This window comes from Heterodontus francisci, chromosome 7 (assembly GCF_036365525.1).
Source record: "Heterodontus francisci isolate sHetFra1 chromosome 7, sHetFra1.hap1, whole genome shotgun sequence".
Lineage (NCBI taxonomy): Eukaryota > Metazoa > Chordata > Chondrichthyes > Heterodontiformes > Heterodontidae > Heterodontus > Heterodontus francisci.
The window spans coordinates 113,892,098-113,964,186 of NC_090377.1; the positions used below are offsets into that span (position 1 = coordinate 113,892,098).

Below are 72,089 nucleotides of genomic sequence, written 5' to 3' on the forward strand. Positions count from 1 at the left end.
CAATTTGATCAAACACATTTTCCCTTAAATCTATGCTAGCTCCTTCAGTCCATGCTTGTCCAATTTTCTCCAGGATTGTTGTTTCTAAAAGCTTCACTAACGTTAAACTGACTGGCCTGTAATTGCCTGGTTTATCCTCCTTTCTTAGTGATAAAATCACCTTTAAAAGAATATCTAAAACTGGAAGCTATGATTTTAGGTTGGCCATGTACTGCTCAAAATCTGCATGGATAGATTAAAAGCTGTGATTCCATTTCTCTTCGGAGATAGGCTGGAGTGTTTGCTCAAGACAGAACAATCATGTAGTGCCCCACTTTTTTTTGTTTTTTTGCAGATAGCTGTGGTTGTCCCAACACACCCAGACATCTAATAGGTTACTTCATTATTCAGGTTGATTGAAAGTACAGTATTTTGGTTCAGGTGATCATAAAAGCTTCAATACAGGAGACAACTTTAAACTGTTCATGAATAGTGAATATCAATTTTTGCTAGTAGGTACTTTCAATTAATCAAGTGCCAATGCACAATTGTTTAGTATAGAACAAGTGTCAAGCCATTTCTCATTGCTCACATATAAGAGCCAAGCTCAAATCAGGAGTGGGGAGGGGGCATTTATTGGCTAAAACCCCTCAACCAAGGAACCACATTTTAAAAAATGTGATAGGCAAGCTTAGCAGTCTTGAGCTTGGCATGTAAATCAAGGTAGCCAACAGACCACATGCTGCTCTTTGGTAAATGAAGTGTGTGCACTCCACACCAAACAAATTATACAAATTTCTCAGTGCTTCATTTGTACTCAAAACATGGTACCTAACATACAAATACACCTGGTTGAGGTGTAGGCAGTAGATACAGTATAGTCCAATTTTGATTTTTCCCTAATGGAAACGCAAGTTGCAAATGAAAAGTACTTTGAAGCCATCTTTCCATTAGCTCATATCTAGTATTGCACAATTATGGAAATTCAACTCCATCTTGGTAGGCACAAGCAGCTTCAACTGTTAGTTTGTATACAAGAACATTTCAGTAAAACAGCTTTTAAAAAATCCAGTTTTGACATGGCTTCATGGAGTAGCAAAAATAACTGCTCAGTTTATTTCCATCATGAAGTAAAGCAGCCAAAGAACACCCGAAAAACCTATCACATATACAAACCAAAATATACTCAACTGCAAAAAGCCAGTGTTCTAGGCAGATTGGTTGATAAAAAGTAGTTTAATTTTTGGTACATATATAACCAAAGTTAACAATTCTTTTAATGGGAAGGATTCTCCATCATTAACACTTATATTAACCCTGTGGACATGTTTTCTAACCATGATTTGAGAAAATATCTTGTATCCCTCCTACTGGCTTCATGTAACTTGTAATACCACCAAAAGAAATGCACTTCAGGTGGCAGAGCTGAACTGTCCAGAACCATTCCTCTGCTTTTGTGCATTACAAAAATGGGTTAAAAATTAAATGTATTCACGAGTATCTCATGAAAGCAAAGATTCAAAACCATTTATCTAATAACCTGCAGTCATTGCACACATTTGTAGATTGATGGACTGTGCTTGTTGGGTCAAGAGATTTGTAAAGGGTACACTGAACAACAAAGGAACCAACTTGATTTAAACCACTCAGTATACTGGCAAAGGGATTGTATGACTTCACAAAATAAGATGCACTTGAAATTTTCCAATCACAAAGCATAAAACCATTAAGTCACAACACTACTGCTTAGTTGGGACTGAACAAGCACTCAATTTTGATTTGGACAGAATACAACTGTGTAGCCAAAGAAAGGGAGATTGCAATAAAATGGTCTTATTTTCCTGACTTCATCCTCCTGTAAATTCTTGGTAACTTTCAAACAAACAGACTGAACAAGTTGTACTTCATGTGTAAAATAACCCAGAAGTGACATAACACACGTCTTCAACAATTTAAATCTCAACCACCACAGGCCCACAAGATGCTGCCACTTGGCTCTGCTAAGTGCAGAGTACTCTAAAGCTTAACTGAAGGTTAGAGTACAACTTGTGCCCTCTGATACAACTCCAAGACTGATCAAGAAAGCATTGCTTCACCATTACTATGAAAATGAGAACTTCCCCAGAAAAAATATAAAAGCTCCTTCATCAATATGAACAGCAAAAAAAAAACCCTGTCAAAAGTAACTGCAACTGACTTTGATAGCCGATAATTTGAAGTCAGAAGATGTCTGCAATAACTTTATTATGTAGAAAACTGAATTAAAACAAACCAGTGTGATCACTGTAAAGCCCTTAATTTACATCTAGATATTACAGTAGAAAATACAGGAGGTAGAATGCCAAATCAAGACAATTTCTGAACTCTGAAATTCAATTCTACAACCCCTGTGGTTTATTAAAAATACAGAACATGATTTCAATTGACAGTCTTCCAATTTCAGTCCTCTTCACTTTCAGACTCAGATTCTGTGGAGAGAATAATAAAGTTAGCAAATAGGGCAGGCATTTAGTTTAAGTACAGTAAAAGCATTTAAAGAATAAACATTCACAAAAGTGTATTTTTTATTTTTGCAAGATTTGAAGTCAACATATTGATAGCTGAACAAAGAATTTAGTCTGAACAGTAGTTCTAAAGAAAATTTTTAAAAGGTGGTTTTTCAGCAGGCAAAAATCAAAAAATTATCTATACTCTAACAAAATATGCAAAATCTGCTGAGACTAGTTCCCCACATCTGGTAAAACCAAATCTATGTCGGAGCGCAGATCTGAAATTCCAGCTATCAAAAAAAAAGCACCATCTTAATCACTTAACATTTTAACTGCAGAATACTCAGTGGTCAAGAAGAATGACCTTATATGAATAATCCACTTTAGCATCCAAATGCTTTACAATCTCAATTTCCAATGCACCCCACCCACCCATACCAAGCAAGTTAAAGTTCCTCACTATTCAAACTAGGTTCTCTGGTCCAACTAAATATATTTTGAACTTCATTCTGAAACCCCACCCCCTCAACTGCAGAGCTCGACCATCTATACAACAGCTCGCTCTTGTATCAATATTTTAGTCCCTCTGTGTGCTTGCTATTACGCATACACCAAATCTGACCAGTGCATTATAAAGCCTTAGCATAAACTTTAAGCGTGCATTCTAGTATTCCAGCTATACAGCTTTTTAATTGCAGACATGGGTTGTGACAAGTGCCTTCTCTGGCTCCTTTCCAAGTCCTTGTGCTAATTCTATTCAACCTACTGTATAGTTGTACTCTTTTTTAAAAAAAAAAGACTCTGGTGCAATACCTGGATTTTTCAGCATTAAAAATGGTTAATTCTGCTGAATGCAGTTCACCGATCATCTCAAATTTGAGAAGCTCAAGTGATGTTAGAATTGGCATTCAAAAAGTCTCCAGGTGAACACAGCAATTGCTTTCTGCATGGTAACTTTGCATCAGCAACATATCAAAAATAAGTGACTGGTTATTCAGTATTGTCTGTATTTGTTGAAGGGTTGTAAACCAGGTTAATTTCCTGCTCTTCCTCTTGGAATAGTGCCATGGGATCTTGTGCATCCACCTCAACAGGCAGATGGGGCCCTCAGATTTAGCATCTCATCTGAAACACAGCACCTCCAACAAATCAGCACTCCACTGAAGTGCCAGCATCAATTGTCAAGTCCTGAAATGCAGGATAAAGAAAACTTTGTTGCTCAGAGACGAAAGTGTCACTATTGAGCCAAACAGAAAGCAAGAAATCTTACTACTCTAGGGTAACTACCAAAGATTCTAGTCACTCCCTTAGACACATACTGCACAAAAACAAAAATGAAAGTCAATTCTGCATCAGCATTGGCCATGTATTTGCAAGCACATAGCTAACAATAATGAGCACATTTAAAATAACAGGAGTAAACTATTCAACTCCTTGAGCTAGTTCTGCCATTTACCCAACTGAAACTCTGTCCTAGAAATAACTTGCCTCCATTTACAGTACATGTCAGACAGCTTACAACTCAAGATTGCATAGACCACCATTGATCATATTTTGTAGCCAAGCAATTTTTCTGCATCAATGCAACCTTAGTTTCATTACAAAAGGAATTACATTTACAAAACGGTCTTCTGTTCCCAGCTAACACTGCATTATTTACACCAACAGGCAGGCAATTAAGTTGCAGAGGGCCTGAATGGTTACTTTCTACACTATACGAGAAGGTTGGTTTCAAATGATGGCTTAATCAATTCAAGTCCATGCAATCCTGCACCCTACTTTTGTTTTTTTTCAAAAAATCGATTACCTACCTTCTTCAGCATTCTTGAGCCACTCGACAAATTTCTTCATCTGCTCCAAGAAGATGCTCCTCCCTTTTGCCATATTAGGCTCTCTGTACCATTTCAAGATGGCTTCTTCGCTCAGAACATCAGCTACGTGAATAAGAGACCAAAAAAAAAAAATCTTGTTTAATAATACTGATCAAGTTATAAAATGCAATTTTCTCTAATCCCATTTGAAGTACTTTAGCAAGGGGAACAATCAAATTCCTTGATTCATAACTGTACAATTATGAACTTAAATACCCAAGTCAATTCAGTGTTTAAACCAGATAGGCTGGTTATCTCTCAGCTATGTCATTTTCAGAGCTGACCCGTTATATGTTACTTTGAGCTTTACAATACAAAAGTTAAAAAAGTGCAGGGGTCAAGGGTTGTGGCAAAAGTGCAAAATACTGTTGCGATATTACAGTACAGAAACAGGCCATCTGGCTGACGTTTTGCACCACATGAGTCTGCTCCCATCCTACAAGTAGCAAATATTAGGCGAACACAGGAATATTTTAAAATAAACTAAAACAATTAGTAACAAGCAGAGTAAAAGTAACAGTGACAGAATTAAAAGAAACACCATTTGTGCATGTGTAGTTTAAGGTTTTACATCAACAGAAATTCCTTAGAAGGTACCAAGAATGTCTCCAACAGACCCTGAACTCTTCGGTTATCCAACTCTTTTCATATCAGAATCTTACAAAATACATAAACTACCACAGAAAAGACTTCTACTAATCAGTTCCTTCCCCACCTACCTTCCACACCCCCACCCCAGAAAAAAAAATTCTAGTCAAGAAAACACAATAACTGAAGGTATGCCAAGTTCATAAAATTCAAGTTACCTGCTGAAGGCAATATTTTTGATCAACATGGCGTACAAACAAGTTGCAGTAGAATTTCAGTTCCACTCCTAGTTCTGTAATTCTATATAAAAGACACCTTGCAAATGATCCTGCATGCTCAGCCTTCACGCAGCAAATGTGAATCAACATTTTAGATGCTGGCGATATTAGAGGACAGCACAGAAAACAAAATATATTTATTTCTATTTTGCAATTTTACGCAATTATTAATTATCTATTTTAAGCTATTTAGTGGAGCAACAATTTCATGTTGCAGTCTGCTCCAAAAGCAGGTAGAACAGTTATGAACTGGCAGCTGAAATCAGGAATTAGAAAGTGTAGTCTCTTCATAGAATAAACGTGCAGCAGTTAAGATAGTAACAGTATTATTCTTATAAATTAGTTACAGATTATGTTTCATACCCAGCACTTGTATGGTGGTTATTGATTCTTCAGTTACAGATACAGGAACCATTAACCAAATACAACAGCAACTTGGAACTAGGTGAAACTCTTGCTTGGAATCAAAGGGTTTCATGAAAGCTGGTTCCCCTAGTAACCAAATATTCTGCAGTCCTAATCTTTGCTTAGCAAATTTTTATTAGAAATGGAAATTAGGAACAGTCGTCTATAATAGCAAATATTTTGCTCCTTGTAGAATGCTTTGTGCTTTCAGAGGTAATTATACCATGGCCAAACAATCTTTGTTCAGGCCCAGCTTATTTCCCAGCTTGAGAAAGCCTACTTTTCTTGGCCGACTCAAGATCTGCTGGGCATCTGCCTGTGCCTAAATTGCACACCTATGATAAAAGGGCAGAAATCTCATTTAAAATGGGCTTACTGCCAACAGTTGCTTGGAATGACAGAAATTTACAACAATTTCCTCTTTTATATTAACTGCCTCCCACTATTAGAAATCTCAATTCCAATATGAAATCTTAGAAGATAAAGAAAATCACCGGCCATTCTCCTGGAGGCTATACAGTTTTTACACAGTCCTGCTCACTCACCTATACAAGGTGAGGCACCAATTGACACCAACTGAGACCCAAAGCATAACTGTAACTCTGAAAGCAATTGCAGTTTCTTTACTAACCTCCTTGAATAAAACTTTAAATCTAGTTGGTAAAGCTCCATCAGGTGCAGACTGCTCTGCAACTCAAAAGGCAGCAGAGCATCCAAACACATGCTGACTAGATATGCCTTTTGGGGGCCAAGGCACATCTAATTTTGCTGATTTTTTCTGTATATTTCTAGCTAAGGCTAAATTTAAAAAGCTAAAGATTAATATTCAAGTTACAAGGTAGAAGAATTACGGATAACACTATCACCATAAAGAATTTCCTGTGAACGGGATCTCTGACGGAGACTGACGAATTCTCCCAGTTTGAGACAGTCCATGCAAGGATGAAAAAAAAAGTATACAAATCTTAATTCAGGACAACAGACCCAGGATGCATTCCTCAAAGTGAAAATTAAAAAGTAATATGGATTATAGCAAGAAAGAATGAGACTGGGACCTGGTAGATACGAATGCAGAGGTTCAACATCCTTTTGTATGAGGGGACTACTTTGAAATCTGTTCTCTGAATAGGACCCAAGATTCTTAATAATTCACCCAAGATTCTTATTAATTCACCCATCAATTAACAAGCTAACAAGGTCTGGTCGTCCAGATGTCAGCAGCAGCAGAATCATCTTGGCAATCCAAAATGAACCAAACCACACGCTAAGGAAATGTTCTGATGGCATGAACAGATGCTTTTTCAGAAAAAAAAAATTGGACCATTTGTGGGAATAACCTTAAGTGGACAAAGTATTAGATTGGACCTACATCTGGGGAGATGCTTTTCAAAGGAAACAGAACCTGGTTTTAACTCCAGGGATCAAGGTGGACTGTTCTTGTTGGGATTACCTTCCAGGAAAGAGCATGCAAGGTTTTTGAGAGCGAAACATTTCACAATCAACACAAACTAGTATTGTTGGTACAACCTACAAATAATCCACAGCATCCAATACAGATCTTAAACCAAATGTCAACGGATCAAACAAGATTCAAAAATCCATGTCTCTGTAGATAAATAAATATGAACAATTGTATCCAAGATGGCACTTGTGAAAAGTTTACTGGGGTATAAATATGCAAAAACTTATGCTACCCAACTGTAATCATAAAACTGCCTGTACAGGCCAAATATGTGCACACACCAACAGAAAAAAAAAGTTACAATTCAGGATCACGTAAATTCCATTATACAAGGAATGAGAAAAATTCATTGTTCCTTGGCATTTTGCTCCCCCACCCATCAGCTGACAGCATATTCTTTTTCTATATTGATATATCAATATACAAAAAAGTTAAATATTTTACATTCAACAGCTTTACTCCCATGACACTGCCAAATATTGTCCAATGCTCTTCACATTGGTTATCCATAACACAGCATTTACCTTTGTAGAAAAGCACCACAATTTTCTGAAAGGCCTTCATGAACTGAATGTTGTCATAACAGTATTCCTGAATCTTCAGCAGCAAAGTCAACTCAGATTGACCTTGGGTGGTGAAGGCAGCAAGGAGAGGGCTGTATTGCTGAAAATGCCAAAAAAGGAAGACATTAAATCCATGCTTCCTAAGCAATGAGATTCAGAGTGTAATCATAAATGAAATGTTTAGTATCTGATCTTGTTGGACTGAGGAATACAAATTATGTTATACTGAAAAGAAAGGTTGCTGTTAAGTGCCACTAATGCTTTACTAGTCAAATTATCAATAATGTATTTGAATTGTTCAAAAAATATCCATGAAATTTTTTCAAATCAAAATATTTAAAACACTCACCAATGCAGACAAAACTAGTAAATACTTTGATACAAATTAATTATAATTTAACCATGATGTTAATCAGAATCAAATAGAAAAGGTAGAAAATTGCTGAATACAGAATAGTTGTTGCATAATGATGAGCTTAATGAAGAGAGAGTTGAGATGGGACAATTTTAGGCACTACCAGGGCAGTTATTCCCATCTTTTGTATTTCTTGGAACTGCCCAAGACAGACATGAAATGCTTGACATTTAGTTCCAAGTGAAAGACACCACTCCCAGGCCAGTTAGACTTTGATACTTGAAGTACAGGTGCTCCAAACATTTTTAAATAATAGGAGTCTTGAATGAATCCAGACACCCAACCTTCAAGGCTACTCCACAAAGGTCAAGAATACAGCAGTCAAGATTCCTCAGGCTCTACAAAAAAGAACTCCGGCCACCTTGTCCCTTTTTATGTGAATTGCAGATGACTTTAGATGAATTAGCAAAATATAGGATAAAATAGGGTCGTATGGACAATAGGCTACAATGCTAATGTTAGAGACTTGTGGCGTCATCTTTTCCTTCTGTCTTCCTTTTCCTCTACTCTTAAAAGAGTATGGATTTAAAACTCAGGCAAACCTTGAAAGTTAGCTGCACACTAATGCAGCCATATAAAATTCCCAATAGAAGGATCTTAAAAATTGACCATTAGAAAACTGGACACGCCACCCCATACATAACAGCAAATAATTATCTAGGAAGGCCTCCAGCCACCAAGCCTTGCTGGTTCAACTTTTGAAAGATGTTCCTGAGCACTGAAGCTATTGCACATGGAAATCCTAAGACAGGATTTTTCAGAAGACATCTTACACATTCAGATAAGTGCTACTTTATAAGCCTTGAATGCTAAAGTAACTGGAGTTTACCTTTAAGTGCTTAATGGCTTGTTCTGTTAGCAATTCCTCCTTCTTGTTCCATTCCACTGCACCCATTACACAATTCCAGACAATGCTGATCATTGTCTGTTCAGAGATGCTGTTTTTCTTCATCTCTTCTTTAGCATATGTGATGATCTGTCAAATAAATTTATGGTAATTCATTGAATTAATATTCTCACCTCACCACCTCTCCCAATACTAGCTTTTTTTCAGATCAGTGTTCAAACAGCTCATCTAAATAGAATCTCAAAACCTGACCATAGTTGCTGTGGTATATTCTGCTATGCCACGCTCAAGATGATATACATTTGATCTTTGTGACAGAAAGACATGTAATGGAACAGGGCAACTGTTCAGCCCTTTAAAAAAAATGCCCACATTTTATGGACTCATTTAGCTCTTCCCACACTACAATACACAACTTTTTTTTAAAAATGGTCTGGGATATTTAAATTCAATAATTTCTTGCTGATTTCCACCCCTCAGGGTATCAATGCCTTACTGTGGTACCAGTGTCTCCCCCACCTAAGCTGAGCACATGCAGCTGCTCAGTGATGTGAAAAGAACTGCAGTAAATTGCTGCCATGCACAACTACAGGGAGCAGGCTTCTATTGGCCAATACTAACACCACTTGGGATATTAAAATAAAAGTAAAGTACTGCGGATGTTGGAAATCTGAAAAACAAAGGGCTGGAAATACTCCGCAGGTCTGGCAGCATCTGGGGAGAGAGAAGCAGAGAGTTAACGTTTCAGGTCTATGACCTTTCATCAGAACACCACTTTGAACATTTCATCGACATGACTAATGGTTGGCCTTTTACAGAACTGCCTCAGAGGACTTGAACACTGAAAAAGGCAAGGCCAAAAGGTCATTGAGGCAGACACTGTGAGGCTGAGAGTTCCGCTGCGTTAACATTTTCACCCAAGTAATTACCACATCCTAACAAAAGACACAGCCCAGGAACCAATGCTGTTCAACATTTAAAGGGGAGTGGTTTTTTGGAAGTTGTGGAAACCGGAACAATGGTAGGGGCCTTACAAAACTGGAAGACATTGTTCAGTATTCAGTGAGTGCAGGGTTGTGTGTAAATTGTGTTCTTAGCCAAAGCTAAATAGAGAATTTAAAAGTGGTTAAAAAGATTGACTGAATGGAAACTGGGCCATCTGAAATGCAACTTTTTTTTTTAAAAAAAGCTCATGTTGGGGCAACTAAAACTTTACCCAAACAGTAATCTAGCATTGGAATTCAGCATTTATTTGCAGTATGCTGAAAACAGACAGATATACATTAAGCTGGGGGAAATCAGCAATCAAATCCAGACAAAATAACTGATTGATAATGTGCTTCTTGCTATAAAAAAGGATCCGGTCCGTATTGTAGATGCAGGCAATTAACAAACACGTAGGTGAAATATATTTTCCTACCAGATGAAGAACTACGCTTTTGAATTTGTACAGTCTATTAACGCTGTAATCCAAAATGACAGCGGCAGCTGTAATCCCCAAATTGACACGCGGATAGTTTACAAGAGCAGTGACATGATTGCATGAAATGTTAATTCTGTACACAGTTGACAGCAGAACGATGTCAGCCATAAGGCTGTATTTGCTGACATTATCCAGTTAAGTGCATGCAATTATCACGACATTACAGACTTTATCAAGCAATTATATGATTATTACAATCTGGCTCTACAGATAATGGTGATGGTGTAGCTAACCAGCTTAGAATGTATACACACATACTAGAACACAGTGTTGCCCATACAGATGATTATCTGGGAACCTTTGATGCTTGGAAACATTTACCAACAAAAAGTAGTGGAAACACTAGTACAAACTGTATATGGAATATTTAGCAGATCAGTTAAGAAAGCTAAGTTTGAGGAGTTAGCCAGTGTTTTTGAAAGTTGATGCATTATCGTTCAGGCCTTTGAACGAAGTGTGCTGGTTATCACAAATTTGCTGCAAATGCCCTGAGAAATGACCATGAACTGGTAGACTACTATACAGTAGTAGCCAATGCTAACCGTTCCTAAACCAAGTACTCTCAGAAAGCTTGCAAATTTGCATTACCATGGGCAGTCAATGTAATAAGATGTTTGAGGACCTGCCTGAACCATGCCACATTTTCTAAGAAGCTGTTATTGAAGCCTACTGCTATGCAAATGCCAAAATTGAAGGAATGCATGCCTAGTAACAAAAAAACTCATTTCCATGAGGAAATGAAGCAAGAAATTGCACTTCTTGCCAATACCGTTGATACAACAGGAATTCTCTTTCATTATAAGACTGAGAACATTTGGATGCTCAATTTCAAGAGAATGAGCTGCAAGAGTGGTCTTGCATTTAGAGACAGTCATTTATGGCACTGAAGGCAGCTATTCGTCCAATTGAGTCCATACCGGCTCTCCACAGTGTTATCAGTTCCACTTCCTTGCTCAGTCCCCGTAGCCCTGAAAGTTTATTTCCTTCAAGTGCTCATACAATTTCCTTTTGAAGTCACTGTCTCAGCTTCCAATGCCCAGGTCATTACCACTTGCTGCGTAAAAAAGTTCTTCCTCATATTCCCCTCGCAACTCTTTCCCTTGCCCAAAACGTTCAATCTGTCTTTTAGTCCTTGTACCATTAGCTAATGGGAACAGTTTTTCCTCATCTAACTTGTCTAAGCCTGTCAATCTTGTACACCTATCAAATCTCTCCTCAGTCTCCTTTGTTCTAAGCAAAATCACCCCAGCTTTTCCAACTTAACCTTTTAATTAAAATTCTCCATCCCTGGAACCATTCTGGTAACTCTGCTTTGCACCCTCTCAAGGATACCCTCATCCTTCCTGAAGTGAGACCAGAACTGGACGCAATACTCTAGTTGGGGCCTAATCATAGCTTTAAAGGTTCAGGACAACGTCCTGCTTTTGTACTCAATGCCTCTACTTCTGAAGCTCAAGATCCCATATGCTGCTTACTAACCACTCTCTCGAACTGCCGCATTCAAAGATCAACGCACATGCACCCCCAGGTCCTGCACACTCTTTAGAATGGTGATATCAAAGCACTGGTTTCTGCCAAATTTGACTATAGCATAGCAAATGTACAAAAACTCATTGACAAGTGCCAAGTAGTCTTGAATTGACCAGTGCAAAATGGATCAAAAACCAACTGCATCTGCAAAGCAGTACACAGACTAAATATATCGCGGGGGGAAAAACAGTTGCAATTAGTACATTTGCCAATGTGGTAACTTACACCCTAAAGAGCAGTTTACAGACTTGCCTGGGTCGACTGAAATATGTGCTACTTTTTAAGCCTCCAGTACTAATTGTGAGGAAGGCTTCAGTTTAATGCATCAGATCAAAACCAAGTATAACTGGAAGTTACCCATATGGACCATCTTATGAGGATAAAATCCTACTTTGCAGCAAACGAAAATGTCAACCTTGACAGTATTTTCCAACACTGTCTGTAAACAGACAGAAGAAATTTCCAACATAATTTAACTTGGTCATGTTCCATAAATATCAAATTTACTTGCATTGTATATATGTTTTACATGGTTGTTGCTGTTGTAAAGCATTAACGGCCCACAGACAAAAAAGTAGTGCTTGGAGGAGTTTGTGCACCCCCCACCCACCTCCAGCACAGTGCCCTTGATATCAGGGCCACGCTGAAGTGATCATTCTGCCTTGAGCAGTTAATGTCAAAAGGCTATTACATCAGCAGCAAAAGCACAAGCCTAAATCTTGTCCTCTCCCATAATCTTACAGCAAGTCATGCGTGTAACAATCAGAAATTTTCCCCTCTAACCAATTATAGCACCTCAGTGCCATCCCAGCTTCAGCAAATCCAAGACGTACCTAGATAAAACCTAGGACTTCCTTGCTCTCTAGTTCTGCTACTCGCAGGCTAAACTTACTGAGCTATCAGGAGTGGGGAAGGCAGTGTTCCAAAACCACTAGATGTATAAGCATTATGTCTTTAACTAGATTCATTCAAAAGTCTGTCAAGTAACTAGAAAAGTAAAAAGGATCCCAAATATTTGCAATGGTTTGGTTGCCTGTACAAAAGCACATCCAACATAGGACCACAGAAAAAGTACAGCAGAGGAGGTCATTCAGCCCATCGTGTCTGCGCCAGCCTAATAAACCAGCCGCCCAAACTAATCCCACTTCCCAGCACCTGGTCCATAGCCCTGCAAGTTACAGCACTTCAGGTACATGTCCAGGTATCTTTTTAAAAGAACAAAAGAGGGTCTCTGCCTCCACCACCATTCCTGGCAGTGAATTCCAGACACCTACCACCCTCTGGGTGAAACAGTTGCCTCTCATGTCCCCTCTAATCCTTCCACCAATCAGCTTAAATCTGTGTCCCCTGGTAACGGACCTCCCCACCAGGGGAAACAGATCCTCCCTGTCCACTATCTAGATCCCTCAAATTTTGTACACCTCAAGTCACCCCTCAGCCTCCTCAGTTCCAGGGAAAACAACCCGAGCCTATCCAATCTTTCTTCATAGCTGCAACTTTCAAACCCTGGCAACATTCTTGTAAATCTCCCCTATACTCTCTCCAGAGCAATTATGTCCTTTCTATAATGTGGTGACCAGAATTGCATGCAATACTCCAGCAGAGGCCTAACCAGCGTTTTAAACAGTTCCAGCATCACATCCCTACTTTTGTAGTCTATAGCTCGGCCAATAAAGGAAAGCATTCCATATGCCTTCTTCAGCACTCTATCCAGCTGTCCTGCCACCTTCAGGGACCTGTTGACATGCACACCAAGGTCTCTCACTTCTTCTACCCCTCTCAATATCCTCCTGTTTATTTTGTGTATCGCTTTATTTGCCCTCCCCAAATGCAATACCTCACACTTCTCTGGATTGAATTCCATTTGCCACTTTTCCGCCCACTCAAATACATTGATATCATTCTGGAGTCCATGGCTTTCCTCCTCACTATTAACTACAAGGCCAATTTTTGTGTCATCAGCTAATTTCCCAATTATGCCTCCCACATTTAAGTCCAAATCGTTTATACCACAAACAGCAAGGGACCCAACACTGAACCCTATGCAACGCCACAGGAAACAGCTTTCCATTCACAAAAACATCCGTCGACCACTACCCTTTGTTTCCTGTCACTGAGCCAATTCTGGATCCAACTTGCCACATTCCCCTCTATCCCACGGGCTTTCATTTTACTGACCAGTCTGCCATGCGGGACTTTGTCAAATGCCTTAAAATCCATGTAAACAACATCCACTGCACTACCTTCATCAATCCTCCTTGTTACTTCCTCAAAATACTCAACCAAGTTAGTGAGACATGACCTTCCCCTAACAAATGCATACGGACTATCCCATGCCTAAGTGACAATGTATGGAGGGATAGGATAAACTAACAACCTACCCACCACTGAGGTCAGACTGACAAGTCTATAATGATTTGGCTTATCCCTCGCACCCTTTTTAAATAATGGTACAATGTTCGCAGACTTCCAATCATCTGGTACCTCGCCTGTATCTAGTGAGGATTTGATGATCTTCAGCGCATCTGCTATTTCCTCCCTGGCTTTCCTCAACAACCTAGGATGCAAACCATCTAGTCCGGGTGATTTATCCACTTTCAGGGATGTCAGACCCTCAAGCACTACCTCTCTCATTATGCTGATCGTATCCAATATTTCACACTCTTTTACTACAATGTCTGCATCAAACCTCCTTTGTAAAGGCAGCGACATCATCTGCATCCACACAAACTCCCCCTGTACATCTCTGAAAGGCCCAACCCAGTTCCTTAGTTACCCTCTTGCTCTTCCTTTCCTTTCTTTCTTTTTTGGCCTCCTTGTCTCGAGAGACATTGGGTAAGCGCCTGGAGGTGGTCAGTGGTTTGTGAAGCAGCACCTGGAGTGGCTATAAAGGCTAATTCTAGAATGACAGACTCTTCCACAGGTGCTGCAGATAAAATTGGTTGACAGGGCTGTTACGCAGTTGGCTCTCTCCTTGCACTTCTGACTTTTTTCCTGCCAACTGCTAAGTCTCTTCGACTCGCCACTCTTTAGCCCTGCCTTTATGGCTGCCCGCCAGCTATGGCGATCGCTGGCAACTGACTCCCACAACTTCTGATCAATGTCACAGGACTTCATGTCGCGTTTGCAGACGTCTTTAAAGCAGAGACAAGGACGGCCGGTGGGTCTGATAACAGTGACGAGCTCGCTGTACAATGTGTCCTTGGGGATCCTGCCATCTTCCATGCGGCTCACATGGCCAAGCCATCTCAGGCGCCGCTGGCTTAGTAGGGTGTATATGCTGGGGATGTTAGCCGCCTCAAGGACTGCTGTGTTGGAGATATGGTCCTGCCACCTGATGCCAAGGATTCTCCGGAGGCAGCAAAGATGGAATGAATTGAGACGTCGCTCTTGGCTGACGTACGTTGTCCAGGCCTCACTGCCGTACAGCAAGATACTGAGGACACAGGCTTGATACATTCTGACTTTTGTGTTCCGTGTCAGTGCGCCATTTTCCCACACTCTCTTGGCCAGTCTGGACATAGCAGTCGAAGCCTTTACCATGTGCTTGTTGATTTCTGCATCAAGAGACAGGTTACTGGTGATAGTTGAGCCTAAGTAGGTGAACTCTTGAACCACTTCCAGAGTGTGGTCGCCGATATTTATGGATGGGGCATTTGTGACGTCCTGTCCCACGATGTTAGTTTTCTTGAGGCTGATGATTAGGCCAAATTCAGTGCAGGCAGCCGCAAACCTGTTGATTTCTCTGCAGACACTCTTCAGTGTGAGATGTTAAAAGCAGCATCGTCAGCAAAGAGGAGTTCTCTGATGAGGACTTTCCGTACTTTGGTCTTCGCTCTTAGACGGGCAAGGTTGAACAACCTGCCACCTGATCTTGTGTGGAGGAAAATTCCTTCTTCTGAAGACTTGAACACATGTGAAAGCAGCAGGGAGAAGATCCCAAACAGTGTAGGTGCGAGAACACAGCCCTGTTTCATGCCACTCAGGATAGGAAAGGGGTCTGATGAGGTGCCGCTATGCTGAATTGTGCCTTTCATATTGTCATGGAATGAGGTGATGATACTTAGTAGCTGTGGTGGGCATCCAATCTTTTCTAGTAGTCTGAAGAGACCACGTCTGCTGACAAGGTCAAAGGCTTTGGCGAGATCAATGAAAGTAACGTAGAGGGGCATCTGTTGTTCACAGCATTTCTTCTGTAGCTGGCGAAGGGAGAACAGCATGTCAATGGTGGATCTCTCTGCTCGAAAGCCACACTGTGCCTCAGGGTAGACACGCTCAGCCAGCTTCTGGAGCCTGTTTAAGGCAACTCAAGCAAAGACTTCCCCCACTATGCTGAGCAGGGAGATTCCACGGTAGTTGTTGCAGTCACCGCGGTCACCCTTGTTCTTCTAGAGGGTGATGTTATGGGCATCGCGCATGTCCTGTGGTACTGCTCCCTCGTCCCAGTGCTGAAAGTATAGCAGGCTTGGCACTCTTGATTTCAGGGGTAATGCCGTCCTTCTGGCTGCTTTAAGTGCTACGGATGTTAACTCGCTGGGGGCTTTCTTGTAGTTCAGCAGTGCAATGCGCTTAGCGGCTACGACAGGTTCCAGCTCTTCAAAGTGAGATTGAAACCAGTCTGCATTCCGCTTCACACGTTTGCCATAGGTGGTCATTGCTGAGTCGTAGATGGCATCTCTGATGTGGGCCCACTTGGTCTATGCATCCCCTGTGGGAGTGTTCTGAAGGGCTTTTTCGAGTGAATTTAGAAACTTACGTAACAGCTGTGGATGAGAAATTCTGCTAGTGTTGATGCTCTTGCTCTTAATGTACTGATAAAACATCTTTGGGTTTTCCTTGATTTTACCTGCCAATAATTTTTCATGTCCTCTCTTTGCTTTTCTAATTTCCTTTTTTACTTCACCTCTGCACTTTCTACACTCCTCTAGGCATTCTAAAGTATTAAGATATTTTTGATCATCATAAGCTTTCTATTTTGCTTTAACTTACCCTGTAAGCTTTTAGATAACTAAGGGGCTCTAGATTTGGCAGTACACCCTTAATCTTTGTGGGGACATGCCTACACTGTCCGTAGTATCTCGTTCTTGAATGCTTCCCACTGGTTTGCCACTGATTTTCCTTCAAGTAGGTATATCCAGTCCACTTTCACCAGGTCACCTCTCAGTTTCGTAAAATTTGCCTTCTCCCAATTTAGAACCTTTGCTCCTGTTTTATCTTTGTCCTTTTCCATAGTTATGCTAAAACTAACTGTATTATGGTCACTATCTCCAAAATGGTCACCCACTGTTACTTCATCCACTTGCCCAGCTTCATTACCAAAGACTAAAATCCAGAATTGCACCCCCTCTCATTGGGCTTGTAACGTGCTGGCTACAAAAGCTCTCTTGAACACAGTTCAAGAATTTTGTCCCCTCTGTGCCGTTCACACTGTTTGTATCCCAGTTGATATTGGGGCAGTTGAGGTAGTTTTTGTAGTTGTCATTACAATTTAGGCCAAAGCCTGTAATACCAATCCAAGCCCTCTCCTGAGGCAATAACATTCAAATCAGCAAACCAAGCTAGAAGCTGGGTAGCAACAGCAGGAACACCATGTTGACATGCTTCATTTATCCTTAAATGGCTTGAAATTTTGAAAGTCTAATGCAGGCCACAAAACTAAGTTAGAGAAGACAACAGACAACTCATGCAACCATCAGGGCCATCTAAGACAGAGTCAGGGAGATACAGCACTGAAACAGGCCCTTCGGCCCACCAAGTCTGTGCTGACCAACAACCACTAATCCTACATTAACCCAATATTCTGTACCACATCCCCAACTTCCCTCAATTTTCCTACCACCTACCTACATTAGGGGCAATTTACATGGCCAATTTACCTATCAACCTGCAAGTCTTTGGCTGTGGGAGAAAGCTGGAGCACCCGGCGGAAACCCAAGCGGCCACAGGGAGAACTTGCAAACTCCACACAGGCAGTACCCAGTACCAAACCCGGGTCGCTGGAGCTGTGAGGCTGCGGTACTAACCACTGCGCCACTATGCCGTCCCATATTCACTTAACTGTTTGGATCAACTTGCCCTAGACACAACAGACTTAAGTTTGGCATTTTTGAAAACAAAGTAAAACTCGCAATAGTGATGCACATTTTCGGGCTTAAAACACCTTTCCACTGCATGGTACCATGGGATATTGTAGAGAGCAGCCAGATGCAATTTTCAGAAAATGGAACATCTCCATTCTTTGCAGATAGGTCTGTGTGTGAAGTTAGCAAAAATTCCATGTCATGTTTAAAACAGTAAACAAGTCAAACTCAACCAGAAACCAACAGCAGCAATCTCACATCATTTAAGTTAAATAATGCATTCCAACTTCTACGTTCTGTGCTTCAACCAACTTTGAAGCAAGCTAGGTTGAGGTTAATGACACCAACTCATACCTCTTTGAGGGGTTCACCACGGGCCATTTGATCTTGGAGCTCCTTCTGCAGCTCCTTCCGTGCACCGAGTGATTGCTGGTTACGGACAAAGTCCGCGAGTTCCTTCAACCCTGCATCAGTGAAGTACTTGACAAAGTGATCATAACTCTGTTTATTAGCTGGGAACAATTCCTGCAAAAGATTTACAAGACTTACCACACAAATATAGGCAAATTTGTATTCAATTTAAAATCTAAGCACACCAACCAGTGTGCTGAGCAACCAATCCCAGGCAGGATAAGAGGGGTGGAAGAGAAAGCAAATACCTCAAAAGGCTAGGGAGAATCTGGGGAACAGACTTTTGAAAAGGAATCTGCATTGTAAAGCAACAGACTATACCTATCGTGGGTAATGCAATCCACAACTTTAAACATTTAACTCACTATGTAAACAGAGTAGCTAAATTTCCCTACAAATCAGACCTGCTTTAACCAAAAGCAGAGAGCAGGTACAGCGCAATAGGCACTGACTGAAGCAATGCAGACTTTCGTCAACCTGCAACACAAATCCAACAGAACTCTTCTTGTCCAGGAAGATGACAATTAATGATCTGAAGTTAGAAAAAGACCAATTAAAAAGCAAATATAAATTTCTCAACAATCTCAGTGGTCTGTACATTATGACAAACCACTGGTACAGTTGTCAGATCATCCAGATTGGATGATCGGAACAAAAATCAGTCTACAATGGCAAGGCATGGAACTTTTAAAAAAAAAAAAATGTTGTGGATACTTCTACAGAAAGCATTCCAAAGAGTTGAGCATTTCTCAGAATTTTAAGTGACTGCCATTTTTTTTTTTAATGCTCACCAGCAATCTATTGTCCATATTGACCTTTCGAAGGCTCCCAGCAACAGCATTGATATCCTTTTCAGATATCCAAGATTTGAACAGTTTTACAGCAAATGCTGCTGAAACACCTGGAACAAAAACAAAATACCTAGATATGAGGCAATACAAGCAGAGAAAAGCCCATCAGATTGATTCACTGCATCTAGACATTGTGTACGTGCAATCTATATAAATGACTTGGATGCAGGGATAAAAGGTATTATAGCCAAATTTGCAGATGACACTAAAACAGGTGGGACAGTAAGTTGCAATAAGTAAGAAATCTACAAATGGATATGGATAGGTTAGATAAATGGGCCAAAATTTGGCAGATGGCTTTTAATGTGGATAAGTGTGCGATTATCCATTTTGGTCATAAAAATAGAAAGGCAAATTATCTAAATGAAGAGAAGCTTCAGTGCAGAGGGATCTGGGTGTCCTCATGCATGAATCTCAGAAAACTAGTTTGCAGGTAATAAGGAAGGCAAATGGAATTTTGCCATTTATTGCTAAAGGAATAGAGTATAAAAATACGGAAGTTTTGCTGCAACTGTGCAAGGCATTAGTGAGTCCGCACCTGGAATATTGCATACAGTTTTGGTCCCCTTACTTGAGAAAGGATGTAGTTGCATTGGAGGCAGTTCAGAGGAGGTTCACTAGATTGATTCCAGAGATGGGGGGCTTGTCTTATGAAGAGAGATTGAGCAGTTTAGGCCTTTACTCTCTACAGTTTAGAAGAATGAGAGGAGATCTAACTGAGGTATACAAGATGATTAAAGGGATTGACAAAGTAGACAGAGAGGATGTTTCCTCTTGTGGGGCAATCTAGAATGAGAGGTCATAGTTTTAGGATAAGGGGTAGCAGATTTAAAACAGAGATGAGGAGAAATTACTTCTCTCAAAGGGTCGTGAATCTGTGGAATACCCCAGAGTGCGGTGGATGCCTGGACATTGGGTAAATTTGAGGAGGAGATAGATTATTAATTAGTAATGGGTTGAAGGGTTATGGAGAACGGGCAGGAAAGTGGAGTTGAGGCCAAGATGAGATCAGCCATGATCGTATTGAATGGCGGAGCAGGCTCGAGGGGCTGAATTGCCTACTCCTGCTCCTAGTTCTTATGTTATAGAGTCAGAGAGATACAGCACTGAAACAGGCCAATCGGCCCACCAAGTCTGTGCCGACCATCAACCACCCGTTTATACTAATCTTACATTAATCCCATATTCTGTACCACATCCCCACCTTCCCTCAATTCTCCTACCACCTACCTACACTAGGGGCAATTTACAATGGCCAATTTACCCATCAACCTGCAAGTCTTTGGCTGTGGGAGGAAACCGGAGCACCCGGCGTAAACCCATGTGGTCACAGGGAGAACTTGCAAACTCCACACGCAGTACCCAGAACCGAAACCGGGTCGCTGGAGCTGTGAGGCTGTGGTACTAACCACTGCGCCGCCCAACCACAAGAACCACAGTACTTATGCATTATCCACCCACTCTAACATATGCCATGTTCCCCCACCATCCCCAACTTATTTTAAAAACTTCAAATCATGTCCTCTCTCAGCCTACAATTTTCTTAAGTAAAAGTAGCTCCAGGAGTCATTCAGGTCACCCTCATCTGCACCACAAATTTGAAGTGACTCAAAACAAACATTACTTGAAATGCTGAAATGCCAGAGACTTACACAGCCACGAACTTCTCAACAGCACCAGTTAATTAACAATGTTAACAAAAACCATTCATTCAAAATAAAAGTAGCTATAAGCTTTTGGCTGAATAACTGGTGAAAGTGAATTGTTGCATGAAAACAAAAGGAAAATTAAGAGGAATATGAATTATGACATCTTACATAATTTGACAGGAATTAAATGGGAACACCTCAACATGCAACTAGATCCAATTACTTCCTTGGTCAACCAAGATTTACGAGGTAAAAGCACATGAATAAATAGAGAGAGAGAGTTTACCTTCCTTGACCAAGTTCTCATTGAAGAGGCTACTCAGAATAGAGGATGATAATGTTCCATTGCCTAACAAAATCCCAGTCAACATGGCTAGCTTGGTTCGCTCAGATTCTGTAAAACCCTTCAGGAACAGCAGCAGCTAAAACAAGCCATGGTGGTTAATATTAATCCTTTATCCATCAGTTTGCAGAAAATTATTTAACACTGCAAATACAAGTAGCATAAAAACTTTCATGAACTGATGGGTCAGTTTGTTTGATTAGTTGTTCTGGCAGTAAGGTAGAGTAATTATATGCAAAAATACCAACAGAAAAATGAATTTAGAACCACTATTAAGTCGCAATACCCTTTCACTGATTCCACAGTGCAAAGGATAGGTTTGCTCAATTAACCAAATATGTAACTGGCCTATTTTAACATTATAAACATTACAAGATAACTGTCTTAATTCCAAGTAACATACTAACAATCCAACTCAATCGTAAAATAGATTCAGCTTAAAATATCTTATGAAAGTTCATCTATGGATTGCTAATTATGTGCAAATTGTCCTAAATTTTATGAATTACAGGCTGTGAAACAAAATCTTAATCTCGATTACTCATGGCAAAATTTGACAGATATTACAAGTAGCCAAGATAGTCACTTGAATCAACTCAGACCTTTTTTATTTCCTCTTCAAAACCTCTCTCCAGGTATTTGTAACGCCTGATCAGCTTATTAAACACCTGTAATGGAAAATTTTAGAAAATCACTAAAAGATACTTAAGCAAGTGGATGAGAGCTACATTATAATAGCAATAAGTGGTTACCAGCATACAGCAACAGGAATGCTCAGCAATTCATCCTTCAGTTGGCCCCATTATGATCCTTTCCATCACATTTTAAGCAACCACACCAAAAATTCAGCATTATGGATGGAATATATAAGCAGTCTCATGCAGGATAAGCAAGTTTAACTATTTAGGAGTGCAGCTATTCAAGACTATATCCTTCTGTAACTTAAAGCTTCGTTGATAATTTCAGAACCCAAACTTTTCATGCTTTATTATCCATACACAACATTCCAGTCAACAACTTCAGGGCTGCTTGTGATGAGAGAGACCCAAATTTGTTTGTCAGTTTTCTGCAACCTCAACTACTTAACTTGCAGAAACCAGCTGCTCATCATGCAAAATGGATTAATAAAAGCAAAATACTGCAGATGCCGGAAATCTGAAAAAACAAAGTGCTGTAAATACTCAGGAGGTCTGGCAGCATCTGTGAAGAGAGAAACCTATAACTGATGAAATGTCACAGACTTGAAAAGTTAACTATGTTTCTCTCTCGACAGATGCTGCTAGACCTGCTGAGTATTTCCAGCACTTTGTTTCTTTTCAAAATGGATTGCTAATTTTTCCTTTGGCACAAGAGTTGGAAGCAGTGAACAAAACTCAACATTTGGACAAGTTGTGTATTAAGTACACCCTCACCCCTTGATGTTATGGCTGGTCCCACATTCGACACATGGAATATAGCCTTCCTTCAGAACAATGTTAGTTTAGAATAATTGTAAACTTTCATATCATTTGCAAGTGTCACACAGACACACCATTTGGCCCTACGAGCCTGCTCTGCCATTCAATACGATCATGGCTGATCATCCAAACTCAGTAACCTGTTCCCGCTTTCTCCCCGTATCCCTTGATCCCATTAGCCCCAAGAACTATATCTAACTCTTTCTTGAATATATTTAATGATCTGGCCTCAACTGCTTTCCGTGGTAGAGAATTCCACAGGTTCACCACTCTCTGGGTGAAGAAATGTCTCCTCATCTCAGTCCTAAATGGATGACCCCTTATCCTTAGACAATGACCCCTGGTCCTGGACTCCCCCACCATCGGGAACATCCTTCCTGCATCTAGTCTGTCCAGTCCTGTTAGAATTTTGTAGGTTTATATGAGATCCCCTCTCATTCTTCTAACAAATACAAGATTAATCGACCCAATCTCTCTTCACAGGTCAGTCCTGCCATCCCAGAAATCAGTCTGGTGAACCTTCACTGCACTCCCTCTATAGTAAGAACATCCTGCCTCAGATAAAGAGAACAAAACTGCACACAACACTCCAGATATGGTCTCACCAGGGCCTTGTATAATTGCAGCAAGACATCCTTGCTCCTGTACTCAAATCCTATGCAGGCCAACATACCATTTGCCTTAACTGCCTGCTGCACCTGCATGCTTACTTTCAGCGACTGGTGTACAAGGACACTCAGGTCTCGCTGCACCTCCCCCTTTCCCAATCTATCGCTGTTAAGTTAATAATCTGCCTGTTTTTGCCAAAGTGGATAACCTCACATTTATCCACATTATACTGAATCTGCCATGTATTTGCCCACTCAACCTGTCCAAATCACACTGGAGCTTCTCTGCATCCTCCTCACAACTCCCACTCAGCTTTGTGTCATCTGCAAACTTGGATATATTACATTTAATTCCCTCATCTATATCATTAATATATATTGTGAATAGCTGGGGTCCTAGCACAGATCCCTGTGGTACCCCACGAGTCACTGCCTGCCACTCTGAAAAAGACCAGTTTATTCCTACTCTTTGTTTCCTGTCTGCCAATCAGTTCTCTATCCTGGTCAGTACCTTACCCCCAATCCCAAGTGCTTTAATTTTGCACGCTAATCTCTTTTGTGGACCTTATCGAAAGCCTTCTGAAAGTCCAAATACACCACATCCACTGGTTCTCCCTCATCTATTCTACTGGTTACATCCTCAAATAATTCCAGTAGATTTGTGAAGCATGATTCCCCTTTCGTAAATCCATGCTGACCTTGTCCAATCCTGTCATTGTTTTCCAAGTGCTCTGCTATTACATCTTTCATAATGGACTCTAGCATTTTCCCCACTACTGATGTCAGGCTAACCGGTCTATAATTCCCTGTTTTCTCTCTACCTCCTTTTTTAAATAGTGGGGTCACATTAGCTATCCTCCAATCCGTTGGAACTGTTCCAGAGTCTATAGAATTTTGAAAAATGACCAGCAATGTATCTACTGTTTCTAGAGCCACTTCCTTAAGTACTCTGGGATGTAAATTATTAAGCCCTGGGGATTTATCAGCCTTCAATCCCATCAATTTCCCTAACACCATTTCTCTTATACGGATTCCATACAGTTATCCTTCTCACTAGACCCCATGTTCCCCAACATTTCAGGGAGGTAATGTGTCCTCCTTTGTGAAGACAACCAAAGTATGTATTTAATTGGTCTGCCGTTTTTGTTCTCCATTATAAATTCCCCCGTTTCTGATTGTAAGGGACCCACATTTGTCTTCACTAATCTTTTTCTCTTCACATATCTTTAGAAGCTTTTACAGTCAGTTTTTATGTTCTCTGCAAGCTTACTCTCATACTCTATTTCCCCCATCTTAAATCAATCCCTTTGTCACTTGCTGAATTCTAAACTGCTCCCAATCCTGAGTTGCTGCTTGTTCTGGCCATTTTATATGCCTCCTCCTTGAATCTAATACTATCCCTAATTTCTTTTGCAAGCCACGTTCAGCCACCCTTCCTGTTTTATTTTTGCACCACACAGGAATGAACTATTGTTGTAATTCATCCATGCACTCTTTAAATGCTAGCCATTGCCTATCGAATGTCAACCCTTTAAGTAATGTTCCCCAATCTATCTTGGCCAACTCGCACCTCATACCTTCATAGTTTCCTTTATTTAGATTCAGGACCCTAGTCTCGGAATCAACTCTCTCACTCTCCATTTTAATGAAGAATTCTACCATGTTATGGTCGCTCTTCCCCAAGGGACCCTGCACAACAAGATTGTTAACTAATCCTTTCTCATTACACAATACCCAGTCTAGGATGGCCTGTTCTCTAGCTGGTTCCTCAACATATTGGTCCAAACAAATCATGCACGCACTCCAGGAATTCCTCCTCTACAGTATTATTGCTAAATTGATTTGCCCAATCTAGATGTAGATTAATATCATTCTCTACATCACCACTGCTGTGGTGTTTCTTAACTCCACCCATACAAATTCCACATCAGGATTCTCTGAGCTAATATCCTACCTCACTATTGGATTGATTTCCTTTTTTACAAACAACGCTACAACAACTCCTTTCCCTTTTTGCCTGTCCTTCCTAAATACTGAATATCCTTGGATGTTCGGTTCCCATCCTTGGTCACCCTGCAGCCATGTCTCCATAATCACAACTATATTGTATCCATTCGCCTACCTTATTGCAAATACTCCATGCATTGCGATACAATGCCTTTAGGCTTGATTTTTAAAAATTCTTCGTCATCTTAGAATTATTTCGCACTATGGCCCTATTTGTTTCTTGCCCTTGATTTCTATGCCTTCCACTTTTGCCTTTTTGGTTCCCGTCTTTTGTTTCTATCCTTGTTTCCTCCTCCTCAGTCTCCCCACTCAGGTTCCCATCTCCCTGCCATTCTAGTTTAAACCCTCCCCAACAGCACTAGCAAATGTCCCTGCGAGGATATCTGTTCCGGTCCTGCCTGAGGTTAACCCATCTCGCTTGTACAGGTCCCACCTTTCCCAGAACCGGTCCCAATGTCCCAGGAATCTAAATCCCTCCCACCTACACCAATTCTCCAGCCACGCATTCATCTGGTCTATTCTCCTGTTCCTATACTCACTAACACGTGGCACAGGAAGTAATCCTGAGATTACTACCTTTGAGGTCCTGCTTTTTAATTTAGCTCCTAACTCTTTAAATTCATCTTGCAGGACCTCATCCCTTTTTCTACCCAAGTCATTGGTACAGACATGTACCACAACCACTGGCTGTTCACCCTCCCCCTTCAGAATGCCCTGCAGCCGCTGAGGCATCCTTGACCCGAGCACCAGAGAGGCAAAATACCATCTTGGAGTCCAGTTTGCAGTCACAGAAATATCTGTCTGTTCCCCTTAAAATTGAATCTCCTATCACCGTGGCTCTCCCAGTCTTCTCCCCCCACCCCCCCCCCCCCCACCCGCTGTGCAGCAGAGCCATCCATGGTGCCACGAACTTGGCTGTTGCTGCTTTCCCCGGAACGCCATCCACCCCACCACCACCCCCCCCAAACAGTATCCAAAGCGGTATATCTGTTAGAGAGGGAGATGGCCACAGAGGATTCCTGCACTACCTGCCTGTGCCTACTACTCCACCTGGTGGTCAACCATCCCTTTTCTGCCTGTGCAGCCATTACCTGTGGTGTGACCACCTCGCTAAACGTGCTATTTACGACATCCTCAGCATCAGATGCTCCAGTGAATCCACCCACCACTCCAGCTGAGAAACTCAAAACTACAAAAAGATTTGCCTGTGGAAAATTGACATGTATAGGCAAGATTCTCTCATGTGTATGACACTTTATCTCCATGCAAATCATCGTGTTACATAGAGGAACCAACCAAGCATTAAGATTCTTTCAGTGCTCCACTTCAAAAATTGGTAAAGTGGCTGCAGAAGTCTCATTATTGCAGCTTCATTGCCTATGGCAAACCTTCCCCCACAATAACTAGTATTTTGGGAGCATTTAAGGAATGGAATCTGAATGTTCTTCTGACACAGCATGACCATTCCCTGCTGAACTCCCAATATTAGTTAACATCGGCATGACCAAAATCTAGCCAATTAAAAATGAGCACCTTACACTGGTAAGATAATTTATAGTAAACTTTATTTTTATATTAAGCTATACAATTCACAGATATAGTTACAAGACTAATTTTGTGAAGCTCAAATGCACAAAATACACATTGTAATAGTATCAACATAGTATAGGAGACATTGAAGTATAGAGAAAGTGTTCAGCCAATGAGCTTAGTTGCACTATATTTAACATCACCATAAATTGCTACTTCAACTTAATTCCAAAAATGCTGAAGGCAAACTGGCTAAAGATTTTGTATAACAGAATACAAGCCAGAAGAAAATTGTCTTAATTATTACAGTATAGATTTTAATGGAAATGAAGAACTTGTGGAGAAGGAGAGGAGAAAGAGTCCTGTATTTTAATATAAGAGCATCACCAGATAACTGAATTTAAGGCAGAGAAATGTGGCAAGCAGAGTTTTGGATGACCTCCAGTCTACTGAAAGTAGAATGTGGGAGGCTGCCCAAGTCTACGGAGGGTAGAATGTGGGAGGCTGCCAGGAGTGCGTCGTCAAGTCTAGAGGTAACAAAGGCATGGATGGGGGTTTCAGCAGATGTGCTGAAGCAGAGAGAGATGGATAATGTTACAAACTTGGAAATAGGTGGGCTTACAACAGTACAGATATGCGGTAGGAAACTCACCTCGGGGTCAAATATGATACCAAGATTGCGAACAATCTGGTTCAGTCTCAGACAGTTGCCAGGGAGAGGGATGGAGTTGATGGCTAGGAACAGAGTCGATGGCTGGGAACAGAGACAATGGCTTCCACTAGTAGGCACACCCAGTAAGCAAGATCCATAAATAAATGAAGTGAACTTTGCATTTCTCTGATATGAAGGAGAAATGTAAAGGCAATAAAACTTGCCTGAGCATATGCACGTATGGTCTCTAGGCTTTCTTGGGCAGCAAACACACAGACTTCTGTACGGGTCACGTTATCAGCAAGGGTACCACCTGGAGCTATAAAGTAGAAAGGAAATTAATATTTAAGTTGATTGGCAAAAGAACCAGCGACTAGTTAGGATGTGAAATGCACTGCCTGACAGCATAGTGGAGGAGATTCAGTCATTGCTTTCAAAAGGGAATTGGATAATTATCTGGAGAGAAAAAACTGCAGGGCTACAGGAAAAAAGCAGAGGAGTAGGACTAGTTGAATTGCTCCTGCAAAGAGCTGGCATGTCCACAACGGGCCAAATGGCCTCCTCCTTCTGTGCTGTAACCATTCTATGATTTTATGAAATAAATTTAACCTTGTGCAAGATTCCTCAACTAAACAGTGAGTCATCAAACAAGACAGCAAAATATACTTCCTAGATTTACATAAATTTCAAGCTGCAACCGAGGCTACAAGTACATGGGTTCAGGTTAAAGGCAGTGAAAGAGGGATACAAGGGCCTTTATAACCAAAAGAAAATTTTTAAGTAGAAAAATGAACAATTAGTCTCAATCTAGTCCTTAAAAAGTACAGTGCACTGCACATTTCAGTAATCTCTAAAGAATGACTGCTGTGGAAAATGTTAAGTTCATACTGATACATACACTCCAAGGCATCTCACTATCAACTAGAATGGAATCTGTGCCTCCTATTGTTAGTTTGGTTAATGACCTTTTGTACTTTATCAAGCAATAAGCAAATAAATAGCATTAAATTGGTTACTGGAGAATTCTGGCTCTGGATTCAGCATCCAATACTGGACTTGAAAGGCACAATATCAACTCATGTTCATTCTCTTCACTGCATCAAACAATGTACTCAGTGGAGCTTGTACACAAATTGCTGTATTGTATAACAGTAGTTTGAAGTCCGAGACAACGTTGTGGGAAGAGGTAAAACAGAGTTATTGATTTGCATTGGTTGCACAGGAGGTGCCGGGAAGAGCAGATGGAAGTGTGAACAAGGGTATTCTTAAAGATGCAAGTGAAAGGAAAGAGTATAAAACCCCTCAATTCATTTAAGAAAAAAAAAAGTAAAAGAACGTCACCAGAATGGGATGCTCAACATGTGGCTCCATGGTCAAATCTGGCCCTTTTGATTCCTTTTTTTAAATATAATGTTGCTTCCTGATTTGGTTTATCGAGATTATTCAGAGATCAGTCTTTTTACAAGATTAGCCATTACCAGTTCCCAGTCCTGCGACACGTAAAAGAAAAGAGCTGTGGTGGAACTGCCCAAGTTTCAGGGGATGGAGAAATCACTGTGCAGAATGGAATCGCTATTTTCTACACAATTGTATGCGAATTCTTTACTGGTTGCAACATTCCCACCCTGCACTATCTCAAATGTAAACACCACCCAGGAAACCCATTAAAGAATGCCAGCTGAATGATGGTTTAGTAAAAAATACATAGAGCTTCTTCTCCTGTAGGCAATGTTCTGAATCTGTTTATGATGACAGTACATTTCAAAAGTAATTTTTCCCCACACAAAAAGTATCACTTTCCTTTAAACTTAAAAATCTGTCCTTCAACAACTAAAACAAAAAGTCAGCGCTGCAGATTCAGAAGTTTGCAATAGTTAAATGGAGCTCTTACCCAGCATCCCACCGGCCACCAGGATATCGAATAGGGTTTCAGCATAACGACGATAGTCGAGCTTTGCTCCAGAAGCATCAAGAAACTTTGCTACAGCTTCCAAATCACTGCCATTTTCATTCAAACCTTGGATAATGGAATCTTGGAACTGAGTAGGCTCAAACTTCTCTTTTTCATCTACGTATGAAGAGACTCACTGTCAGCATGGAAAACATATTAACCATACAAGTATGCTTTTTAATGATTGCCCAGAAATGCTACAACTTGACATTATCTACAGGTCTAGAATGCTAGAACCCAAGGGTTGAACCGAGCAGCAGTAGAGGGGCAAAGATGAGAGCTTCTGCTATAATGTTTCAACTGATGTAAGCACCAAGTTCAAACACAGTTGATAGTTATGGCGCAGCACAAGCTACATCAAAGACCAATGCCATACAAAACAAAACCCCACATTGAGCTGCTGATCTCAGCCATATTAATTTAGTGAGATGCTCAGGAAAAAGATGAATGGTTTGACATTCCAAGAGTTACCTAGTTCACAATACCACTTGACAGCAATATTGCCCTCTAAACCCAGGGACATTAAAAATGCAGCATGAAAGCAAAAAGAACAGGCTCATCCAACCATTTTCTTCCAATCTAACGCAGGTTTTATGTTCACCAAAGCCTTGAAGAAGCAATTCATGGCAAACAGCGTAGACAACATATCCACATTATTTTGCAAGGATGCAGAAAAGCAGGTCATATTTCATAATTGTATACAAGTACATACAGTAAAACTATACAACTATAATTCTCAAATTAGTCTTTTGATAAATTTTACTTCAGTAACGTACCTCTTTTCCTAGTTTTAAAACGCTGGCCAGTTAGCGTTGGCTTCTGCTGCTTTGGATTATTCATAAAAGACACCCTGCAAAGAAAGTGGGAATTAAAAAGGTTATAATTCTCCCTATACAAGTCAATTCAGTTCAGCACAGAACCTATATTAAATTTAATATAACCCAAGTCAAATTTGTTACATCTGACAAATTAGCAAATTAAATGAGAACACTTTTTTCACAGCCCAAAACATGGAAACAGTAAACACACCAGAGATACTTGAAAATTTGTGAATTATGAATCAAAATGCACTCAATTAAAATAGTGCCAATATATTAAAATCACTGCAGTTAAAGTCCTATAATCAATAGGCTTCAAACATGCACTTAATGTGTTCACTCCTTTGTTCCAAGTTTCTGCCACCCCCAGGTTTCCAGGATTTAAAATACTTTCATTTAATATCACCCATCTCTGCTCTGCCTCAGTCTATCTGCAACTGAACCCTCATCCACGATATTACCTCCAAACTTTTTTTGTTCCACTGCTCTCCTGGCTGTCCCACGTACCACCCTTTGTGAACATCAGCTCATCCAAAATTCTGCCCAGATCACGATTTGCCACCTGCACTGCCTCCAGCAACTCCTCAAATTTATCATCCCAGTATTCAAATACCTCCATGCCCTCATCTCTCCACATCTCTGTAGCCTACTCTAGGCAAATAATTCTCTAAAATTTCTGCACTCCAATTCCGGTCTCTTACATACCCCTCGTTTTCAGCACTCAACCATTGGCAGTCGTGCCTTCAGCTGCTTAGGCCCTAGATCAGTTAACTTAGCAGAGACCGTGTGGCCTTCCAAAATGGAAATGGATTACCACAACACCAAGTACTTTACTGACCCTTTGAGCCACCACTAAACACTTCAAATTCCCTTTCTTTCATGAAATGAGGAAAATGAAATGGAGATACAATAAACAAAGGGCTGATAACCAGAGGCCACAGATTTAAAAGGTGCTTGGCAAAGAACCAGAGGCACCATGAAGTTTTATTTTTTTTAAAAACACAATGAGCGGTTTGAATTTGGAATGCACTGCCTGAGAGGGTGGTAGATAGATTCAAGAGCAGCCTTCATTCAAGATACTTAAAAGGCAGAAAAATTGCAGGGATATAGGCAAGAGTGGATGAGCGGGACGAACTGTGTTGCTCTTCACAAGAGCTGATGCACGTAAACCTCAAGAGAGAAAAGACTCCTCCGTCGGAACAAGTTGAAGCATGAACTGGGCCCTAATGAACTGCGAGATTTACCGGCAACCAAAGACCCCACATTGAACTTAAAGGACTGTAACTACCAGAACGAAGGGGGGCACGGAAATTCATTAACAGACAAAAGGAAAATCCCAAGGCGTTTTACAAGTATGTTAAGGGCAAGAGGATAACCAGGGAAAAAGTGGGGCCCATTAGGAATCAAAGAGGCAGTCTGTGTGTGCAGCCAGATGACATAGGTGAGGTTTTAAATGATCACTTTTCATCTGTGTTCACTTTGGAGAGGGACGATGTAGGCGTAGTGAGCGGGAGGGGGATTGTGAGCTACTTGTTCAAATTAGCATTGAAAAGGAGATAGTATTAGCGGGCTTAAAGGTGGGTAAATCCTCAGGCCCAGATGAGATGTATCCCAGGCTATGTGAGGCAAGGAGGGAGATAGCAGGGGCTCTGACACAAATTTTCAAATCCTCTCTGGCCACTGGAGAGGTACCAGAGGACTGGAGGATAGCGAATGTGGTACTATTATTCAAGAAGGGTAGCAAGGATAAACCAGGTAATTACAGGCCAGTGAGTGTAACATCAGTGGTAGGGAAATTATCGGAAAAAATTCTGAGACACAGGATTAATCTCCACTTGGGAGAGGCAGAGATTAATCAAGAGTAGTCAGCATGGCTTTGTCAAGGGAAGATCATGTATAATAAATTTGATTTAGTTTTTCAAGGAGATGACTAGATGTGTAGATGAGGGTAAAGCAGTTGATGTAGTCTACGTGGACTTCAGTAAGGCTTTTGATAAGGTCCCGCATGGGAGATCAATCGATCAAGAAGGTAAGAGCCCATGTGACCCAGGGTAATCGCAAATTGGATCCAAAATTGGCTTAGTAGAAGGAGGCAGAGGGTGATGGTCGAGGGTTGTTTTTGCAAATGGAGGCCTGTGACCAGTGGGGTGCCGCAGGGATCGGTGCTGGGACCCTTACTGTTTGTAGTGTACATTAATGATTTAGACGTGAATCTAGGAGGTATGATCAGTAAGTTCGCAGATGACACAAAAATTGGTGGTGTCGTAAATAGTGAGGAGGAAAGCCTTAGATTACAGGACAATATAGATGGGCTGGTAAGATGGGCAGAGCAATGGCAGATGGAGTTTAATCCTGAGAAGTGTGACGTGATGCACTTTGGGAACACTAACAAGGCATGGGAATATATAATGGATGGTAGGACCCTAGGGAGTACAGAGGGTCAGAGGGACCTTGATGTACTTGTCCATAGATCACTGAAGGCAGCAGCACAGGTAGATAAGGTGGTTAGGAAGGCATATGGGATACTTATCTTTATTAGCCAAGGAATAGAGTATGAAAGCAGGAAGGTTATATTAGGGCTGTATAAAAACGCTGGTTCGGCCACAGCTGGAGTATTGTGTACAGTTCTAGTCACCACACTATAGGAAGGATGTGATTGCACTGGAGAGGGTGCAGAGGAGATTCACCAGGATGTTGCCTGGGCTACAGCATTTCAGTTATGAAGACAGACTAGGTGGGCTGGGGTTGTTTTCCTTGGAGCAGAGAAGGCTGAGGGGGACCTGATTGAGATATACAAAATTATGAGGGGCATTGATAGGACAGATAGGAAGAAATTTTTTCCCTTAGCGGAGAAGTCAATAACTAGGGTGCATAGATTTAAGCTAAGAGGCAGGAGGTTTAGAGTGGAGGAAAAAATTTTTCACCGAGGTTGGTTGGAATCTGGAACACACTGCCTAAAGGGGTGGTAGAGGTAGGAACACTCAACATTTAAGTATTTAGATGAGCACTTGAAATGCTATAGCATACAAGGCTACGGGCCAAGCGCAGGAAAATGCGATTAGATTGGACGGGTGCTTGATGGCCGGCACAGGCGTGTTGGGCCGAAGGGCCTGTTTCTGCGCTGTAAAAGTTTATGACTTTATATTGCCTCAAACGTGTCCCTTTTATTCCTTCTACTTTTTCCTGTCTCTGTGTGTGTTTATCACGTATGCATGCTAGCGTGGTTGTGTCACATATTCGTAGTCGCTAACCGGATTAGAGTTTAAGATTAATAAACTTCTACTTTTCTTGGTTAAATCTAAGGAAACCTGTTTTATTTCTTTACCATACAACTGGAGCAGTGAACAGGGATTCACTAAGGCGAGCCAACAACATGCCTTTAAAATTAAACCCTGTTATGGTTAAACCAAGTTCCATGCAGGCCCCCCACCCGTCAAGGATGAGGCATTATTAATTTCGCCACAGACATTAAATTTCAAATTGTTGATGGGAGAAGGCCTGTGACAAGGGGTTGCCAGGCCCCTGGCTGCAAAGATTTTTGCATATTAACAGACAGTGCTTGTGGACAAAGGAGCTATTCCCTGCTCCAATTCAATCCACAAACAGATGTGGGCAGACCAGTTAGTTACATGACTAACTGGCTGTTGCAGAGTTTGAACTGAAAGCCTGAAGAAAGCTGTTGGTTCCCGGATTGAAGAGACCTCTCCTGGCTGGCTCTCCACAGCCTCTCCTCCTGTCTGCTCCCATCTCTGTCACAAAACTCCAAAACCCACTGAAGACACATGAACCCCAAGAGAGAGAAGTCTCCTACAGTGAGCAAGGTTTAAGAATACTGGGCCCCAACAAAAAGCAAGATCTACCTGCAAACAAGAACTCTACAGCGAGCTCAAAGCACAGTAACAAAAAAAACTCTTGAGATTGCCTCAAACTTTTCCACTTTATTTGTCTTTCTGCCCCTATCTGCATATGTGTATTGCGTATGCATGCTAGCGTGGGTGCATTGCGTATCCCTAAGTGTTAACGGAATTAGAGCAAGTTTAAGAAATTTCAACTCGCCTTTAAACTTGAGAAAGTCTGTGTGTGCTGGTTTCTTTGCTTTATAATTGGAAAGCAGTGAACAAAGATTCACAAAGGGGGAGCTAAAAACAGTGTGTTTAAAATTAAACCTTATTCATTTATTTAGAGATACAGCACTGAAACAGGCCCTCCGGCCCACCGAGTCTGTGCCGACCAACAACCGCCCATTTATACTAATCCTACATTAACCCCATATTCCCCACCATTCTCCTACCTACACTAGGGGCAATTTGCAATGGCCAATTAACCTAGCAACCTGCAAGTCTTTGGCTGTGGGAGGAACCGGAGCACCCGGCGGAAACCCATGCGGTCACAGGGAGAACTTGCAAACTCCGCACAGGCAGTACCCAGAACTGAACCCAGGAGCTGTGAGGCTGCGGTGCTAACCACTGCGCCGCCCTTGTTACAGTAAGACCAGGCGAAGGCTGAGAAGGAACCCCTAGACCCCTTCTCACCTGGTCGTAACAATATCAATACAAGTTTCTGTACTAAAATAAACAGTTGAAAACAGATTTGCGCCTAGTTTAAAAGGAGAGATAGCTGTGCATTTGAGGACAGAAGAATTCAAAAACAAACATTCTACAGTAGGGCTGTTCAACCTTTTTCGGCGGAGAGCCACATTACGATTTTTGCTTAGTCCGGGGAGCCAGTGAGCAAATTTCGAAAGATAAGGTCACTAAATATTTATCTTACTAATAAGAACAAATGTGCATTTTTGCAAAGAAGCTTTAAATGAAAACCAATTTATTGAAATCAAAACAAGAAATGCTGGAAACATTTATGTTTCAGGTCAGTGACCTTTCATCAGAATTCATTGGCTTACTTTCACATCACTATACTGAAAATTGATTTAGTGACATACCTAACATTGTTTTTGCTTGCGTTAGTAGTTAATCTTTGCCCACACACTTGATGTAGCGATGCGGTGTGTTCTGGAGAGACCTTGATCGTTCTCCCCATGGTGTGTGTGTGTGTCATTCTCTCTTTCCCACCCAGCTCCCCTTTAGGACTTGGGGACATAGACTGAAAGTTTGATGCAAAAGATAGAGAATATGAGGAAGCACTTTTTTTTTTGCAGCAGGTGGCAATGACCTGAAACACTCTGCCCACACAGGTGGTGGAAGTGTAGGCGATCAATTACTTCAACAGGAAGTTGGGTGGCCACCTAAGAAAGAGAGACTTGCATGGCTACGGGGATTGAGCCAGTGAGTGGGTCTGACAGCATAGCTCTGCGGATAGCTGGCATGAGCTTGATGGACAAAATGACTCATCCCCCCCCCCCCACCCCCCCACCTCCTACCCCACCCCCACCACCTCCTCTCTCCATCTCCCCTCGCCCCCATCTTCAGTGTTCCCTGCTCCCCCTGGAGAGATAGTGTCCACTGATGTTGCACAAAGCCTTGCACAACATGTGGGCACCATAGACAAAATGCATAATATTGATCAGAACAGTTAGTTTTACTTTATACTACTCTTAATTTGATTGGACCTTGCATGAGACTATTTAGTGCTGCCCACCTTACATGGAGGTGGTACATGCGCTTCTCAATTTCACTGTCAGAGAAGCACCCCGACAGCTACCACCAATCTAAACACTAGTTTGGCATTTTAAAAAAAACTAAATGCAAATTATTCCAAAAAAAACCAGAAAAACCTTGAATACAGAAATTAGTGTTAAACAAATACTAAAATGCACAACATGTAAGCAGTTAGTCCAAAAACAAAAAGACTTGTTCTGGCCAACATGGGATCCAACCAACCAGTTTAGATTTCTTCAAAATTTCACAATTATAATTGGCATTTTTTGCCACTTAATGGAAACTGAATAGATAACTTAGTAATTCCAAAACACAGCCAGAAATTGCTGTAATGGCAGATTTGCACTGTAAATTGCTATGAAGATGATCTGTTCACAGTGCAGTAATGTCAATGCCGTATCTGGGATCTCGAACATATGTCCAATGACTTCTCTCCTTAACCTAGGAACGAAAAGGATAAAGAGCGAAACAAACAACAAGGAAATAGGGTGAATCAGAGTTAAGAGACAAAAAGCAGAGGTAAATAAAAGAGTGGATTAAGAAATAAAGACAGAAAGGAAGAGAAAAAAATTAACAAGCAGAAAGACATTATAGTCCAGTTGCATTTGGGATTGTTTGATAAGTTAATGAGAAAATGATGAGTAGCTGTGAAAAAAGTACAAACACTCAATCCATAATGTATAGCAGCCTTATTAATCAATAACAGTGGAACATCCAGTGGGCATGCACTGCACTATTTTCGTAGGAAATTACTAGATGATAAAACGACAAAGATCCTGCTAGTTTGCCTTGTACCTTTCTGCAGTCACATGGTATAATGAAAGTGAATGTTGACTAACCATAGCCATTAATCTACATCAATTAGTCAACTACAGACCCAAACACAAAGAAAACCCCAGTGGTGCACTGCTTTGTGAACCATAGGCCCAACGTCACCTTTTCTGCTCCAGCATGCTACACTTAGCATGTCATGTCTCAAAATTACTCACACTGTATCCCACAATGTCATTTTCTGACAGATATTTATCTAATTCCAATAATCAACCCTCAGTGTTGAGAGCTTTGCATTCTGAAAATTAAACGCCAACAACAGGTTGGAGAGATTCGGACAAAAATACTACCAAGGAGCCAAAAATTATAAAAAACCTCGAGAACTCCCTGGTGTGAGAGGAGTGCACTATTTATTCTAGTTTCACTTCTCTACAGGTCACAACATATGTTTAAATTTTTTCCCAACTACTGATATGGTCATAGACTCTCTTTATCCCAGAATAAAACACGCCAACCAGATTTCTTTAATAAAACAAAATTATATTATAAAACAAGGCTTAACCAGTAATGAAGCAAAGCATAAACAGATTAAAATATTAAATTCCCTTTATAACTTAGTCCCTCACACACCTACACCAGTTAACAGAGATTTACTCTTTAGAGCTTGGGTACAAACCCCACCCCACCCCTAAAAAAAAAAAAAACAGGTTGGCCAACTTGCTAATTCTTGAAGAAAAAAATATGAAAAGATGTCAGAAGTCCTTTTCTGGTTTGGCATCCCAAATATGCATATAGACGGACGTTGAGGATCAGTTTGGACAGGCTTTCTAAGGGAATGCAGTAACAGGGGTTTCAGGCAGTTTCTTACACTTGCTTCTCAACTTCTCAAGAGATGGAAAACTGGCAGGCTTTGTTAAAGAGCTGTGACGGACCAAGCTGGGTGTTGCTCCCTTGGCAAGTTTTCTCCAACTGTTTTTCAAACCATTGTCCATATCCCAACTCACTGTCCAAAGCAAAACCAATGTCACAAGGGTCAAGCCCCCCGACATCTATAAATGTTGACCTGTCACTTTGTAAATACTTTTCCCCCCCAAGTCAAAAACAACTCCTGTGTAATTTGAAGACAGGTGCCTTACAGTAACTGTTAACAATCCAGACCTCTGTGACCCTTTTTAAAAAAAAAAATCCATAGACTCCTTTTCAGTTTTAAAACACAAATCTTTAAAGTTTAACAGAAGCACTCTTAAAAGCTTTTATAGTTTCATTGGTTCCTTTATGGACCGCTTAAGGTTGAAGGCCATGTCCGGACCACAAGTCATGTCATTGAGAACCCTTGTGGTAGAGGACCCTGTTAGTTAATTATTCTGATTCCAAGGCCACCACAACCCCTCACCCTCCTGCATTATAAAACTTTGATAAACCCCCTGTAACACAAGTATTTTTGCTGTATAAAAATGAGGTACACAATTAAACATTTATTATTTTTGCTTTCCTTAATGTGGAACTTGGTGTTCAGGAACAATTCTGTGAACACATGGAGGTACCTTCAACAAAAATGAGTAAATGATTATAACCAAAAAGTTTTTAAAAAAATGCATGCAAAGTCCATAAAGGAGAATGGTTAACCAAAAAGCAGTAAAATGATAAACCAAAACATGAAGAAATTAGTAAAAATGTGGGAAATGGTTCACCAAGAGCCAAAAATAATTCAGAGGCTAGTTCCAAAATGAGAAGTGCTTTCCTGAAAAAACAGTACTGCCCTCTGTAGGTGGGGGCCTAAAATTACAACTGTGGCAGGAATAATTTGTGAAGTTGTCCGAATTCTGTTAACAAATAGCCCTCAAGCTGAAAGCAGAGCATCTCAGCAGATTGATGTAAATCTACCAGCCCATATCCCTGCAATATTTCCTCACTCAAGAATTTATCTAATTTCCTTTTGAAGGCTACTATAGAATTCATATTTTCACAAGAAATTATCTGGGCATTATTGCATTGCTGTTTGTGGGAGCTTGCTGTGCACAAATTGGCTTCCGTATTTCCTAAAATACAACAGTGAATACACTTCAAAAGTGCATGACTGGCTGTAAAGTGCTCCAGTGGTTGTGAAACGCACTATAGAAATGCAAGTTATTTTTCTTTTAGCAATTTGTGGAGAACTGTCACTCTCAGTGCATCTTTTTCTTTGCAAATGCCTGTTTTTTTTTTAAAAAAGGAAGTTTAGAAGGGTGAGCATCATTAATGAGTCATTGCAATGATGTGACTTCTTAATTTCTGGCCCATCAAAAGAACTGTCTTTTACTAGAGAACTGATCTAGAACACAAGCACAGTGCATAGAATACAGAACAGGAGGTGGTCATTCAGCACATCGAGTCTGCGCCGCCTTTTTAAAGAGCGATCCAATAAGTCCCACAACCACATTCTTAGTGATATCCCTGCAATATTTTCTCCTTCAAAAAAAAAACGAACTGAATCGGTATTCACCACCCAATTAGACAGCACATTCCAAATCCCAATCTCACTGCACACAAAAATCTCTCATGTCGCCTCTTTTTTTTTTGCCAATCACCATAAATCTGTGACCGAGCTCTCATCAGACACTTCAGCCGTTCGAAAAGTTTCTCTATTTACTCTATCCAAATCCTTCACAATTTTAAACACCTCTATCAGATCTCCTCTCAGCCTTCTCTGCTCTAAGGAGAGCATCAGCTACTCCAGTCTATCCATCTAACTCAGGGTTGTCCAATCTTTTTGCACGGGGGGCCACATTACAATTTGAGTCTTACAGGGTGCAGTGAGACAGAAAGATAGAGATATTAAAATTTATCAAAACAGGAAATGTACATTTCTTTGAAGAAGCACTGCTCCCCGCTCTTCCCCTCCCTGCAGCACCCCGCCCCCCCCTCCTCGCCTCTCCGCCCCGCCTCCGCTCCTCCCCCCTCCGCTCCTCCTCCTCCTCCACTCCGCGCCTCCCCTCCCCCCTTACCTGGTTTGGCCTACGTGACTCCAGACCCACAGCAATGTGGTTGACTCTTAACTGCCCTAGCAAGCTACTCAGTTGTCAGACGCAATTGGAGATGGGCAACAAATGCTGGTCTTGCCAGCAATGCTCATATACCATGAAAGAATTTTTTTTTTTTTTTTAAAAAGAGTGCTTATACAGTATCTATCAAAATGCTGTCAAAGCATTTGAATTATTTTCTGAAATATCAGGTCGACACATTTCTGGAGAAAACATCGAAGAATGTGAGGTTGTGATTCAGTGACAATTCAAAAGACAAGTTTGTTGGGCCTTCCATTTTAAAAAAAAGTTTATTTTCTCCAGATATTTTCTTGACTCTGTTCCAACCTCAAACTGTTGGGAGACCTCTTGAAAATTCCCAACCTTGTACAGAAGATCAGCCATTTATGCACCCCTAAACTTAAGTCAAGAGGAGTACCTTTATAATTTATAAATTATCAACTTCCTGATTTAAAAAAGCCAGATCTAAAAAGCCCACACAATGTCTGATCTCCTTGCTGCTTGACCATTTTAGCGACAACAGCAAGGGGGCATTCCGAGACCTACACAGTAGTTTCCTCACTTACCTATGTTTTTCCCTATATGAAGACTTGACACTCAGCTGAGTGTCATCTATATGCTGTATACACAACTACAGGCAATGGCCACCTCCAACAAGAATCTAACCACCTTCCATTAACATTCAGTGGTATTATCATCCACCATCAACATCCGGGGGGGGGGGGGGGGGGGGGGGAAAGAAAGAGGGGATCACCAGAAACTTAACTGCAGCAGCTACATAAATAATGTGATTACAAGAGCATGTCAGAGGCTAGGAATTTTGTGGCGAGTGACTCACCTCCCCAGTCCCCAAAGCCTGTCCACCATTTACAAGACAGAAGTCAGGAGTGTGATGGAATACTCTCCAATTGCCTGTGAGTGCAGCTCCAATACTAAAGCAGGTCAACACCATCCAGGACAACGCATCCACTCCCTCCACCAATTGTGCACTATATACCCCAAGGCTTCAACAGCACCTCCCCAACCTAGAAGGACAAGAGCAACAGGTACAAGGGAACACTAACACCACCTCCAAGTCACACACCACTGACTTGGAAATATATGACTGTTCCTTCACTGTCACTGGGTCAAAATCCTGGAACGCCCTCACCAACAACACTGTAGGAGTATCTTCATCTAATGGGCTGCAGCAGTTCAAAACAACTCACCACCATCACCTCCTCCTCAAGGGTAATTAGGGATGCCCAATTGCTCACCTTGCCAGCAAAACCCACAACCTAAATGACTAAATAGTAGATTTGCAGTTACATTGCAACCTTAATGCCCCAAGGCAGTTCAGAGATTTCAAAAAATGGACTCCATGCCGAGGAGGAGACATTAAAGGGGGTAACAAAAGCATGTTAAAGTTGGAGAAGAAAAAGGGGTGGGGGCTGTTAAAGGTCAAGGAGATTGGAGATGATGGGTTGAGAAGAAACTCCAGAACATACAGTTTAGGTGGTTGACTGGTTGAAATTTAAATTGTACCACACTGATTGGTTAAACAAGGGGGTGTAGCATGAATCTTAATGTATAAACAGTAGTATCTGTATCACGAACAACACTTACTCTGGTGGACCAGACAGACTCTGGGTGGAGTCAGTGTCGTTGTATTAGAGTAAGTCAGCCGGCTAAATGCGCAAATAAAGTAATTGATTTTACCTACACATCCGACTCGGTATATTTACTGAACCAGACTGAAGGCAAAAAGAACTCAGATTCACAAAGACAAAGCCACAACTGATGGGACAGAGAGGGAAAATATTCAGTTGGCTAGCCAAAGGAGAGGTCAGGGTGGGGGGAGGAAGCGTGATGGGGTGGATCTGGGAGCTAAAAGAGCTTAGAGAGGGAAAGCAAGGGCAAAATAGATTCGAAAAACAAGGATGAGAATTTCATATTGAGGCGTTGGGGGTCTACGAACCCAACATAAGTCAACAAGGAGGGGTAATAGGCAAGCAGAACTTGGCGCAGGACAGAATAAGGATAACAGCATTTTGCACAAGCTTAAGCTGATATAGGGCGGAGGATGGAAAGTAAGCCAGGAGAGCATAGAAACAGTTGAGACTGGAGGCGACAAAGGCATGGATGAGCATTTCAACAGCAGACAGGCTAAGGCAGGAACAGAAGGACATTTATTCTGATGTAGGTACACTCTGCGATCAAGTCAAACTGATTCCCAGTCATTTAGCAGCTTTACCATTACCTATTTTGCATCAGTCTATATTCCTGTAGATGATGCTGCATTGTATTAAATACCATTTAAAACTTGTATAGAATAGGAAATATAAAAATAGCACTCCAGATGATATCCACAAGGTTGATTCAAGAAATTGGAAAGTGCACCTTCTCTTAAGAGCCAGGGAACTATGGATTCATCAGAACATACATTAATAGAAGATGTTTGAAGAGTTCTGAAAAAATAGATGATGTTTGAAGAGTTCTGAAAAAATGCCCTTCATAGCTTTAAAAGAGAGGGGCTGTTAGACATAATCAACATGGCTTCTGGAACAGGAGGTTAAGTCTTAAAAACCAAGCTTTTTGATTAAGTCACTAGGTTAGCAAATAATGGAAATCCAGTAGACTGTCTAGCTGGAGTTACAGAAAGTTTTTGATAAAGGTAATTCATGGTGACTTCACAAGAGAGAATCTTGTGCTTTCAGTAGGAACTGTCTCCAATCCCAAAACATGCATGGATCAGCCTGAAAACAGGTTTCTAATGGTAACTCTCCCAGGGGTCAGAACTAAGCCTGCTATTGTTCAGTTAGTTGTTTAAATCAATGATGCCAAGTGTTGTTGAGAGTACGGTCAGTAAGATTGATGATAAACATAACCTTTGCACAATTCACCTGCAAATCTAAGAGAGTAGAGGAGTGTAATCTAATGCAGATTTAGATGCTCTAGGAGAGTGGGCCATTCAAAACTCCCACTCACTGTGTTCCAATGAAAGGTCACGACCTGAAACATTAACTTTCTCTCTCCACTAATGCTGCCTGACCTGCTGAGTATTTCCAGCATTTTCTGTTTTTTTTTACAAATTTCCAGCATCTGCAGTATTTTGCTTTTGTCCCATTCATTTTGTTCCACCATTGGTAGAGTGCCTTCAACTGCCTAGGCCAACTTCTGGAATTCCCTCCGTAAACTTCCACCTCTCTACTTCAAGACTCACCTTTGAGCCACCCAAGATGATTTTTTTTTTTTTTGGAGTGTCCTGGACCAAACCATCTTCAGCTGCTTCATCAATGACCTTCCTTCCGTCATAAGGTCAGAAGTGGGGATGTTCGCTGATGACTGCACAATGTTCAGCACCATTCGCGACTCCACAGATACTGAAGCAGCCCATTTCCAGATGCAGCAAGACCTGGATAACATCCAGGCTTGGGCTGATAAGTAGCAAGTAACATTCACGCCACATAAGTACCAGGCAATGACCATGTCTAACCATCGCCCCTTGATGTTCAAGGACATTACCATCACTGAATCCCTGCCACTAACATCCTCGGGGTTACCACTGACCAGAAACTGAACTGGAGCAGCCACATAAATACTGTAGCTACAAGAGCAAGTCAGAGACTGGTAATTCTGCAGCGAGTAACTCTCCTCCTGTCTCCCCAATGCCTGTCGACGATTTACAAGGCACAAGTCAGCAGTGTGATGGAATACACTACAGTTGCCTGGATGGCTGCAACTCCAACACAAGAAGCTTGACACTATCCAAGACAAAGCAGCCTGCTTGTTTGGCACCCCATCCACCACCTTCAACATTCACTCCCTTCACCACCCGATGCACAGTGACAGTGGTTTGTACCATCTACAAGATGCACTGCAGCAACTCACCAAGGACCCTTCAACAGAACCTTGCAGACCCACGACCTCTACCACCTAGAACAAGGGCAACAGATGCATGGGAACACCACCTATAAGTTCCCCTCCAAGCCACACACCATCATGACTTGGAACTATATCACCATTCCTTCACTGTCTCTAGGGCAAAAATCCTGCAACACCCTTCCTAACAGCACTACACCCCAAGGACTACAGCAGTTCAAGGCAGCAGCTCACCACCACTTCAATATTAGGAATGAACAATAAATACCAGCCTAACCAGAGACATCAACATCCCATGAACAAATGATTTTATTTTGTCTGAATACCCTGTCGGGCATCTTGGGATGTTTTCTCATATACTGAAGAAAAGATGGTAACATAAGCGAAGGGAAACTAAATGGGAGTGCTTTAAATGCACTGTCTCTTCTCACCCACCTGCTGCCCAAGGCCTGCTCCACCCCAACCATTTGTGAAGAAACGAACCAGAAACAACCATGGATCAGTTAAAAAACATCGCACACGCAGTGCTCAAGGGAGGCTCGGTATAGACACAATCTAGTCAAGACTTCCCCCGTGCTCTATTGCAGAAACCCAACATCCTCGGCTGATGAAAGCCAGCGATTTGAATCAACAGCGTTAGTAATTTGGGGCGGGTGGGAAGAAAAAGGCACACGAAAGAAATAAACAGGGCCCTGAGTGATCTGACCCACCCGACCCCATCGCCCTGAAGCCCCCACCGCACCAGCCCCCAACCTCATCCACAAATAGCCGGGGGGGGGGGGGGGAAAGAGAAAAGAACACGAGCGCCCGACTTAGGCCTGAGCGCCCGTCAGAGGAGCACATGGCTACGAATTATATATATTTTTTAAAACTCCGTCTGTGAGCAAGAGCGTAAGAAAGGCCCGTCAGCCATTTTGTTAGTCAGCCTGAAGACACAGGAAGGAGATGATCACACAGCGGATCCCGGTGATCACAACCTTGCCCCAGGCCCGGAGACCGAAGAATCTCAACCCCCAGCCTCCCAGGCCACGTCGCGCGTGCGCATCACCTCCCCCACTGGTCCCAGTGCCGGTTCCAACAGGAAAAAACCGGCCACTGATTCAAAGGCGCGAGTGGCTTCCAACCGCCACCCAGCAAGAAGACAGGGGAAGGCAAGGGGCTCTCGCGGCTCAGATTTCACCCACCTCCGGGAAGAGACATTACAACTCCCACTACCTCAACACTTCAAATTGTCAAGGAGTACTTTCTGAACGTAGCGAAACCAATATAGGTCGGATTTTTTTAAATTACAAAAACTCACCGAGATAAATACTGCTGTGAAAGTCAGTGACACGCGAAGAGACTGGTCTAACGTTCAAATGGTGTCCGACAGTAAGAATCTGACTTGACTGCGCATGCACAGTGTTTGTACGCCCGCTGGGACTATTCCACTCGCTCACTATACAGGGGAGAAACTACTGATGCTCATGGTACAATCCAACTGGGTGGTTGACAATCCACACAGGCGGGGGAGCTCAACAAATGTGTTGATCGGAATTGCGGCTTAAATAAATTCCAAACCAAACTACCGATTTTAATTTTATTTTAAATATGAAATATTTAAGCAAAGTGATTTCCCCTCCTTAATTCTTGTCAAAAGTCATTTTTCTGTCCTACTCTGCCCTTTGCTTTCTACCCTTCCTGGTTCAGCCTTTTGGCACCGCCCTCAAGGAGGCTGACGTTGTTTGCATAACTTGACTGTTGACGTAAAAAGCGTGAAAAAACGGTGTCCCGGATGTATCAGTGATCCCCTCTGCTCATCTTTTCCGGGGGGTAGTGTGATTGAGCAATGTGTTGCATTAAGGTAGAGTCTGTGAATTTTTAGTGTTGTTGAATAGCAGTCCAAGGGCGTAAGGCATGAGTAAAGCCATCCTAACTCATCCATGCAGAAAGTCGCCTCCAACTGTGTGGCTTTATTTTTGCTTCCACTGCTCCATCTAGATGTCCACATAGGAATAGAAGGCCATTCAGCCTGTTCTGCCATTCAAAGAGATAATGATTGATGTGTGACTTTTTCCCCTTATCCCTTAACACCTTTGGTTATCAAAGAATTATCAATCTCAGTTTTAAAATTAACAATTGATTTAGCGTCAGTTGCCATTTGTGAAAGAGTGTTCAAAATGTGGAATGTTAAACCCACCTAACACTGAGGCAAGAGTGCTACCCACTGAGCAACAGCTGACACTTATAAACAACACTGCATGAAACCTTTCTCCCATCTATTCCCTCGTGACAGTTTTAAAATGGTGATCCCTCCTCACTTATTTTCCTAACCAGAGGGAATAGTTTTTCCTTATTCAGTGTGTCAAAACTCTATATAATTAAAAAAAAATCTCCTCAGTTGCAGTGGAAATGGTCTCCATTTGTAATTCCTCATATAATGAAGCAGTCCACGCCCACATACAGCAACATCTGGACAACATTTAGGCTTGGGCTCCTAAGTGGCAAGTAACTTTTGTGCCACACATTTTTTTTTTTTATTTTTTTTTCTTGTGCCACACAAGGACCAGGCAAAGACCACCTCCAACAAAAGAGAACCAAGCCACCTCACCTTGACATTCAATAGGCTTAACAATGCTGGATTTCCCCTATCATCAACATTTTGCAGGTCACCATTGACTAAAAGTTCAACTAGACCACCCACATGGCTACCAGAGCAAGTCAGGTGCTGAGGATTTTGTGGCGAGTAGTTCATATCCTGACTCCCCAAAGCCTATACACCATCCACAATGCACAAATCAGGAGTGTGATGGAATACTCCCGACTTGCTTGGATGGGTGCAGCTCCAACAACACTCAAGAAGCTCAACACCATCCAGGACAAAGCAGTTTCCTGAACAGCAATGCACCAAAGCTCCTTAGACAGCACCTTCCAAAGCCACGACCCCTACCACCTAGAAGGACAAGGGCAGCAGATGCATGGGAACACCACCACCTGCAAGTTCCCCTCCAAGTCAGACACCATCCTGACTTGGAACTATATCGCCGTTACTTCACTGTCGCTGGGTCAAAATCTTGGAACTCCCTTCCTAACAGCACTGTTGGTGTACCTACCCCACATGGACTGCAGCAGTTCAAGAAGGCAACTCACCACCACCTTCTCAAGGGCAATTAGGAATGGGTAATAAATGCTGGCCTAGCCAGCGACGCCCACATCGCATGAATTAATTTTTAAAAATCACCAAATTAAAGATTCACTCCCACCAACACTGGTGTGTTTTATCTACAGGATACACTGCAGGAACTCACCTAGGCTTACACAGCAGCACCTCCCAAACCCATGATGTCCACCACCACTACAAGAACAAGTTTAGCAGGGGCATGGGAATGCCATCATCTCCAAATCACACACCATCTCAGTTTGGATATAGATCACCATTCTTTCAGTGTCACTGGGTCAAATTGCTGGAATGTCTGACCCAATAGCATTGTGGGATCACCTTCATGGACTGCAGCAGTTCAAAAAGCAGGCTCACTACCACCTTCTCAAAGGGAATGGGACTGATGGATTGTTCTAGGGAGAACTAGCATAGATTCAATTGGCCAAATGGCCACCTTCTTTGCTGTATATGACTATGATAACTCGATGGGCAATGAATATCATTTTTGCCATTTTTATGATCGGGGGGGAGGAGGAGTAGAAAGGCTCCCCACTTATCCCTCTCCTTGTCTGATTGCAATAGGGTTTATTTCTTTTAAAAAGTAGATATGCTTACCAATTCAATGAGTGTTTAACCTTTTATGTGCTAAGATCATAAAAGAACCAATCGGACAGGTTTTCTTGAGTTTAACCAAGAAAGCGGTTAATTTATTGTTCTTAAAGGCAAAAACACGATCTAAGTAAAATAATAAACTACACTCCAACAGTAACACACAGACACGCACAAGAATCACACACACAAGTAAGTTGCAGAGTGCAGAAGAATAGATTGGTTGGATTAGAGTCTGGAACAATAAAAAAGAATATACAGTCTGTGGAATCTGGTAATTCAGTTGTCTTCCAGCTGAACTCGATGGTCCTGAAGTTTCTGGCTAGTAGAGGTGGCCAACTGGTTCAAGGTTTTCTAGGAGACAGTGATGCAGATGGATTACTTCCTGGAATCTTTGTCTGCAGCAATGATGTTTTGCAGCCAGCAGGCATGGTTTGAACTTGCAAGGTCACCTGAAGAGAGAGAGAGAGAGAGATCCACTTGGGTCCTGCACTGGTCAGTCTCTGGTGCTTGTCTGCTGTAGAGAGAAAGAACTGCCAGTTTTCACACAGATGGAAAGTCTGTCACATGATGGCCCAGTGTAGTCTCTCTTTTGCAACTTAATTAGATCAGGTCTAAGAATTCCCAATCTCTCTCAGGTCCCATTGTCTCAGTACTTACCCTTTGAGTGGTTCGTCTCCACCAGTGTTAACGTTCCAAGATTACCTTTAATGTCTTATTAATGAAGGCAAGGCAGTTAAACCATTCCAAATTCTCAAGCCATTGTTCTGGTTGGAGATTTACTAGACCTATGTCTCCACCTCGATACAGTGGTATGTAGGGTATTTAGATGCAAATTGTGGTGGCCATTTTAGCTGCTAGCAGTGGTCTTTTATTAGTTATTTTATCTCCTGTTTCTTTTTAAAGTTTAATTCAGGTTTCCAACTGATGGATTTTTTAAAAATCATCATTCGGCATAGCACGTATCATGACTGACACCACTTTAGTCTATATCTCGAGAATGAATTAAAAAGTATTTCAAGTCTCCTCATAACGACATAGATGACTATGTGGGGGGTAGGATCAGTAAGTTCGCGGATGACACAAAGATTGGCTGAGTGGTTAACAGTGAGGTGGAGTGTCTTGGGTTACAGGAAGATATAGACGGGATGGTCAAATGGGCAGAAAAGTGGCCGATGGAATTTAACGCTGAAAGGTGTGAGGTGATACACTTTGGAAGGAGTAATGTGACACGGAGGTATTCAATGAATGGCCTGGCACTGGGAAGTTCCGAGGAACAAAGGGACCTTGGCCCGTTTGCGAGGTTGGATGCAGATGTTTCTGGTCACACCATTCACTCCAGGTAGTGCTGCAATGTGTTGAATCTATCTCAGATATTGACACTCAGGATGAAATTGACCTCCACTGTGACATCTACCATCTCTGTCCTCCAAGATGGTTCTTAGAGTGTGTTGTTCACCTAGAATCTTTCTTTTCACAGCATGGCCTTTGAGATCTGAGTCCACTAGCTCTAAAGCCAAAGTTGACTTCTATAGATTCTCCACTCTCTACTGTCAAACATACCTGTTTACCAGACTGATTCCTGGGTTGGCGGGACTGACGTATGAGGAGAGATTGAGTCAGTTAGGATTATATTCGCTGGAGGTCAGAAGAGTGAGGGGGGATCTCATAGAAACCTATAAAATTCTAACACGACTTGACATGGTAGATGCAGGAAGGATGTTCCCGATGGTGGGGGAGTCCAGAACCAGGGGTTATAGTCTAAGGATACGGGGTAAATCTTTCAGGACTGAGAGGAGGAGAAATTTCTTCACCCAGAGAGTGATGAGCCTGTGGAATTTGCTACCACAGAAAGCAGTTGAGGCCAAAACATTGTATGTTTTCAAGAAGGAGTTAGACAAAGCTCTTGGGTCTAAAGGGATCAAAGGGTATGGGGAGAAAGCGGGAACAGGCTACTGAGTTGGATGATCAGCCATGATCATAATGAATGGCGGAGCAGGCTCGAAGGGCTGAATGGCCTACTCCTGCTCCTATTTTCTATGTTTCTATGATTATGAGCAGGAGTAGGCCACTAGGATCCTTGAGCCTGCTCTGCCATTCAACAAGATCATGGCTGATCTGATTGTAACCTCAACTCCACATTCCCGCCTACCCCCGATAATCTTCCACCCCCTTGCTGATCAAGAATCTATCAACCTCTGTCTTAAAAATATTCAAAGACTCTGCTTCCACTGCCTATTGAGGAAGAGAGTTCCAAAGATTCATGACCCTCTAAGAGAAAACATTTCTCCTCATCTCTGTCTTAAATGGGTGACCCTTATTTTTAAACAGTGATCCTTAGTTCTAGATTCTCCCACAAGAGGAAACATCCTTTCCACATCCACCTTGTCAAAACCCCTCAGGAAATTACTTGTTTCAATCAAGTTGCCTACAAGCTTAGCCTGTCCAATCTTTCCTCATAAGGCAACCCGCCCATTTCAGTTATTAGTCCAGTAAACCTTCTCTGAACTGCTTCCAACATCCTTCCTTAAATAAGGAGACCAATACTGTACACAGTACTCCAGATGTAGTCTCACCAATGCCCTGTATAACTGAAGCATAACCTCCTTACCTTTGTATTCAATTCCCTTCGCAATAAATGATAACATTCCATTAGCTTTCCTAATCACCTGCTGTACCTGCATACTAATCTTTTGTGATTTATGCACTAGGCCCAGCAGATCCCTCTGCATCTCAGAGCTGTGCAATCCCTCGTTGTTAGGATCAGGTGAGCAAGGTGTCCAGGAGGTCTTTTGCTGTCTTCATCTGATCTTATTGTAACAGGGTTTAATTTTAAACACACTATGTTTTGAGCTCCCCTTTTTGTGAATCCGTGTTCACAGTTTCCAATTATCAGGTAAATAACTGAGCACAAACAGGCTTTCTTTGGTTTAAAGCAGAAAGATGAAATTTATTAAACCTTAAACTTAACTCTAATACAGTTCACGTCTATGGATATATGATGCGCTCACGCGATATAAACATGCAAGATAGGGACAGAAAAGAGTCGAAGAAGAGATAAGGAGAACAGTTTGAGGCAATATCTTGTTACTGTTTCTCGAGCTCGCTGTAGTCCTTGATTGTAGCTATATTCTTGCGTCTTGTTGGGGTCCAGTAATCGATTTAAAACTTTGTTCACGTGGCAAACCTTTCACTCTTTGAGTTTCACGTGTCTTCAATGGTTTCAATTCGCTGAGAGATAGCCAGGCAGAGGAGATATTCTTAGTTCCAGGAGAGCACATGGCATTCTGCCGGGCAATTCCTTTATTTGGGAGTTCAAATTCAAGAAGTTCCCAAGGTGCTCAGCAAGTTAGTCATGTGACTAGTTCCTTAGATGGAACACTCTCTTCACATCCCTTGTTGGAGGCTCAAATTTCTCTGCCCCAGCCAGCTAGCCATGTAACTAAAACTAGTCTGACCACGTCGGTGTATTGGAGAGTAACTGCAGAGTTTCCATTGTTTCAACATTGTCTGTTACCATGGAAATGTCTTTCCAGTCAGGGCTTGCAATTTTAAGTTTTAATGTTTATGTGGTGAAATAATGTGTGCCTCAGTCTTGGCAGGTGGGTGTTTGCCTGACACCTCCACACCCAGGGGAATGAAATGCGATTTGAAGAAAATGGCACATTTAATTGCAGAGTTTGAGAGAAATATAAGATGCAGAAAGAAAACCATGCATTTCTCTCATTCATTTTCATTTATTCGCCACTCTTGAAGCTCATTAAAAATGGTCTGTTTTTGAAGGGGGGGCAGGGCTGCTTTAATTCCCTCTTTTCTCTCCCAGAGAGTTAGTAGGGGGGCAGTTCTATCCTGAACTCCCTGATTCATGCAAAGCCTTTTGGCTTCAGGGAGGTGGGGAGGAAGTCTCTGTTACTCTTTCCTTTGTTCTCTGGGGCACTCCTACCTGCAGGTATTTATGCAGACTTAACTGCATTTTCTGGTGACCCTTCGACTAGGTGAGGCATCACCCTCACGGGAGAGTAACAGTGACTTCTAAGGGCTCCCTTTGTCTCTGCAGGTTCCTGTAAATGTTGTTAGCAACTTTGGTGGGGTGCTTCTAGTGACTGCATTTACAGAGGAGCTTGTGGGCTCTAACGTTTCATATTTTTCTGGGTTGGTTGACCGGGCGGTATGGGTTTTCATCCGGGATTCTTCCTGGACATCCTTTAACCTGCCCTCTGGGTCACTTTTTCCCCTTCTCTTTTTGAACTTTTGCCAGCCATGTGCCTGCCTGTCCCCTTTTGTTCTCAGCGCGGATCGCTTACAGTTCACCAACCCTCTGCTAGAGGGTCCTCCTAACACCAGTACAGGACTTAGGGGTGCAGGTTTCACTGTAGGTTGGGGTTTCCCCTCAACCTGGCACATGTGGCAACTCCTGCAGTACTCCACTACATCTTTGTGGAGTTCTGGCCAGTCAAACTTCTGCCTTATACGGATTTTGGTCTTTCGTATACCGGCATGTACAGCCACTGTAGTCATGTGGGTCCTTCTTAATATATTGCCTGACACTCACCATTTAGATAATATGCTTCTTTCTTATTCTTCCTGAAAAATGGACTATTTCACATTTTCCCACATTATACTGCATTTGCCAGATCTTTGCCCACTCACTAACCTATCTATATCCCTTTGTAGCCTCCTTATGACCTCTTCACAACTTAGTTTCTTACCTATCTTTGTGTCATCAGCAAATTTAGCAACCATACCTTCAGTCCCTTCAAGTCCTTTATATAAGTTGTAAAAAGTTGAGGCCCCAGCGTTGATCCCTGTAGCACACCACTCGTTACATCTTGCCAAATCCCACTTGCATCTCTGACTTCTCCGTACATTGTCACCCAGTGAAATAAATAAAAAGTGCTGGAAATACTCTGCAGGTAAGGCAACATATGTGGAGATAGAGACAGAACTAAAATGTCAGGCCAATGATCTTTCATTAGAGCGGGAAGAAGTTAGAGATTTAACAGTTTTTAAGCAAATGCAGATCCAGGGGAAAGAGGGGGTAGTGGAGCAAAGAACAAAAGAGAAGGTGGAGGGCAGGAGTGATTAAATGCCAAAAGGGATAATGGCATAAGGCAAAAGTGGGGTAATAATGGGAACAAAAGATGGGTCTAGAGGAGGTGTAAATGGTTACAGCAGAACCATCACCAACACCTCCTGTTGGAGAAAATGGTAGTTATGATCTAAAGCTGCTGAACTCAATCTTGATATTTGATTTATAACTTTATCGGATGAGTGGATATTTGAGTCAATCATGATTTTTTTTGCCCCATGGATGTGTGTGCCTCTTTTGAGGTAGAATGTTCCAAAGTAAGACACCTTTGAGCTGTGATGCCTATGGAAATCATCCAGCAACAAGCATATGCTAAATATAAGATTTCTAATTCTTTAAAAAAAAAATTCTCTCTCAAGTGGTCAGATAGTGAGCTGCTCAGACTCTGCCATACTCAACCTGAGTCAATCCACCCCTCTGAGCACCATCATGGTGTTATGAAAATGCTTCAATTTTTTGTTAATTTTTTTTGAGGACTTGGGTTTCATTACTGAAAAGGATTCCATAAATGCTGTACTTCGTGTTTTTTGTTAAAAGAGTTAATCAGAAGGTCTTTTGGACTTGGTTTGTAAACAAACCTTACTGGAAGTCACCTGTCTTCCGGAAAGTACCCAGCAGGGACTTTTTGACCTGGGGAAGATGTTTATAGAGAAGTGACAGGTCAAGATTTATAGGGGTCAGGCAGCTTGACTCTTGGATATTGGTTTTGGTTTCACTCTAGACAGGGAGTTAGGGTGTGGACAGTGTTTTGGAAGGAGTTTAAAAATCAACCTGCCAAGAATGAAATCCCAGCTCAGCCTTTTCCATGCCTGTGAAAAAAACCCTGCGTATTCAGTGTGATAACTGAAACCCTTGATGCCTCTTGAAAGGCCTGCCAGAAACCTCTGTTGCCACATTTCTCCTGGAAAGCCTGCCAAACTGATCCTCAACATTGTCTAAAAAGAACTGTTCTAAAAAGAAAGATCCCAGTGACAGTCGTCTACTCGTATTTGGGACACCAGAATAAAGGGACAACTGACATCTTTTCTTCTTCTTCAAGAATTAGCAAGTATTTGGCCTAAGTATTCTTTTTTTTGTCTTTTTTGTAACAGAGCTCTAAAGAGAAAATCTCTATATTTTTCGGTTAACCAGTGTGTGTGTGTGAGGGGCTAAGGTAAAAAGGGAACTTCCATATTTCAATCTGTGCATTAATGCTTTGCTTCGCAACTGGTTTAGTCTTGTTTTATAATAAACTGATAATTTTGTTGTTTATTAATGAAACTTGGTTGGTGTATTTTATTCTGGGATAAAGAGTAGAGTATATGATTAACCGCATCAGTAACTGGGTAAACATTTAAATATATGTTGTGACCTGTGGAGAATTGGAACTAGAAAAGACAGTGCACTCCTCCCACCTCGGTCGTAACAATGGGTCGAATCAGATACAGATAACAAGAAGAGAAAGTGACTCAAAGACACAATCTCTGCAGTGGGTTTGTTGTCATCGACGGCATCATGCCTGCCATTGTGATCCACTATGTAGAGGCACAACAGAAGTGTCTGTCCCAATTCATTGCTGTAATATTGTGATGGCAAACGGCCACTATGATGGGGGTCGCCTGAGGACCTCAACTCGCTGCAAAGGTGAAAGGGAGTTTAGGAGTCCTCATTGGGAAGCCAGCATTCCTAGGTGATCAATCTGCTCTGGGATCTATTATAAAAGTAAAATACTGCGGATGCTGGAAATCTGAAATAAAAACAAGAAACGCTGGAAATACTCAGCAGGTCTGGCAGCATCTGTGGTGAGAGAAGCAGAGTTAACGTTTCAGGTCAGTGACCCTTCTTCAAAACTCCAGAAACGTTAACCCCGGGATCTATTATGTTGGCTTTCAACAAGCACGAGATGCACTGGAACTAAGACCACAGTGCTTGTGTGAAATTCCCAAGTTGGGCCATGAATGTCGAGATACATGAATCCCTAATGAATGCCAGGTTGTGTATGGGGGCTGTGAATGAAAGATACACCAATATACCTGTCCAATCCACAATCAGGATTTTAGATGTTGAGGAAATGAAGTGGAAATAAAGCAGAACTAGGTTCCATATTAAATTCCGTCCATAGCCCATGTGGGAAGCGGCCAATTTCCACCTTCATTCAGGAAGTTTATGCCATTTCATTTTTAGATTGGTGAAATTCCTCCTGTGCCAACAACTGCAGTTGAGCACATTTCCTGTTAGCGCATGGGCAAAGACACAGACCCCATCCCAAATTGCAGCGCGGAGGTCATTTAGATGTTATGACAGGCCACAGGGGCCAGCAAATGCTTCAGTAGTGCTTGCTCCAATACACTTCTGAAAGGCAGAGTTGTCACAAACACACAATCTCACACCAGCACACATGGTAACCCCAGGAACAGTGTAACCTTCGAACCTAAGGCCACCCCAGGAACCCAGTGCAACCCCTGAACACAATGTAAACCCCAGGAATACAATGTAACCTCAGAACAAATTGTAATCCAGGAACACAATGCAAACCCAGGCACACAATGTAACTCAGGGGATCCAATGTAACACTGGAACACAAACTATAACTGGAATACAAAGTAACCCCCGGAATACAGCGTAGCCACATTCTGTGGAGAGAGAAACAGAATTAACGTTCCAGATCTGTGACCAAAACGTTAACTCTGTTTCTCTCTCCACAGATGCTGCCACACCTGCTGTGGCACTTTCTGTTCTCATTTCAGAGTTTCAGCATCCGCAGTATTTTGCCCGAACCACACATTGTGTCTGGGTCCCTATTTCGAAATGCGATTCGCGCTCTGTTCCGTGGTTTCTGGTCTCTCTCGGCCCCAGTTTAGGCGACGCCGGCTGTGTTGTGGCTTCTAGCGGGTCCCGGAGCATGGAGGCCCCGAGCCTGGAAGCGAGGTGAGGCCAGCGGCCAGAGCTTGGGAGAGCGATCCGGGCAGCAGCTGGGTGTGAGGGGCCGAGAGGCCGAGGTCCCAATGGCGGCCCGGGATGTTCTGGGTGTGAGTGTGATTGTCATTTGTATAAGTGTGAGTCAGTGTGAGGGTGTGTTAGTGAGTGTGAGTCTGTCATTGTGTAAGTGTTAGTGAGTGTGAATCAATGTGATTGTGCCAATGTGTTAGTGTGAGTCGGCGTTGGTATCGGTCAGTGTAAGTTTCAGTGTGATGGTGTATCCACTGCACTCCAGTGTTACACAATGACACCTGTATCGACCAGGTCAGTCTAAAACAGGGACAGTCATTGTTGCAGTGATGGACGGAGGCAGTCAGGGCTGGGCAGAGATGGTCAAGGCTCGACAGAGAATGTCAGGGATGGACAGCGAAAGGCAGAAAAGGTCAGATGCTGTGAGCAATGGAGAGGAATGTTGTCAGAAGCAAGGAGCTATCAGAGGTATTGCAAAACACTGCTCCTGCCAGTCAGCCTTGTTGGCACGCTGGTAAGAACTGGACATTTCCACTCAGATACCATGACATGTAAGACAGATCAAGGATAATAAGCCAATCAGCCCTTTTAGTCCCTCCCTCTCTAGTACATTGACTCTCCCATCATGCTATCTAACCTTAAAATAAAAGCAAAATACTGCGGATGCTGGAAATCTGAAATAAAAATAGAAAGTGCTGGAAATACTCAGCAGTTCTGGCAGCATCTGTGGAGAGAGAAGCAGAGTTAATGTTTCAGGTCTGTGACCTTTCATCAGACTATCTAACTGCTATCTAATCATTGTAATTTTCACTACTGTCCCACTTGATGTAAAGAAATTATAGCATCGAATTACATTGAGTCTACATCACAGAAATAGGCCATTCGGCCCAATGCTGGCCCTTCTGCTCCACACAAGTCTCTTCCCACCTCTTTTCATCTATCCCTATTAGCATAACTTTCTTCTTCATGTGTTTATCTAGCTCTCCTTTAAATGCATCTGTGCTATTTTCCTCAACTACTCCTTATGATAGCACGTTCCACATTCTTACCACTCTTTGGATATAGGGGTTTCTCCTGAATTTCCTATTGCATTGATGAATGACTATCTTATATTTTGGCCCCTAGTTTAGCCTCCCCTACAAGTGGAAACATTTTCTCCATGTCTACACAATCAAAACTTTTCATAACCTTTAAGACCTATGTTAGGTCATCCCTCAGTCTTTCTAGAGAAAAGAGACCCATCAATGTTTCCTCATCGTTATAACCTCTCAGTTCTGGTATCACCATTCTAAATCTTTTTTGCACCTTCCCCTTTGCCTCTATATCCATTTTATAAAATGGAGACTAAAACTGTTCACAGTACTCCAACTGTGGTCTAATTAAAGTCCTGAACAAGTTTAACATAACTTCCCTGCTTCCCACTTCTATCCTCTAGAAATGAACCCGTCCCCACCCCTGTGCTTGGTTTACTTTTTTTATAGCCTCATTAACCTGCAGCACTACATTGGTGACTCATGTATCTGTGCCCCCACATTCCTTTGCTCCTCTATTTCACTTAGACTCATTAACTAACCAAGCAGTATGTGGCCTCCGTATTCTTCCTACTAAACCTTGCACTTCTCTATATTGAAATTTAATTACCGATTACACACCCATTCTGAAAGTTTTTTCATGACGTCTTTAATTTTGTCACATTCATCTTTTGTGTTAATTGCATTCCCAATTTGGTGTTGTCTGTAAGTTTTGAATTAGTACTTCCAATTCCTGGGTTCAAATTGTTGATGTAAGTTTTGAACAATAATGATCCCAGCACCGATCCTTGTGGAACAAGACTTCCCACCATTTGTTAGTCTGAGTAGTTAACTCTTAACCCCTACTCCCTGTTTTCTGTTTTGTAGCCAGCTTGCTAACTGTTCTGCTACTTTTCCCCTGACTCCACATTGTATGACCTTAGTCATGAGTGGACTATGTGGTACCTTATCAAAGGCCATTTGAAAATCCAAATATATTACATCTACTGCATCTTAAATTTCCTTTTGATTAATTTAATTTCTCATTTAATATTTTATGTGGTTCAGTATAAAGTCTTGCTGTGCTGTGCATTAGAGTGACAACCTCCTGGGACTGGAAGCTCAGAATGAAATGTTCCTGCAGTGCAACATTCTTTACAGTGCTTATACCAATGACATGCAAGCCATGATCCTCACCAATGGAACTACCGCAGTTCCTATTTCAGTTAAGAACTGGGTGAAGCAAAACTGTCATTGCATCAAATCTCTTCTCCATTTTCCTTGCTACAATGCTACACTGAACCTCCAGCAAACTACCTGCAGACATGGAGATAAACTACAGCAGACAGGAAACTGTAAAAACCTTCGCCACCTTCAATCAAAACCGAAATCCCTCCAACCTCAGTTGTCGAGCTTCTGTATGCAGATGACACTTACGTGTGTGCTCACTCTGAAACTGAGCTCCATATCATTTTCGACTCCTTCTCTGGAGCAGACAATAAAATGGGTCTTTCGCTAAACACTCGGAAAATGAAGGTCCTCTTCCAACCAGCTCCCACTGCACAACAACTCCCCCGGTCAATCAAGATCAATGACGAGATCCTGGAAAATGTGGACTATTTTCCATATTTTGGGAGCCTCCTCTCGGCAAAGCAGACATAGACGACGAGGTTCATCATCACCTCCAATATGCCAGCTCAACCTTCAGCCAACTGAAGAAGAGAGTATTTGAAGATCAGGATCTCAAATCGGAGACTTAAGATCATGGCTTACCGGGCAACGGTGATCCCTGCACTCCTATATGCTTTGGAGAATTGGACAACATACAGCTGGCACCTCAAAGCACTGGAAAGTTACCACTAGAGGTCCTCCGCAAGATCCTCCAAATCCAGGAGCAAGAAAGGCGGTCCAACAGCAGCGTCCTCTCCCAAACCAACCTGCCCAGCATCGGGACGCTAATCACCCAAAACCAGCTCCGCTGAGTGGGACATGTCGTCCACATGCCTGACACCAGACTCCTGAAGCAGCTGTTCTACTCACAACTTGGTTGTGACAAGAGACTCCCAGGAGGACAGCGGAAATGCTTTAGAGACGTCGTCAAAGCTTCCCTGAAGAGATCAAACATCCCCGACTTGTGGGAGTCCCTGGCTCATGACTGTCCTAGATGGAGAAAGCTAATTTGGGAAGGCATCGTACACCTCGAGGGACTTTGTCAGGAACATGCGGATGTGAAATCAAGGTGTTGGAGGGAGTACACAAACCTCCAAACTACTCATCTACCTGACCCTTCAAGCACCACCTGCCACTCTGTGGCAGAGTCTACAGATCACGCATTGGACTTATCAGCCATCTCGGAATCCATCGTACTGGAGTGGAAGCAAGTCATCCTCGATCCTGAGGGACTGCCTAAGAAGAAATTTATACCAGGCAGTGTTTGACCCCCCCTTTTGTTTACATACCCCGAGGGAGTCAGATAACATGCAGGGCATTAACAGATAGAATGTGGGAGGATCATAAAAGGCTGTGAGGAATTGGAGCACCGTATTCTTTGAAGATGCTTTCAGGTGTTTAAAAACATCAGCCGATTGCACCATGAAGAAATAGTGCAAAAGTATGCTTTTATTTTTTTAATTCCTCCTTGGGATGTGGGCATCGCTGGCAAGGCTGCCATTTATTGCCCACCCCTAGTTGCCCTTGAGAAGGTGGTAGTGAGCTGCCTTCTTGAACTGCTGCAGTCCACATATTGAAGGTTCTCCCACAGCACTGTTAAGGAAGGTCAGTCCAGTTTTTTATCCATTTTTGTAGCAGTTTGATACTCTTCAGTGGCTTGCTAGGCCATTTTAGAGGGCAGTTAAGAGTCAACCACATTGGTATGGGAGTGGAGACATATCTAGACTAGACCAGATAAGGGGCAAGTTTCCTTTCCTAAGAGACATCCAGGAATCAATTGTGTTTTAATGGCAATCCGACGGCTTCATGATCACTTCTACTGATACCAGCTTGTGTGTTTTTTCTGACTCCCTCCTTTCCTGAAGATTTTGACTCCTGCTGGGGTATAAGAGTAGAAGGAAATTTTATATCTGAATCTACACAGTGAGCAGCAGCAGGCTATTCAATGGTGTGGGTAGCAGAGCAAAGCCAAATCCTGTTTTCATCTGACATCCGTACTTGTGGTCCAGAGTGGAATCCTAGTTAATTTTCCCACTTGCAGATAGGGGAGAGAGGGGATGGGATCTGCTACTTTTGCTGGGATCAGGTAACTCTGCACAGACAGGGGATGGGATCTGTTGGCCTGTGGCTCAGTTATATCCTGGCCTATGCTGACCGAGTTATCAGGGTGGGGGTGAGGTGGAGCGCAGACTGTGTTGGAAGCTGCAGTAGCTTTCTATATTTAGTATGATGCATAACTCGGTGTATCCTTTGTAACCAGTCTTTTGAAAATGATGGGAGCAGCTGGATGAAATAAGCAGTGGTCAGTTTAGTGACTGGCCAGGGAGGACGTGGGATGGGAGAGTTCTGGGCTACTCTCCAAACCCAGCAAGGCCTGTCATTGACACCAGCAGGAATTCGAGTTGTAAGCCCAGGGTGTTGTACCCTGCCTATAGTGTACAGGTCTCTGAAGTGGCTGCAGTTCAGCCATTAGCGCACAGCGCTGGGAGTGAAGAGAGAGGGAAGAGGGATGATATGTAGGATGGCTAATTGGAGCCAAGGATGAATAAGGAATCAATAAAATAGAGACGCAAGAAAAACTGTGACAGAATTTGGTGGTGTAAGCTGAGTGAGGGATCAGACAGACACCCATCAACAGAGCTCCTGCTGTGTCAGTTGGTAAGTCGAGAAATCTAGGCCAGACGCACCCAGGTTTGATCCTTGGTCTGTGCTGATCACAGGCATTTCTGGGCCAGGGTGAGGAAAAAAAAAAAATCGGCTGAAGTGCCAGCTGTTGGCCTCTATCTGATGCGTGTTTGTGAACATCGAGTGAGGACAGTTTGGTGGTTTGGCTATGATGCTTTCTATAATGCAATCATCGCCATCCATCTGGCCCGTGAAGAATGGGCAAAGTGCAAGAGGTTCTGGATGAACTGTTGCCTCCAGGAGTGGAACAAGAAGTGTGCAGGGATGGGAAAAAAGTGATTACATTAATTTGATAAACTAAAAATATGACTGGGAAACTGTGGGGGGAAAAAAAAAACTTAGTGCTGGTTATACTTTTTTTTTTGAATCATGCTAAATCAACAACTTACACTTGTATAGCATCTTTAATGTAGTAAAACACCCCAAGGTGCTTTGCAGGAGCAGAATCAGATAAAAATTGATGCCAAGCCAAATTAGGACAAGTGACTCAAAGAGGTAGTTTTTATGGAGCTGCTTAAAGGAGGACAGAGAGGTGGAGAGCTTTAGGGAGGGAATTCCACAGCCTTGGACCTAGACAGCTAATGGCACAGCTGCCAGTGGTGGTGTGGAGGAAGTTGGCGGGGGCAGGGCGAGATGGTGATGGTGGTGGACAAGAAGCCAGAGTTGGAGGCACGCGAAGTTCTGGAATGTTTGTTGGAATGGAGGAAGTTACAGAGTTCGGGAGGGGTGAAGCCATGGAAGGATTTAAAAACAAGGATGAGAATTTTAAAATGGAGGTATTTAGGGACTGGGAGCTAATGTAGGTCAGGGAGCACAGGGGGGGATGGGTGAATGGGACTTGATGCAGGTTAAGGAATGGGCAGCAGAGTTTTGGATGACATTATGGCCACGTGGTGTGACATTGGTGGTTCCTACTGTTCAACCCTCACCTGACTGCAGCAAATGTATCTGTATTAAGAGTTTAGCCCCTTTGGGTTTTATTTTTCAAATAAACAGACAGCTACAGGTTTTCTTGTAGGTTTTTAAAAACAGAAAATCAATTGTTTATTGATCACTGTGCCTTATCTTGAAATTTTCGCAACCTCATTCAAACACGCATTTGCTTGTGCACACGCATACGCATACACAAAAAGAAAGATAGAGGAGGGAAAGAAGTAGGTGGGTTTTTTGTGGGGGAGAAGGATTGCGATAAACCTGTTGAATACTCTTGAGACTCAAAGTCCAGATAGTTGCAGGCCTGTGGTGATTGTGGATTTCTCTCTTGAATGAAGGTTCTGTTGAAGATGGTGGGTCACTTCTAGCTTTCTCTCTGCTGTGTGATGTCAATGTCGGGCTGTGCTTTCTGGCTTTTTGGAATGCTTGCAGTTACAAGTAGCTTCACCTTCTTGGTCAGTCTCTTTTTCTTTTTGGCTGTCTTTTTTTTTTAAAAGGTAAAATTGTCACTTCTCATCTCCTGTTAGGAGAGTCTCTGGGTTCATTCCCATGGTGATCATGCAATGGCCCAGGATGTGGCTACTTCGCACCCCTTTTGTTTTAGAAGAAGACATTCAGTTGTGGAATGTTGCTATGTTTGGTGTGAGATGGGTTTCATTATCACCTTTTGGCTTTGAAGATTTGCCCTTTGTCTTTGTCAGACTATTTGAATATATAAAAGGTTAATCCCCTTCTCTTTGGTGCCCATTTTGCACCATTGTTCATTTTTTAAAGACAAAGTCCGTTTTTCATAACTCTTCAGTTAACTCCGTAAATGTTGTATCATCACCCCTCTAATATGCATGATAATGAGTTTAAGTTTACGGAGGGTGCAAAGTAAGAGGCTGCCAGGAGACCATTGGAATGGTGGAGTTTGGATGAGGCAGAGGTGGATTAGGCAGTTTTGGGGAGAGGATATGGTGTTGGAAGCTTGGCTCAGGGTCAAATATGACTGAGTTTGCAAACAGTCTAGATCAGCCTCAGGTTGGTGACTAAGGAATGGAGTTGTGAAGGATGAGAAAGGACAGTCACCAAGACTGCCTGTTTCCACCTCTGCCCCGCCTCAACTCATCTGCTGTTGAAACCTTATCTATGCCTTGGTTACCTCTAGACTTTACTATTTCAACACACTCCTGGCTGACCTCCCACTTTCTACCCTCCATAATCTTGAGGTCATCCAAAACTCTGCTGTCTGTGTTCTAACTCGCACCAAATGCTATTCGCCGATCACCCTTGTGCTTGCTGACTTACATTGGCTCCAAAGATTTTCGTCCTTGTTTTCAAATCCCTCTATGGCCTTCCCCCTCCCTATCTCTAAAATCTTTTCCAGCTTCACGACCCTCTAAGATATCTGCACTCCTCTTTCATGCTTCTTGAGCATCCCCGATTTTTATTGCTCCACCATTGACAGCTGTGCCTTCAGCTGCCTGGGCCCTAAACTCTGGAAGTTCCACTCTAAACCTCTCTGCCTTTCTACCTCACTTTTCTCCTTTTAAGACACTCCTTAAAGCCAACCTCTTTGACCAAGCTTTTTGTCATCTGCCCTTATGTGGCTCAGTGTCATATTTTGTTTCATAGTGCCTCTATAAAGCTCCTTGGGATGTTTTATTATGTTAAAGACACTGTATAAATATAAGTTGACTTTGTTGACCTATGGCCTCAGTCATATGGGACATCATTTGTGACTTTGATAAGGCCCATTTCAGTGCTGTGATGGGATGGAAATCTGATTGGAGAGGTTAAAACATGGAGTTTGGAAAAGATGAGCATTGGGAGGTGGCAACACGTGCAATGACTTTGGAGAAGAAAGGGAGTTTGGAGATGGGGCAGTGATTTGCAAAGGCAGAGGGGTCAAGGATAGATTTTTGAAGGGTGGGAAATATTAGCAGCTTTGAAAGCAAGGGGAACAGTACCTGAAGAGGGGGACTGTTTTCAATATCAGATAGGGACCAGGAAGGGAAGTTGGGATGTCAGCAGTTTTGTAGGAATAAGGTCAAGAGAACAACAGGCAGGTCTCAGGCACATTGAGATTTGCTGCTCCATTCAAATGAATGCTTTCTTCTCTCGAGGTTCATTCACATATGGAGAACTGGACTGCACAGGCACTGGTAAGGGATGGACCTACTGATGGCTGGCCAGGATACAAGGTAACACCATCAGAATGGGCTTATTGGTTCTGGATCTGGGAACTTGGAAGCACGGCACAGCCCATCCAGCTGGTCATAGTCATTTATGGCACAGAAGGAGGCCATTTGGCTCATTGAGTCCATGTCAGCTCTCCATGGAGTTGTGCTGTCAGTCCCAGGCCCCGGCTTGATCTCTGTAGCCCTGCAACTCTATTTCTCTCAGGTGGCCATCCACCATCCGCTTGAAGTCATTGATTGAAAATAAATGCCATAATGCCAAAAATACATTCCTCCAAATTGCCTATAACCCTCAAATATCTGTTCCTTTAAATCCCCCACCCCTTTACTAGATTGCCCATCTTATAATATTCACCACCCTCCATAAACTATTTAAATCTTAATTCGGTGTCCCTTCCATAGAATCTCTCCTTTGGCTACTGTGGAAAATGTAGCTCATCAGTCCCAGGTCATAGGAACGGGAGTTGGCGATTCAGCCCCTCGAACCTGTTCCACCATTGAATGAGATCACGGCTGAACTAAGTATGTTAGCTCCATCTGCTTGCCTTGTTCTAAACCCAAACATCCTTGCCTAACAAAATCTATTTCAGTTTTGGAATTTTCAGTTGACCTCCAGTCTCAACAGCTTTTTGGGGAGATCTACCATAGTCTAAAACCATGGAACAGTCACAGCCTGAGATCTGGAGTCAGCCACTGCTGCTTGTGCACACCTCTATTGGTGTTAGTCTCAGCTCATTGGGAGCATGCTTGCCTCCGAGTCAAAAGGTTATGCGTTCAAGTGCCACTCCAGAGACTTGAGCGCATAATCTTGGTTCGTACTTTAGTGCAGTACTAAGGGGTGCAGCACTATTGGAGGTGCTGTCTTTTCGATGAGGCGTTAAACCCAAGCCTCAGGAGGATGTAATATAGAGCCCATGGCACTCTTTCGAAGAAGGACAAATGGGTTCTCTCTGACGTCCTGACCAACATTTATCTCTCAAAGAACATTGCTAAAAAATGATTATCCGGTTACTGTCTCATAGTTTGTGGGAGCTTTCTGTGCACAAATTGACTGCCGTGTTTCCTACACTGCAACAATGATTACTCTTCACAAGTACCTGATCGGCTGTGAAGCTTTGGGATGTCCTGAGCTTGGGAAAGGTGCAACATAAATGCAGCTGTTTCCTAGTTTCAGGTCTGTCCTGAGACAGAGAAATGTAGGAACAGGCTCCAAGGTACTGAGCAGGAAAAAATGGGAAATATCACTCCTTCAAAAAAAAAAGGGACAACATGCTGAGTGCTGCTATGGACGCAGCCAGGCTTGAGACTGCTTGGTACAATTTCCAGTCCGAGCTGGTTTAAACAGAGAGTTGCCAATCACAGTGTCCAGATTGTCCCTAGAGGGTGCAGTGGGTGTCGGTGGGGTCTCAGCCAGCAACAACAGGTCATGCGCCGGCTCACAGTGAGTCAGGTAGAGAGAACTGGAAAAATAAACCGCAGGAATAAGGGAGAAAATGCAACCTGGAAGATAATAGACCCAGACAGCAAAGAAAATTTTAACAATTAACAACTAAGGCAAAAAAAATAAAAGTGGTTCAGCTTTTATTGTGAGTGTTTCAACTTGTGTTTCTATTTAACGTTGTGCAGCCCGAAAGAGGAAGAAAGCCCTCAGGAGCGAGGCGTTTTGCAGGTCTGGTCAGCATATGGTAATGGTAGCGCTGGGATCCCTGAGCAGCTGCCTGGCCTCGGTGGCAAGGTGGTGTTGCAGGTTGCCCTGGGAACGGAACACGGAGTACTCCTGACAGAAGGTGAGCGGGATGAACAGAGTCAACTTGACAGGTGACAGCTACAAAGGCTTTTAGAACCTGTGACTGGTCCAGTCGAGCAAGCGGATTTGCTTGGAGCGGGGGGGATGAAAGGTATGGTTCTTGGGGCAGAGATCAGACATAATGTAGCTGGAAGAGGACCAATAGGGAAACACCAGGCCCTGCATATTTACTGGGGCGGGTTACATAGGCAGACGGGCGGAAGCGTGGAGTTTCATACGGGAAATCCGGAAGTCCAGTCGGGCAGGGTGTACCTTGAGCAGGCCGCAGGACCAGGCAGGTCAAACCTGGGGTGGGGGTAGGCGCTGATCCCAGACCCTGGGGTCTTGTATGGGAGCGTGGAGGAGCTTGCGGGGGGTGGGGGTGTACTGGGGAAGCATTCCTGCTCCTCTTGGCCCACAACCAGCGCCGTAACGACATTTAGCTTCTCGCCAAAGCTGCCCTTGCCTCCCTTCAGCTGCTGAGTTTCCTGAGGTCTCGGAAACCCAGCCACCCTTGTAGAACCTGCAAGCCAGGTTAACTCAGAGGCTGCCAGCCTCTAACATATTTATATTGCCAACCAGCCTCCCAAGAATCAGTTGGCTGCTCATCCCTTACCCTGCCTTGGCAAAACCCAGAGATCGACGGGTTGGAGCCAACTTCCCAAGGCGTTTGGAACTGATGGAATGGGACAGGGTTGTCGAGGGGAGGCGTGATGGGGCAAGGCGAGATAGAGAGTGGCATCACCCACTAGATTACCTGTAGACACCTTCTGGAGCCTCGAGCAATAGTGGAAATCTGGAACTCTCCCCCAAAAGGCCCTGGCTGCTGAGTCAATTGAAATTTCCAAGACTGAGATTGCTGGGGATAGGGATGAAAGGTGGGTAAATGGAGTTTAGACACAGATCAAAATGATCTAATTAATTGGTGGGACAGGCTTGAGGAGCTAGATGACCTCCTGTTTTTGTTACCTTTCCTTGTCCTCTCTTGGCACAGTTAACTACAATATTCCACTTCAATTCCTCTCTCCTGTTGTCCAGCTCAGCGGAACTCCCTTTACTTGGTTCCACTATTACATAGTCATAGTCAGAACATGTCCAGCAATGGCTTTTTTACTTACTCCAATACCATTACTTCAGCAATCCCCCGAAGATCTATTTTCTGTCCCCTCTTCATCATCTACATGCTTCCTCTTAGTGGCATTATCCGTGGTGTGATGTCAGCTTCCAACATAAGAACCTAAGAAATAGGAGCAGGAGTAGGCCATTCAGTCCCTCAAGCCTGCTCCGCCATTCAATAAGATCCTGGCTGATCTGATTGTGGCCTTAACTCCATTTTCCTGTCTGCCCCCCATAACCCTCGACTCCCTTGTAGATCAAAAGTCTGTCTAACCCTGCCTTGAATATAGTCAATGACCCAGCCTCCACTGCTCTGTGGGGAAGAGAATTCCAAAGATTAACAACCCTCTTGAGAGAAGAATTTGCTCCTCATCTGTGTCTTGAAAGGGAGACCACTTATTTTGAAACTGTGCCCCCTAGTTCTAGATTCCCCCATGTGGGGAAACATCCTCTCAACATCCACCCTATCAAGCCCCTTCTGAATCTTCTGTATGTTTCAATAAGATAACCTTTCATTTTCTAAACTCCAATGAGTATAGGCCCAACCTGATCAACATTTCGTCGTAAGACAACCCCTTCATTCCAGGAATCAGCCTAGTGAACCTTCTCTGAACTGCTTCCAATGCAAGTAAGGAGGCTGAAACTGTAGAGTACTCTAGGTGCAGTCTCACCAACGTCTTGTACAGTTGTAGCAAGACTTCCATACTTTTATAGAAAAGGAAAATAAAACTTAAAACTCACCAGCCAATCACCTACCTGCTCACCTAATTAATTTCTCTGGGCTTCAGCTCTCAGGTCTCAGTGTCACATGTATGCTCACAATACCCAGTTCTATGTCTTTGCCATCTCCCAACCGCTCCAGCTCTATGTTGTCTATTGGCTTGTCCAACATCCAGGCTAGGATGAGGCGAAATTGCATCCAGTTATACTTTGAGAATTGGCCCTGCCACAGACTTGGTGCCCTAGCTACTGATACCATCCCTCGCCATGGCCACTGTCTTAGGCTGAAACAAACTGTTCACAACCTCAGTGACCTATTCAAACCCAAATTAAGCTTCTGACTCTATATTCTCTCCATCACAGAGACTCCCTACCTTCACCTGTCTCTGCCCAGCCTTAACCCATCTCTGCTATGGCTTTGTCACCTCTATGCTTGACTGTTCCAATGTTCTCCTGGCTGATCTTTCATCTTTCATAAAGAAAAGCTCATCTAAAACTGTGCTGCCTGAATTCTATCTCACTCCAAGTCCTATTCCCAATCCCCACTACCCTCACTAACCTACATTGGCTGCCCATCCATCAAAGGCTCCAATTTAAAATTCTTATCCCCAGGTGTAAAACCCAAATGGCCTCACCCCTCCCTATCTTAGCAACCTCTTCCATGACCACAACCCCTCCCTCCCACCTCACTCCAGTCCTGGCATCTTCTGCATCCCTCCCCCTTTGGCCTTTAGCCACCTGGGTCCTATGCTCTGGAATTGCATCCCTGTATCCCAGCACTTCCTTTTTTTAAAACACCTTCCTTACAACTCCACCTCTTAGACAAGCTTTGACTCCCTATTATCTCTTGCTTTGATTTCTGATTTTCCCTCTGCAAAGTGCCTTCAGGCCATTTTTCTTCTGAATGCAAGCTGTTTTGGTGAACTAGTATCTGAAATCCTTTTCCTGTTTCAGGTGGCGATGTCTACAGCTTTGAACACTTTCCGTGGAAACTGGACTGCGAAGCCAGTCAGTTGGCAGTCCCCACTCTGGAACAGGCCTTAGCTGATTTGTACGTGGTTAGTGTGGCAGCTGGAAGTTACCACAGCGGAGCAGTAACTGAGGATGGAGCCGTGTACATGTGGGGGGAGAACTCATCCTGTCAGTGCGCAGTCCAGGGTCAGAGCCAGGTCCCGACCCCCACTCTGGTCACAATCTCCGACCCTGAAACCAGCCCCCCCGAGCTGACCCAGACAGTGCAGCTGGCCTGTGGAGAACAACACACTCTGGCCTTGTCATCGAGACGTGAGGTCTGGGCTTGGGGCAGCGGCTGCCAGCTCGGACTCGTCACAGCTGCTTTTCCCGTGTCAAAGCCTCAGAAACTGGAGCACCTGGCCGGGCGGGTGGTGATGCAGATCGCCTGTGGTGCTCACCACAGCCTGGCACTCGTTCAGAGGCCCTCGCCCCATGAGAAGATGCAGAATTCAGAAAAATGCCACCACTGCCACCAGTTGCTCCTGACAATGACGGACAAAGAAGACCACGTGATCATCTCGGACAGTCACTACTGCCCCCTGGGTATGGCACTGTCTGACTCGGAACACAAGCACTTTTCCCCAAATCCCAATCACCACCACTCCCCTTCTGAGCAGCTCCCTCACAATCACATCAGAGACACACACAGCACTGAGCTTCCCCAGCCAGGGCAGCCTGAGCACCTAAATGTTGCTGATAAAGCAGAGCCAGCACAACGTCCCGACAAAGCTGAGGAAGGTGACCCTCTGACCTTGCCACAGGAGCCCAATGGAGTGGTGCACAATGCAAGACCCAGGAGTTCACAGTACCCCGATGAAGAGGCAGTGAAGGCATACCTCAGAAAGCTGTCAGACATCTCCCAGCTGGACGACTCTGTGAAAAGTGCACACCTTCCAGGTCTGCAGCCCTTGCCCACATCGGAGAACACCTGCCCCACCAGCCCTTCCTCAGTAACCCCTTCAACGTTTAATAACCTTATGGTTTCCTGTGCCTCAGTGGTTGGAGAGAGAGTAGCCGCCACTTACGAAGCCCTTTCATTCAGAAAAGTTGTGAACTACTACTACCCATCTCAGACTTGCATCAGCAGCCTAGCAAGTGGCGGAACCCTACACAAGGAGACCAGGGAGGAACTGGTCAAAATGGAGGAGTGCATGCCCGACAAAAAGAGCTTCAGCCTGGGGGATATCCGGGAGCAAGGGTCAGAGGGCATGTGTCGCCGACTATCTCTACCAGGTCTTCTGTCTCAAGGTACTGCACGACTACAAGTAAAGGTGGGGGGGGGGGGGGTGGGGGTTCAGACAGGTGGAGGACAGAGGGACATAGACAGTCTAGCTAAAGCAACAGCAACTCCACGAGCATCTCAGCAAAGGCAGCTGAACAATTTGTGTGGAGAACCTCTGTTATTACTTCAATCGTTTGCCAGTCTTCCCTGAACCACCTGACGTGTGTTCAGTCTTTCACTGACCCATCTGCTGTCTGTTTCTCTCTCTCTCTCTGTCTGTCAAACACAGACGCACCCATCGTCTCTCTCTCTCGCACACTGACCCACGTGTGTCTCTCACACACACACACCCACCCACCCACCTGTTGTGCATTTCAGTATCTCACTGACCCAAGTGTGTTTGTCTCTCTCTCAGACCCAGCTGTTGTGCGTTTCAGCCTCACACACACACACACACACACACACACACTGACCCACCTGTTGTTTTTGTCTGTTTCTCAGAGTCAAAGTTGATTGTTATTCGAATAACGGTAGTTGTAACTGACAGGTGTTATCAGGTTTCCAATGTGTTCTGTGGTGTTTTAACTAAACCATTCTCATTTGCCTGATATGCCAGGTATCAGGAGTAGTCATGTGTTACGGATTATCTCATTTGAGTTCACAACGTGTCATGTACCACTTTGCTCACAATTGCCTGATTATATTGTAGCTCTACACCTACTGCCTTATTTATTCATTCTTGGATACGAGCATTGCTGACAAGGCCAGAATTTATTGCCCATCCCTAATCATCATCGAGAAGGCGGTGGTGAGCCGCCACCTTGAACCACTGCAGTCCAAGTGATGTCGGTAAACGTACATTTCTGTTTGGGAGAAAGTTCTAAGTTTTGACCGAGCAATGGTGAAGGAACAGCCATATACTTCCAAGTCAGGATGGTGAGTGACTTGGAGGGGTATTTGCAGGGGGTGGTGCTCCCATGCATCTGCTGCCCTTATCCTTGTAGGTGGTAGAGGTTGGGAGTTTGGAAGGTGCTATCGAAGGAATCTTGGCAAGTTACTGCAGTGCGTCTTGTAGATGGTACACATTGCTGCCACTGTGCACCAGTGGTGAAGGGAGTGAAAGTTTAAGGTGGTGAATGGGCTGCTGATCAAGCGGGCTGCTTTGTCTTGTATGGCGTTAGGCTTCTTGAGTGTTGTTGGAGCTGCACTCATCCAGGTAAGCGAAGAGTATTCCATCACACTCCTGCCTGGCAGATAGTGGACAGTCTTTGGAGCGGCACAGTGGTTAGTACCACAGCCTCACAGCTCCAGCGACCCGGGTTTCGTTCTGGGTACTGCCTGTGCGGAGTTTGCAAGTTCTCCCTGTGACCGCATGGGTTTCCGCTGGGTGCTTCGGTTTCCTCCCGCAGCTAAAGACTTGCAGGTTGATGGGGCAATTTACAGCGGCCAATTTACCTTAGTGTAGGTAGGTGATAAGAGAATGGTGGGGATGTAGTAGGGAATATGGGATTAATGTAGGATGAGTATTAATAGGTGGTTGTTGGTCGGCACAGACTCAGTGGGACATAGGGCCTGTTTCAGTGCTGTATCTCTATGACTATGACTAGAGCCAGGAGGGGAGTTACTTGCTGCAGAATTACCAGCTTCTGACCTGCTATCGCAGCCACAGTTTTTATAGGGCTGGTCCAATTAAGTGTCTGATCAATGGTTACGCCCAGGATGTTGATGGTCGGGATTGAGAAATAGTAATGCCGTTGAATGTCAATGGAAAATGGTTAGATACCATCTTATTGGAGATGGTTATTACCTGGCACTTCTGTGGTGTGAATGTCATTGCCAGCCCAAGCCTGAAGGTTGTCCAGGTCTTGCTGCATGTGGACACAGACTGTCAGTATCTGAAGAGTTGCGAATGGTATTGAACACTATTCCTTGCTTCAATTGTCATCTCTTATTTGTGCTGGTTATTCTGTATTCTGATCAGTACCCTAGATATAATGTTATTACAAATGCAGTGAAGGGCCCTCATGTCACCCAAGGCTAAGGGTATGGGAATGGGAATGGGTACAATCACTCACTGAAAGCTCGGATTCATGGTGGGATATGTAGTTCAGTATCCTTAGATTGTTAAAGATGCAGAAGATCAACCTGGCCCTTCCATAGACCTTAAGATACCACCACTGCAGCATCCAATTAATTCATAAATCCTTTCAGATTTTTGCCACTGGTCTATCTGGATGTCTGATCTGTGCATTGATCAGTCTGAAATTACCCTTTTACTGGTTCAAACTTCGACCCCTTGTCCTACTCTCATTTTAAATTTAATGCAGTTTTTTTCCTCCTGATTTACCTTTTTCCATTCCCTCAGCGACCTCATGGATCACTTCCAATATGAAGGACAGGGTTTCTCCAGTCTTCCATTATAGCTCAGTTGCTCCAGCACTAGGGATCTGCCTTATGCCCCTTGTCTCCCCGACTCCAACCTTTGAATGAGTTTCTTGTTTACCAGGACTGGACTCCGTACTCGAGGTGTGGTCTGACCACAGCATCATGCAGTTTGATCAGGACTTGATCTGACTTTGGTGAGAACATTCCAGTACTTTTGTTGTTCGATGGTTTGCATTGATTGGACATGTTGAGTGGTGCATCAGCTAAGACTCCTTGGTTTCTTCCAGCTTCATCCTTTTCCAATTCACCATTCATGGAGGATGCATGCTATCCATTTTCCTTCCTGTGTACAGTACTTTGCACTTGTTTGCATTAAATTCTGTCCCCCTTTTTTCTACCCACTCTGATATTTGGTCCAATTATAGCTGTGATTTTTTTTGAATAGATTCCACATCTTAGTTTGACCAATTTGCACTGTTCCTGAATCTTATTTTGATCTAAATTTAAAACAGTGGTGGTCTGATCACCAGAGAATCCCACTCGGTACTTCCCAGCCACTACCCCCC

At 42.9% G+C, this 72,089-nt stretch overlaps 2 protein-coding genes across 2 annotated transcripts in view; one reads left to right on the plus strand and one right to left on the minus strand.

The window, feature by feature from the left end:
- Positions 1-1,063: 1,063 nt before the first annotated feature.
- On the minus strand, positions 1,064-44,942 carry LOC137372241 (eIF5-mimic protein 2). Its single transcript, XM_068035908.1, has 12 exons — positions 44,835-44,942; positions 30,226-30,299; positions 29,390-29,566; positions 27,723-27,817; positions 21,847-21,912; positions 21,188-21,323; positions 19,193-19,302; positions 18,345-18,515; positions 8,880-9,026; positions 7,597-7,735; positions 4,280-4,402; positions 1,064-2,447 (listed from the first exon to the last, which is right to left on the minus strand). Exons 2-12 carry the CDS (start codon positions 30,287-30,289, stop codon positions 2,419-2,421), a joined length of 1,257 nt encoding a protein of 418 aa, XP_067892009.1. The 5' UTR covers positions 30,290-30,299; positions 44,835-44,942; the 3' UTR covers positions 1,064-2,418.
- Positions 44,943-55,194: 10,252 nt separating this feature from the next.
- The window catches only part of als2b (alsin Rho guanine nucleotide exchange factor ALS2 b), a 201,215-nt gene continuing 184,320 nt past the window's right edge, over positions 55,195-72,089 (plus strand). Inside the window, exons 1-4 of the mRNA XM_068036302.1 lie at positions 55,195-55,278; positions 63,206-63,283; positions 64,907-65,067; positions 67,857-69,164. Coding sequence (XP_067892403.1) covers positions 63,252-63,283; positions 64,907-65,067; positions 67,857-69,164 — 1,501 coding nt within the window. The 5' untranslated portion in view covers positions 55,195-55,278; positions 63,206-63,251. The remainder of the gene's footprint in view (positions 55,279-63,205; positions 63,284-64,906; positions 65,068-67,856; positions 69,165-72,089) is intronic.

What these genes read in the sequence shown, in the direction of transcription:
- LOC137372241 (XM_068035908.1), bottom strand. Translation starts at nt 30,289, where the DNA reads ATGAATAATCCAAAGCAGCAGAAGCCAACGCTAACTGGCCAGCGTTTT. An exon ending in GTGGTGAACCCCTCAAAGAG is followed by an intron (nt 9,027 to 18,344) that starts GTATGAGTTGGT and finishes TTTATTTGACAG; the next exon opens with ATCATCACATATGCTAAAGA. An exon ending in GCTCAAGAATGCTGAAGAAG is followed by an intron (nt 2,448 to 4,279) that starts GTAGGTAATCGA and finishes TTCTCTCCACAG; the next exon opens with AATCTGAGTCTGAAAGTGAA.